General features: G+C 46.1%; 2 protein-coding genes and 1 pseudogene across 2 annotated transcripts; 2 read left to right on the top strand and 1 right to left on the bottom strand.

Moving 5' to 3' along the window:
• Positions 1-7214: 7214 nt before the first annotated feature.
• On the bottom strand, positions 7215-50727 carry LOC142590343 (cytochrome P450 3A5-like). Its single transcript, XM_075702399.1, has 15 exons — positions 50629-50727; positions 41682-41784; positions 41040-41136; positions 40250-40302; positions 40017-40113; positions 33425-33550; positions 24007-24244; positions 17790-17920; positions 15845-15929; positions 12460-12532; positions 11171-11279; positions 10437-10528; positions 10207-10347; positions 8750-8912; positions 7215-8074 (listed from the first exon to the last, which is right to left on the bottom strand). Exons 1-15 carry the CDS (start codon positions 50717-50719, stop codon positions 7997-7999), a joined length of 1677 nt encoding a protein of 558 aa, XP_075558514.1. The 5' UTR covers positions 50720-50727; the 3' UTR covers positions 7215-7996.
• LOC142590755 (uncharacterized) lies at positions 24865-26670 on the top strand. The gene has a single exon (XM_075703182.1). It carries the CDS (start codon positions 24865-24867, stop codon positions 26668-26670), a length of 1806 nt encoding a protein of 601 aa, XP_075559297.1.
• On the top strand, positions 27543-30387 carry LOC142590342 (uncharacterized; annotated as a pseudogene).
• Positions 50728-51337: the final 610 nt, after the last annotated feature.

Here is a 51337-nt window from a genome sequence, read left to right as displayed (position 1 = left end):
AACTTGATGTTAACGTCGATGGTGTTACTTTGACGTCGTTAGTTGAAGCTGGAGCCCAGGTATCCATAATGAGTACTAAGCTCCGCCGTCGACCGAAGAAGGTTCTCACACCTGCTACTACACGAGCCGTACGCGTCGCCGATGGCTGCACTGATGCTGTCACTAGTATGTTTACTGCCCCGATAAGTATCGCCGGCCGCCACGTTCCACTTCTGTTTACAGTGCTGACCACTTGCCCCACGACATTATCCTCGGACTAGGCTTTCTTACGGCGCATTCCGCATCGATCGACTGTTATGCCGGTACCCTTAGCCTCGAACTTCCTCTTCTCCCGCATGTCCTTGCCGAACTCCCGAACAACATTAGTATGACCGCCTTCGTCCACCTGGTGCCTAAAGCCTTGACTTTCGTCAATTTACGATCATCTTTTCCTGTACCCGTTGGGGATTACATTGTCACACCCGTTCCTGATGTGTTTCGATATGCAATATCCCTCGACCCTCGATGCTGTAACCATTGCCGATAACCGGATACGCCTTCCCGTCTTCAATCTTGGTCAGGTAGAGCAAGTTATGTCCTAATGCATATCGACTGCCACGCTATGTGCTATGGCAAATGACTACGTTACGACTTTTCAGTAGACATCCGCTCCGATTCTTCAGCAGGTCCGCAGGATGCGATTTGTGTTGACGTCCCATTTAGTCCTATGATTGCTGTGGACCTATTTCCTGAACAAGCAGCAGGTGTACGCCGCCTTTTCGAAGCTTTATCTTCAACCTCAAAGATAGATAATGGGGTCAGACTTCATTTATTAAGCGCGACGTAAATACTGGTGATGCTAGTCCCATTGATCGCCGGCCATATCGAGTTTCTGCATCAGAGCCTAAGGTTCAGGATGAAGTGCGCAACATGCTTGCCCATGGCATTGTTGAACCCTCGTCGAGCCCTTGGGCGTCGCACGTTGTGCTTGTTAAAAACAAAATGGCACTTGGCCTTTCTGCATAGATTATCGTCATATAAAGCCAATTACAAAAAGAACTTTTACTCCATGCCTCGCAATGGCGACGTGCTCGATTTTCTCCACTGTACCAACTAATTTTCATCAATAGACCTTTGGTCTGGCTACTGGCAGATTTCTGTGGATAAAAAGCACAAAAAAAAAAGACTGCGTTCTTCAATTTTCACGGTCTATGTCAATGTAAAGTTAGACCATTCGGTCTATGCAATTCCCCAGCAATGTTCGAGCACATGATGGACTCTGCTTCAAGAGTTCACAGGGCCAACGTGCCTTTGCCACCTGGATGAAGTTGTCGTATATGTTCCCCTACATTTGTGACACTGCTTGTACGCTTATCAGCTGTTCAAGTCTTCCACAAAGCTGGGCTCCAACTAAATTCATCGAAGTGTCACTTCGGCCGCCGGAAAATTGCAGTGCTTGGCCACCTCGTCGACGATTGCGCTATTCAACCATGCCCGGAGAAAATTCATGCTGTCACGTTTTTTCCCGTACATCAGTCTGTCAAACGCGTACGAAATTTTGTAGAATCATTATCCTACTTCGAACGGCTCATGCAAGGTTTCGCAGCAATTTCCCTACCACTTGACGAACTTACATATCAAGCGGGTACTTTCCAAAGCAGATGCAGAAATCTAAGGTAATAGTATTATATAAAAGCGGTTATAAAAATAGCATGTCAAGTTACCGACCGATTTCAATTTTGCCGCTTTTTTCGAAAGGTTTGGAGAAAATTATTGAAAAACGGTTAATGAAATTTTGCAATAAGTTTGAATTGTTATCAACAGCACAACATGGCTTTTTGCGAGGTATATCTACCGAATCAGCTTTATTGGTGCAAAAAGAAATTATTCTTAACGCTTTTGAAAATAAAGAATTGTGCATCGGCATCTTCATAGATTTCTCGAAGGCTTTCGATCACCTTAATTATAATAGCTTACTTAAAAAATTAGACCTTTATGGCATACGTGGCTCTCCACTTGAGCTATTGAAATCGTACCTACGCCATTGTGTACAATGCGGTAAAATAGGGCCACATATATCTCCATTTCAAGCTATTACTGCTGGTGTCCCACAGAGTAGTATTTAAGGACCTCGACTTTTCATTTTATATATGAATGACCTTGTTTTGACTGATAGCCAGCTGAAATTTGTAATTTATGCTGACGATGCAAGTTTATTTTTCACAATCACAAGCAGTTCCATACAATCTCTGGTTTCTGTTATTAGCAATGCTCTTGATAAACCTAAAGATTGGAGTGAAGCAACCTCGTTACTCATAAACGCAAAAAAAACTAAAGCGCTTCTATTCAGTACAAGACAGTTTCCCCCTCAATCCGATATACATATATACATAGGCAATTCACACGTACAGTTTGTAGATACTGTCAAGATTTTAGGAGTAATTTTTAACAATACCGTGAGCTGGGACACTAAGGTTCAGTTCATTCTGAGTAAACTGGCAAAGTGCACCGGAACTCTCGCAAAATGTCGGCATTTTCTGCCCGAACATATAAAATAAATTATTTACAATGCGCTTTTTGTATCCCACCTAAATTATTGCTTCTTGGATTGGGGTACTACCATTAAAACAAACATTAATCAAATATATATGCTTCAAAAGAAAGCTGTGCCCTACATTGCAAACGTAGACTACCTTGCTAGCACTTAGGAACGGTTTGCTCGTTACCAAATTTTGCCGATTAATACCGTGTACGAATATTACTTAGCATTAAAATATAAGCGATGTATTCAAAATAACCAGGTTAGTTTTCTTGAATTACCCTGCCTCAGACAAAATCTTTCAGAACACCCCTTTCGCAAGAAAGAAATTTGGCACATTCCCTTCTCCCGTACAATGTACGGGCAACAGATGCTCCGACACACCCTGCCCACTGTTTTGAATAAATTACTGTCAAGGAGTATAATTCCGGAAACATGTTCATTAGTTGACATGAGAAGTGCATTAGTTCACTAATATTTTCTTTTTGAAAGCCGTGTTTATGTATGTTTTTCTTACCTTGCTGCGATGATTTTCTGTGTTTCTTCTTATAGCTATTATACTGTGTTTTTTCTATTTTTATGCTTTGCTCACAAACTCATGTATATACGAGATGTTCTTGCTCTTGTTAAATAGCCAGAACAATAACATGTTATTTACACTTTGCGTTTTCGCTGTATGCCTTGTACAGGGGGGCTCGGGCGTCCCTCAAGTGATTGTGTTCACATTTTGCCCGGGCCTACCCACATCGTTAATTTTTGGTGATGTAAATAAACTCCACTTTGACTTTGACTCCTGAAGGAGGATATACCCTTTACGAGGGGTCCCGCTCATGCTGCCGTGCTTGCCCACTTCATCACCATTCTCACCTCGCCACCTATACTGGCCTACTATGACCCATCCTCTTCTACAGAGGTGCGTGCCAACGCTAGTGGTCACTGGATCAGAGTCGTCTTATCCCAAGGCCAACGAGGACAAGATCGTGTTGGATGGATGGATGTGATGAGCGTCCCCTTTGGAACGGGGCGGTGGGTTGCGCTACCAAGCTCTGGCTATTATACAGCCTAATGTCCTGCCTAGGTAAAAAAAGAAATAAAGAAACAAAACCAATATGAACTCCCAGAACCAAATTTTCTGACCACCTAATGCACTTATCGCTTACGCTAGCCGCCCTCTCACAGCAGCGGAACGCAACTATTCGGTTACAGAGCGCGAATGCCTTGCTCTCGTCTGGGCGGTTTCACAATTCCGCCCATATTTGTATGGCACGCACCTCTCGGTAATCAAGGACCATCACGCGCTCTCCTGGCTTTCGTGATTCAAGGATCCTACCGGTGGGCTTGGTCGCTGGGCTCTGCGGCTACAAAAATATTCCTATACAGTAGTGTGCAAGTCGGGCCGCCTGCATGAACACGTAGACTCTTTATTACGTTATCCAGTGGACGAACCACCCACCATTACTGACAACAATACCGACGCTTGAGTTTTATCCCTTTCTCAACTGCTGCATGTCGCTGACGAGCGACGCCGTGATGCCACTTTGCGCGCCGTCACTGATCGCTTGGAATCTTCGCCTTCCGATTGGTCCCTTCACTTGTTTGTCCTCTGGGATGGTGTACAATACCTCCACAACGTCCACCCCGATGATCCTACCATACTCCTCGTCATTCCTGAGCACCTCCGGTCAGCGGTTCTCCATGAACTTCACGACTTACCAACCGCCGGTCACCTCGGCGTCTCTTACATTTACGACTGGGCTCGACCACGCTTCTTTGGATCAGGACTTACCCGCTCCTTTTCGAAACGCGTTCCAGAGTGTGAGAAATGAAACGGCCAAAAAACACAATCGACGCTTCCTGCCGGGTGTCTTCAACCGCTCGATGTTCCGTCGGAGCCGTGCTTTCGCGTTGGCTTGGACTTACTTGGTTCTTTCCCTCTATCAACGTCTGGCAACAAGCGGGTCACTGTGGCGATATATTGCGCCACGCGCTACTCGATCACCAGAGCGCTTCCAACGAGCTGCACCACAGATGTCACCACTTTTCTTTTGCAGGACGTGATTTCGCAACGTGGAGCTCCATGCCAGCTGCTCACTGAGCGTGGGCGGCCATTCCATTCAAAATTCATCACAGATAACCTACAGTCCTGCTCAGCCTGACACAAGCAGACTACGTCTTACCATCCGCAAACAAATGGTGTCACGGAGCGTCTGAATTCAACTCTGACAAGTATGTCTGGTCCTACCATACTGATTGGGACCTTGCTCTGCCGTACGTCCCATTTGCATATATGTCTTCGCTCCACGACACTGCCGATTGTTTCCTGTTTTTTCTGTTGTTCGCCCGGGCACCAACATTGCCACTGGACACATTCCTTCTATCCGGCGCAGCAGAGACCAGCGAGTGTGCGCTTGATCCCACCACCAGGCCAGCGCGAGCACGCGATATTGCCCACGCTTGACTTCTGACCTTCTGAACACAGAGACCTGCACTTTTCGCCTCCACCTTTTGTACTGCTGTTGTCCCCGACCCGTCACGTTGGGCTGTCAGAAAAATGGCTGTGGCTTAGCTAAGGTTAAGCCCAGGATGCGAAGCATACTAGCCTTTATTTTAGTTGTTGAACCACTGTTTAGCCTGGTGAACTGCTGTTGCTTGGCTATATTTGGTTCGGCTAGACGAAGACACAACTCATGCGTTACTCTGCTTCGCCTTCAAGAGTGGAACGTGACAGCGTTCCCGTCGACCCGCCAAGGGGTGTAAGACAATGGGCTACGCCGCAGCGACTACGCACCCCGCATTGGACGCGGTGAGCGTCGAGCAACGCAGCGTTCGGCGCGGCAACGAAATGTGCGCCTGAGCAAGCGACGCACGCCTGAGCCTTAGAAACAGCTCGTTTCTAAGGCAACAGCGCATTCACTAGAGGCGCTTTTGTACCGCTTTGAAGCATCGTACTCGTGGCTCAGTGGTAGCGTCTCCGTCTCACACTCCGGAGACCCTGGTTCGATTCCCACCCAGCCCATCTTGCAAGAGTTGAGCGAAAGCCACCTAGAAACAAGCGCAGCTGCTACGGCGCGAGTTGGAGCCCCGTTTTTCCTCTGTCGTGACGTCACGGTGTCACGTGGTCAGCCTTGAAGGCGACGCCGCGAGCGACGGCGCGAGTTGGAGCCCCGTTTCTCCTTTGTCGTGACGTCACGGTGCCACGTGGTATGGCATGGGGTCAAAGGTCATTGAAGGCGACACCGCCGCGCCTGAAAAGCTGGGTTGAGCTCTAGTAATATGCTTCGCATAAAAACTCTGGTCTCGGTACACAGGCCCATGCGAATTCTGCGTGCTGTTACTCCAGTCACAGATGAAATCGAATCAGTCAGTGCCACTGACGTTGTGCATGTCACACGCCTCAAACCCTATTACTCTCTTCTCAAATTGATATTTAGACGCGTCGGGGCGGTGCTTCTGCCGCCGGAGATAATGCCACATGCATATTGCGTGTTTCTTTTGGACGATGCGAGCGGACATCCCGACGAATAAGACGAACTGCGCGTGAGTCTTGAGCTGTCGGCAGAACTGGCCAGCGGTGCAGTTTTTTGTAAATATACTTTGCAAATTGTCTTGAGTGTTGAATCCATCGTTCGCGTAACAATATGCCAATTAAAGGATTGCTTTATAAAACATAATGCGTTCTGTGCTTGGTTACGCGTGTGTTGTTTGTGACCCCCGAACAGTACGCGACAGAGCAACGCTTGAAAGGGTACAGAATTAAGCTATTAAATTTGTTTGTGGACGTTACTATAGAAACTTCAGTCCTACGCGCATCAGAGGATTATTGAACTGCGACATACTAGACTGTCGACGAATCAGGATTTGATTAAAGGTTTTTCACAATAACTCTCAAGAAAAAGTTGGTATTAAGAGGCATATTTACATAAAGGAACCTAGCTATTATTCCCATAGTGTAACTATCATACCCTTAGTGCAAACTATTGGAACTCGCATGCAGAAAAGAGCTTTCCCGCATGTCTTTCTTTTTCGAAAAAAAAAATGCGTGAATGTAATCGATGAGATAAGTTTCTGGCAATTACGTCGTCTAATGAAATCTTTTTTGCACCTGTCAAATAATTCTTTCTGAATTTCAGTCATTGAGTATTCGTGCTGCTCCATGTGATCCCTACAGCATTTATTAAGTTTATGTGATTTATACGTGGTTATGGCTGTTCGAATAGAGTAAGCTCTTGTTCAGTACTAATCCACATTTCGTTCTTATATTAGTGAGTTTATTGCACGTTTATTGCTCTATACTATTTTACTAAAGCACTTCAGTGTGCTAACCAGTTTTGACAGATTGTCAAGATGTTATTTGCTGCTGTTATATGTACATGATTTTTTTTATGCTTGTCGGTGCTTGCTACCACCCTGTATGCTTTGTAATATTTCTCCTCCCTCCGCCATTGTAACGCCATGAGGCGCTGTGGGTAAGATGTAAATAAATACATCAAGTTTATGAATTTGCGCTCGTTTTACAAATTTGCGAATGTTGTGCCAAGTTTTAGAACAAAGGAATTCCTCGCATGCACATGCCCTCAAGCTCTTCAAAGATAGCACGGCGCAAGATTGCAGCAAACGCGATGCAAGAAAGAAACTGTAATGTTGTCTGCGCCACCCTCTTGTGGACGCACCGGGCACCATATAGCAGAGGAGCATACTTCAAGCGAGTTTATTCAGAAAACGTCCTGAAGTAGGAGAAATTGGACGCATAAATGTCCCTAAAATGTCACTGGCATCTAAACACAATGTGTTGCTTGTCCGGCTTTGCTGCTCAAACTCTGCTGCTGCTTGTGTGCAGAGTTTGAAGCTAAATCATGGTTATTAAAGTGTGTATGCATCCCACAAAAGGCTTGTTCTCAGGGCGTACATTTAATTGCACACTAAAGGAAAACAGTAAGTCGAGCTAGATAGACGGATTAGTTGTTTTGATGTTCATCATGACTTACCATGTGTCAGTATACAACATAGTTGGGTAGAAAATTGTCGCCAAAGGCACCCCTTCTGCTTCTCAATTAGAACCGTTGAAGCCAAACGGTTCAGTTGACGCATATCCACGTGATCTCTTTCTCCGCTGTTCTCTGTGAATCAGCCAGCGCTGATGTCACATGAAAGGTATCATAGTCCGCCACAGGAGGTGTCACTCCGATTTTCCACTAGGTATTTTTCTTGCTGACAAAAGTGCTGTTCTCATTACGAAATACGAAATCCTCATCACAGAAGCCTAGTATTTCAATCTAGCTGAACTTAATATTTTTCTTTAGCAGTGCGCTTTTAAAAAATACCTGCTCGTCCTCCTTGCCCCTTTGATCGGTCATTCTTGTGTCTGAAAGATTTTACAAATTTTGACATTTACATGTTGGCAAATACGCCTATTTGTGTCCTCAACCAAATTTAAATGTCTTGTACATGTGGGTGCAGATTTTTGTTGACCCTATTTCATCAAAGTCGTTGAAAGACAATGTAGGGGCCGTCACCAGGCGATGAGACCATGGCATGATAGTCCATATTCATACGATCCTGAAGAAAAGAAAAAAAAAACGCTTGTGCAGGAAGAGCACACACAATGCAATCAACATACACACAGAATAAGAGCAGCTTTTACACATAGGCTTTATCTTTGAAACCGCGCGTAGTATAATACGCGTACGGTAACTCATGAAATAAAATTTCATACGCTAGAAACCCAGAAACCAATTTGCCAGCAAGAAGGCTACATTTTATTCTGTGAGCTAGTTGGCCTCTCTCTCAAGAAATAGTAGTGAGGGTGGGATGTAACCGTTACAACGGCAAATTCTCTTTTTATAGGCTCCTACTTGTATTGGGAGTGGTTAGCATAACGCTGCTCCACTATTACTACTACATTATATTTATTACCTCAACTTTTTTACTACACAGTCTTAGTTATGTATCTGTACATGTATGGCGAACCGAGCGAGATGTACATTGACCAGTCTTCCTATTTTGTATGGTTTAACGCACTGCTCTTATGCTTCCATTCAATTTTGCGCTTATATATATATATATATATATATATATATATATATATATATATATGTCTGGACGCCTTTGTTTATTTATCTGGCAACGCCTTCTAACGGAATCTAAAAAGCTTGTGGCAACCAAAAGCACTGCCGCGAATGGCCACATTGATAAGGAATGTGCTGTACGAGAAGAGGCACGAGGCACGCTCACCTTCTGAGACTCTCCCAGTGTCAGCTTGAATTTGTCGACCATTCTTGCACCCGTGTATATGATTTCCAGAAGCGCTAGACGCTTGCCAATGCAGTTCCGTGGGCCATCACCGAATGGCTGGTAAGCGATTGTGGGCCTTGCAGCAACGTTCTCCGGCAAAAACCTAAAACAGCAGCAGCAACAAAAACAAAAAAACACTACTGTGGCCTCACTTCAGAATGAGAAGCTGCTCTTACGTCACCAATGCTACCATCTTAAGTGCACGAGACCCAACTGCGTCCGTTTTCTTTTTTTGCCCGTTACCTCACGTTAAAGAAATGGAATTCACTGAAGCTCAATCACCGGCACCTACAGAAAATCGATCCATGTTTAAAATTGCAGCTCTTACCAGGACATACTCCAGGTTAAGTAACTTACTCGGTAAGCTGGGAATAGGTGCTGCTTTTACAAATCATTGATTTCACCGACATTAATTTCTAGCAGCAACAGCATACAGTGTCAAATGTAACATATGTGGCACAGAAGTAACTCCAAAGCGCCTGCTGTGTGCATGCCCATCACATGAAAATGACTGAAGAAACTAAATGACAGGCTCGTTATGAGAACGGAAGATTCTGGGACCGTGGCCTCGCCTGTAGGTTATGCGCACGGCCACGAAAACTGCTGCTGTGCCTTTTGAGGTTCACCATCTTATATTGTCTTATATGCTGCGAACTTTCTTCTCCCGTCCTTCTCATATTCCACTTCCATTTCTCTTTTCCCGGTGAAGGGTAGCAAAACGGGCTAAGGCACACTCGCGCCTCCCCCCTCTCGCTCTGTCAAACCTGCTGATTTAACAAGTTATTTAGTTGAAGTCAGAAGACAGGCTTTTTGAAGGAGTCTTTTTTTTTTCGAAACACTTTCGTATGTGCCCTTTTCAACATAGTCCCCAATGTACCTATACTGACGATGATCTTGTGTTTATACTGCGTTGTGAACAAGGAACCCCCCCCCCCCCATCCCCGTATAGGTTTTTAATTGTCAATAAACGTTCGGACTTCCTCAATTGCCAGAATCTTCTATGTGCTGTGTCTATTATATAAGTGGGTGAACAGAAATTTCACTTTCGTGCAAATACTTGTGCTGAATTAAGCCACCATGTGCGCTCGCAAGCGAAAATATCGAGAGAAATGGTGCCACGAATCTTTTTTCTTCGCATCCGGGTAGTGCTGGGTGAAGTCAACTAACACATTCTACGTGGGCGTGTTCAAGCAATACAATGTATTAACGCAATTCCACCGTGCCGAGCTGTGCTAGAAGCAATTTTAATTACTTTTTGATGCCGCAGTCCTCAAACACTTGCTCGCGAGAGTTAGATCATTCTTTAGTAGAGACCGCTTCCCTTGTAGTATTTATGGTTGAATGTTCGCATTTGAGTTTGTGTTTAGCAGCCCAAAACGCACACTTGAAGCGCTTACCTGTCGGGGTCAAACTTTTCTGGCTCCGGCCAGATGCGAGGGTCCATATGGATCTGAATAGTTGGCGATAAAATGCTTGTACCCGCCTTGTAGTTGGTGCCGTTATACTCAAAGTCATTTATTGCGCTTCGGGTTGTGAAACTGCAAGTTTAAGAGCAAGAGGCATATAAGTAGTGCAACTTTCGCGTGATTAAGTACGGCAGCAATGTTGAACTCGTTTGGAGACTTACGTTACGACGGGCGGGAACATACGAAGAGTCTCGTCCACAACTCTGGCCAAGTATTTTAATCCTTGCGTTATTGCCGTGTAATCCAGTACTCCCTGCGATGAGTTAACGAACCTGCGTTAACGAACCTCCCTGCGAACAGTTAAGGCAATAGCGTGACGTGGTATCTCCATTGCAACCTAATTTGCGACAAAATGCAGTCTAGTTCTCATTGTAGCGTCTAGCAGCTACCAATGGCTTAATTTGTATTCTATGGACTGCCCTTTTTCTATATTAAAAGGCCATCCGAACATATTGGCAGCCATGATAGTCGGTGTTCCTTGAACTTGTTCCATGTGGAAGAGAAAGCCAAGGCCCACGCAATGGCTTTTCATGAGACCCGGAGGTCTACGAAATCTTATTTCATGCTGACATTAACTCCTTGTCCGTGCAATCGCGTATTCCTACGTGAACTGCGCTTTCCTATCCCTTACCAGCTTAATGTGCAACATAGTTGGAAAGAAGATGAGACGAACAGTAGATTTAGTGTAAACTTTTCGAGGTTTGCCCACATAGCATGTTAACGGTGATAGAGCGAAGTAATTTACTACTGGAAACAATTGCCGGCTAGCATCCTTCTCGTGAGGAAATATCGTGGCGTTTTGTTTAGTTTTCAGATTGTGCTTTACATGTGACGACCCGCGTGCTCTGCACAAAGAATTTCTCACAATTGCCTCGAAAGAAGCAGATGTACTCACATAGCGTGCAATAACAGACTTCACTTCCTCGCGGACATTTTCCTGGATGTCCTGATGCTTGGCGAGAACATAGGCGAGGTAGCTTAGGCCTGTGGCTGTTGTCTCGAAGCTGAAATCAGCCGTGAAACGTAAGTTTGTGATGAGGTGTTTGACTCGTACTTTCTAGCAGGAGAGATGAGCGCAGCCATGGAAACAGCGTACATGAGAAAATATTTTGCAGCTAACAGGCTCGATGAAACGCATCGTGGCAACCGCTCCTGTGCAAATCATGTAATCACTAAATAATTCGTTAACGAGTGCCATCCAGGAGGTGCTGAAGCATGACTGGCACTCTGAAACCAATCCTCAGCGCCTCGTGTCCTCCGGCACTCGGCTGCTTATGTGATTTGGCAGAAATATTTCACGTGATCTTGTGCAAATGCGAAAAGCGGAAGCCGATAATCATAAGCGGGTGGAGTCGAGGCAGGAATGAATGTTTATGTTTGTCATTCTGTGAGCTTGCATTCATTAATTTTGAAAGCAGCAGTTTCATTTTGAAGTACGTTCGAAAGGATCTCATGCCGCGGAGCACTGTATAGGGTGCGTGGCCTTCATGTGTGACGATGATAAAGCTTTCACGAGAGAAGTGCAGGTATAACAGACGAATCGTCGCTGCAACGAAGAGCTAGAGCTCATGCGGAACCCCACATGATACCGTACTTCTCGATCATTGGGAGCTTCAAGAAACGAACAATCAAGTTTGTTTTCAGTGAGAATGCGAACAACATTCATGTGCAAGTATTTCTTTTCGGCTGAAACGTGCCTCTGGTGGAATTGAAGTTACGTAATTATGTGCTACATTATCTTCTAAATCAATCGAAATGTTGAACTGCCCCAGCCTTCTGTAAATTTCAATTTTTGGGGAGCATGGGCTTTTACAGTGCTAAAAATGTCATATCTGTTTCATTTTTACACTGTCCACGGAAAACATGACGACGTCTGGACACGTCTGTGCTGTAAAAAAGCCAAGTTGCAATGGAGAGCAATGATGTGGCGCACGCTTACTGCTCTACATGAAATTTCTGCTGCTACAGCGCCGGGGCCCACGTTGATAGATGTATGACACTCATACTGAGTTCCGTAGAATTTCGATATTCTAGTGGAAGCCAGTGTCCCGTTAAATTATTTGAACTTTTCTCACAAGGATGCCGAAATAAAAGGAAATTTACTGTGCCTTAGAGTTTTTTTTACCTCTTGTCTGCGAATAAACCTTGAAAGTGTTTTCTTTGTTAATTTGTTACCTTACTTACCCAGCGATGAAGAGAATGGTAGTATTGATGCCAACTTCTTCTGGACTCATTCTTTTGAAAAGCTTGGCGTCAGCTGCGTGGAAGAAATACATGTTGAATAATTATGTTTACAGAACAGTGCAATCTTCGAGGAGCAGCTGTGTGCTCAGCAGAAAATTTGTGATGAAACGTGCAATATGAAAAATAGACAATATGTTCCGGACTGATATTGTTTAGGAAGCATGTCAGAATTTTTTCTTAATGTAAAAGACTTGTTTTACACTGCGCTTGGGGCTGAATCATCAAGTCTCATATTTAATACCGAATTTACGCCTTGCGAGAGCAGTTAAACAGCGCTACGATTCAGAGTACTTCGCTTAGGCAATTTTTAGAAGTTAATTCCACGATAGGAATGTTCGCCATTTTGTAAGACTCGCAAAATCTGAAAACATAGAGTGTGAGATTTATCCTCGGGTTACGCACTTTTCTTGCTGTGACGGCACAGGTTTTGATATTTAGGCAATCCAACGTTTTTTGTTCGCATACCTGCTTCGGTAGTGTACGACGTGAGACCATAATAAAAAAAAAACTGAGAGACGCAATCGCGAGTAGAGGCACCGCTAACTGAATGCTGCAAACTGAACTGCATTCTACCCACTCGCTGGATCGAACTTGTTGGCAGTGACAGAATCAGAAGAAGAAGAAAAAATGGCTGTGGCTTAGCTAAGGTTAAGCCCAGGATGCGAAGCATACTAGCCTTTATTTTAGTTGTTGAACCACTGTTTAGCCTGGTGAACTGCTGTTGCTTGGCTATATTTGGTTCGGATAGACGAAGAAACAACTCATGCAGGCGAGCGCACGAGCTGAGACCCGGCTATGTAGCTACGCGGCCGCAAGCGAGCGCACGAGTTGAGCCTCCGCTTTTGCAGCTGTTATGACGTCATATGGTAGATACGCGGCCGCGCGCGGCGCAGCAAGGAAGAGCGTGGTTGTGCGGCTAGTATGCTTCGCATAAAAATCCCCGCAATTACGATACCCCGTAATGCGAAATTCGAGCGCAGCTCTGCGCGTGTTTTCATTTCGCGATATATTGGCTGGCGCGGACAATCTTGCTCGAGCGACACGTTGCAAACGGAGCCAGTGCGGCGCGACTGCCTCGCTAATCGGGAGATCGCGTGAAACAGTGCGTGGGTGACGCGTGGGCACGATTCACAGCAGCCGCCGCAGACAGACCTCCTCTCACGCAGCGCTGTGTTTGCATGTATGGTATCTCCGGACGCGCACGTCGCATATGCCATCCGTGAACAGACGACAGAGCTCATCTCTGACGCCATCTGGCAGCAGTCGTCGCAAGTCTTGGGCGGTGCTGCGCTTTTCTTCTCACGCTGTGCTCCGCGTTGGTTTACATCTTTCGCTTTGCTTATTCGCTCGGTTACGACGAGCAGTGCCGATGTTCGCCGCAGGAACAGGCGCCTAAGAACTGCTTTCTAAAAAGGCGAGTCAACCAAAGTCACCGTGAAAGAAGTCTAGGCGACGTATATTTATATGCATTGACTTGCAATGAAATTAGGATATTACCAGTGTGGCAAGTTGGGTCGGCTAGTCAAATTAAATTAAATTATGGGGTTTAACGTGCACCTATATATAAGTACACGGATGTTTTCGCATTTTGCCCCCATCGAAATGAAACCGCCGTAGCCGGGATCCGATCCCGCGTCCTCGCTCTTAGCAGCCGAAGGTCGGCTAGTACACACAAGAGAGAAGAAATAGCTCTTTTGAACTGGACAGAGGCAACGACTACTTACACGAGTGCTGACTAACAACCATACAAATTGATTATTTGGGCGCGTTGTCTATAGTCAATTTCCTTTCGCTTTATCCTCTGCTACTTTCAACACTAGTTAAGGACGGAGGATGTTTCAGGTCCGAAGTCGGCACCTCTCGATGACTCAAGTGCATGGTCGGAAGATCTGTTGTACGGTAAACAGACGCTATATTCAAACAAGTCGTTCCCTAGTTAGGGCATAGAGGGTTCGCTGACGCATGTGTCACCATGCCTGTGAATAGCGAATGCCGAAGAGCATTAAAGATGATGAAATGTGGCCTTATTGCGTAATAATAAGGCGAAAGCCTTAAGTGGCTCGTGGCAATGTCTCATACCCGAAAAAGGCACAGTGAGACAAAAAAGGAGCTGAGACAGAAAATATCGTCATCAGGAATAGCTCATATCCCCGTAAGCAAGCAAAGATACAATGGCTGAACATCAATGAAAAAAAAAAACGAGACAAAGCACGAAGAAAAGAAAGAACTAAAGAAGGAACGAAAAGAAACGAAAGAAAGAAAGAACGAACAAAATAACAAAGAAAGCAAGAAAGAACGAAAGAAAGAGAGAAAGAAGAACCTTTAGGTAGTAGGCGCTCGCATTTGTCGTTGAGGGGGTCGACCTACAGCGCCATACATTTACTTCAACCTACTGCTTGTTGTGTCTTGCTTGCAAGAAGTCTGACCCCACCGATCGTATAACTTAGTACATCATCACGTGTGCAGCAGGCTTTCGCCTTCGCGTGTTACAGGAGCGTAATATGCTGTCGAACGTTTTCAGAATTATTTGCAGTATTTTATTTGTTCCATTGTGGGGCCTTACACTTCTATCCGGTCCTTCTATTTCATTTACTCATGCCGAGATATTTCATTCGCTTTTTTGGGGTGCATGTAGGCTGACGCTGTCTTCTTTCGCGTCAAGATTGGTTGACACACATGTATTTGTTTTTGTTCTTTGACAAAGAGTCCAGGTAGGCTGATCCTGAAGATAGGGCAAGTCACGTTCAAATGTGGTTAGTTTTCGACTATACTGGTGCTAACTACGCCGGTATCTTTAATTTGACTTACATTGCAACGAATATTACCTTCTTATCTCGTTGGCACCTACATTTTGATAGCTTTTGTCACTCCCTATGACATTCCAAAGTTACGAAATTCTCCCTTTCGTTAAGGGATTACATATACACAGAAAGCAAGATCTCAGATACGCCAAACCTGCCTGAAGTCGGCAAAGAAGACCTCCTATACTAACAGTTTCTATACCCTTGCTTCTAAGAAAGTATTTGCTAAAAAATTCTTAAGTAGTCATTTATAATGATTGCGTCACTACACGTTCTGGTATACCTTGTAGCGTGTCTCAAGTCCCCGTTATGCTAAACATAGCCAGTTTATTTTCAGAGCGTGCAATAAAACGACAAAGCAGCGGTAGTCTCACTGAATAAATATTCTTAAGTGAAAAAAGACTGATCAACCACACTGTCAAGGTAGGTGAACGACGGGCTGAGGGGACGATGAAATATCAAATAGAAAATTATGTGCGATGTAAACGAAATTGCTACAGCAATATGGTAAATATGACACATACCATCAAGAAGTTGTGGTGCTTCCGGCAGCTCTCCTTCCTCACTCTCAACATCAAGCATCGTCTGCAGCATGTCCGGCTTCCTCGCCTAAAATCAGAGGTACAAATCATAGCGAGTCATGTCCTCTGTTAGGTTATCAAATTTTAACGGATACGACTCCACAACCATTCGAAAAAGAGTTCCAGCAATGGTAAGGTTGTGTTAAATTTTTCACAGTGCAAGGTGTTACGGGCTCATTGGAATAGCCGTTTCGGTTGGCGATGTTGTCCGCCACCGCCCTCGCCGGTCTCCGCCGCAGCTGTCGCCAGGAATGAGAAATAAAAAAAAAAACCAATTCCCGCCAGGATCAAACCCGGGCCTTCTGCGTGCGAGTCTGCAACTCCACTACTGCGTCGCGCCAGCGCTTCTTAGCTGCGGCAAAAGCATGCCATATACACGTGTCCTAGCGCGCGAGGAGTCACGTGATTTGAGATGCGCGGCGCGTAGCCTCCATGCGTGCCTACTTTGCATACTGCATGTTGTTGCACCAGGTGGCACTCCATGTAGCAGTTGCATAGTTAGCGGTACAAGGTAGATAGAGAAGTTTTAAAAAAGAAGAAGAACATTAAGGAGATGCATACAAAAGTGCTACAATGAGAAACACCTGTAGCATACCCGATTAAATAAAGCAGGCTAAGTTACTGTTTCTCCCCGGCTCGTTTGAAAGGGCATGTCAGTAATTCACTATCTTTACCAGAAGCAGCCCCGTATCGCGCCCATTGTCACGCGATGTGAGATGCACGCCACGTAGCGTCAATACGTGCAAGCTTTGCATTGCAGTTGCGTTGTATTTCACCAAACAACATGTAGCAGTTGCATCGTAGCGTGCCACATGTAAAGGGAATGTGACATATACGCCGCTTATTCTGGATCCCTGTGTTTGCTCTTCAGTGCCCGTCATGACGCCTCCTCGCAACTTACGAACTCCTGCTGAAGAAGCGAATCGTACACCTACGTGCGCGGCTGCAACTACGCAACGTCGGTGTCGGCAGACCTCTTTGCAGAGAGCAGCAGAGGCCGCAGCTCACCGTCTAGAAGGGGCGGACCGTTCAGTTCGATCTCGTGATAACGACGCAAGGAAACTTCGCCGCGAAGACCCTGTAGTGCGCGCTGCCGAAAATGGAGCTCCTATGGAGCCGCTCCTCTAGCTTACGCAGTGGCTTTGCTGTGTGTGCCGCGCCGGGCTGTGACTTTTTTTGATTTACTAATACAGCAACAAACGGCGCCCTAGAGACCGCCACACTTCCATTAGCCACGCCATGTTTGAGGGAGATCGGATAAATACATATTTATGTTTTGACCTGCATCAAGGCTGTCTAAGGCTACACGAAAAATAAATAAAACAAACACTGAAAGTCCCATGGCATACTGTCCGCGAAGTAGCATATTTCGCATAAACAAGTAAAACTCTGCATGTGTACACAGGAGTCGAAAAATGCTTCAGGCGGAATAGGAAAAATCAACATAAAATTTTGAGTGAGATGTGCGCGCTTCATGTTTTCCATGTCTAGTGGCTGAAAAGCTGCTTTGAAGTACAAGTCACCTTACTTTGAGAGCAAGGAGAGTCCGGGACAAGGAGTTCCTGAAAATGCTTATTGTCCTCTTTAAAATTCTCAACATTTAATTAATATACCATTCCCAGAGCTTTGAAGTAAGTTCGTGGAGTAATAGAGTAATTCATTCTTTTGTATATTGTGAGACTTCGCTTATAGTCTATAGAGGGGTCCGTAATCATATAAATAGAATTAAATGCATGATAAGCAGTCACCGGCACTCGATCCACCAATATTATGCCGACAACCTCGCCTGAATTTCTTGATGGACTTTTGCGATAATATCTTTAAATGAACAACACGATATTCGCTGGTTTATTTTCAGTTCAGCGCGTATGTACAATCATAAACTCACCTCGGGATTTTTCATGCGAAGCTGAATCACCTTTGATGTGTGTTTGTTGAATATGTCATACGTGAATGAGCCAATCTTTTCGTTCAGCCAAAGTATTGGCGCGATGTACTTAGACATCGTTGTTGTACTATCTAGAAAAGTGAAAGAGAAAAACTGTCATCCACCAGAATGTAGCGCGAAGATATATAAGAATCTCATGCAGGTTCCTCATAAAGAAAATTTCCCCGTAGAAGAAAAACTCGTTCTGATCGTAGTTCGAACCCGGGACGAACGCCTTTCCGGGCGGTAGCTTTGTAATCTGAGCTAATGAGGTGGCTTGAAACTTCCAAAGCAAGGCCCAATTAATAGACATTTCGAAGCGCATAAAATCTTCAAATAATCTTTTTTTTATTCATATACCCTAAGGGCCCATTCGGGCATTACATAGGGGGGGGGGGGGGGGAGCCAGTTACAATTAGAAACGTGTAGAAAAAGAACATTGGTAAGATACAGTGACAGTGACATAATTATATGCAGAAAGAATAACATACGCAAGTAGGCACTCAACACAGAAATGATCACACATTTAGGAAAACCTTCAACTTGTTAACAAAAACATCATGGTTAATGGCAGATACAATGTCCCTCGGTAGTCTATTCCAATGATATATTGCCAAAAGTAATGGTGAATGACGGTACAGATTAGTGCGAGCAAAAAGGGGTTGCACTTTAAATGGGTGATCAAAACGCTGAAAAATAGTATGAGCTGCATTGATGTAAGATTCGCGGAACGGGGATCTACTATGATAAAGCGCGTGAAAATGTGATAACAATGTTATTAGTCGGCGGTTTTGAAGAGAGGGCAATGAAAGTGATTCCTTGATGTCCATAACACTGTAGTTTCGCGATTATTTTTTTGTGATATATCTTGCTGCTTTATTTTGTAATGCTTCGAGTTGATCGATCAGATAGGTCTGATGCGGATTCCAAATAATGGATGCGTACTCTACCTTTGAACGAACAAGCGTAGTGTATGCCAATAACTTAGTAGCAGAGTTCGCCAAGTATAAGTTGCGTTTAATGAAGCCGAGTGTTTTGGATGCCTTACTGGTTATGGTATTAATGTGCTCGTTCCAAGATAAATCAGAGGATAAATGAACTCCGAGATATTTAAATGTGGATACTTTCTCAACAGGGATTCCCTGAATCGTGTAATAGCTTAATTCTGGATTATGTGTTCTCGTGAACGTCATGGCCTTAGTTTTAGAAACGTTAATTTCCATTTGCCACTGGCAACACCAAAATGCGAGTTTGTCGAGGTCTACCTGTAATGAGTTCTTGTCTTCCGCGTTACTCATTTGTCTGTAGATGATACAGTCGTCTGCGAATAACCTTATGGTAGAAGATAAAGTGTTTCCTATGTCGTTAATATAGATCAGAAATAATATTGGACCCAGGACCGAACCCTGCGGTACACCGGATTTTACATGCGAAAGTGAAGATGAGTACCCATTCACGTAGACTGATTGACTTCGGTTGGTTAAAAAATTAGCTATCCAATTTGTAATCCTACTGTTTATGTTAAGATTCGTTAGCTTCATTAATAAGCGGATGTGCGTAACTTTGTCAAATGCTTTTGCAAGATCAATAAATATAGCATCTATTTTTAGTCCACCATGAACGGCTTCGGGGAGGTCAGTAACCAATTCGAATAGTTGGATTTCACAGGAACGACCACGAAGGAAACCATGCTGATTGCTAACGAAGAAATTGTGATCTGATAGAAATTTCATGACATTGGATGATATGATGTGCTCTAGTAATTTACAACAGATGCTTGTTAATGATATGGGCCTTAAAAATGGGGATCACGCGGGCACACCTCCAGGCGTCAGGCACGCATCCTGTATTAACTGACTGTTGAAATATAGCAACCAAGATACGTGATATAGCTGGTTTTGTAAGTTTTAGCAATTTTGCGCAAATATCATCTGTTCCGGGTGCCGAATTGACTGGTAGACGATCTATAGCAGCTTCTACACCTTCGCGAGTGATTATGAGGCCATTCATTGAAGTATTTAAGCTGATAAAGTTCAGATCTGGTGGCACTGGTTCTTCCGATGTGAAAACCGAACAGAAAAAAGTGTTTAATTCTTCCGCAACATCGGACTGCAGAAGAGGCTCACCATCTTTCGTTATCGACACAAGGGAGGATGACGATGGTTTCGGATTTACTACTTCACAAAATTTTTTACAGTTGTTTTTTAACATTTGTGATAAGTCGTAGTTGTAAAATTTTTCCTTCGCTGCTTCAATTTCTGCTTTGCAATGTCTCGCCTGTTCGAGATAGCGTCCCCAGTCGTCGGAAGAGGTCGAAAGCTTTGCCCTTGAATACATTCTTTTCTTCTTATTATTGCACCGCTTGACATGTGTTGTAAACCACGTGTTTTTGTTTGAAGATTTGATAGTAATTCTTGGAATATATCTTTCCTTCAATTCAGTGAGCGTCCTTTGAAAGATCTGCCAATTTTCGTTTGTATCACGCTCGGAAAAGGTCCATAAAAACTGCGTAGAAATTGTTAGTAGGTCGTTATTTAGTCCGCGTACACCCCCTCTGTTGTAATCGTATATGGTTTTCTTTGCATTACGAGGTTTTTCATATTTTATGGTGTACTCGCAGTGGATAACATTGTGGTCACTCATGCAGTCAAGGACGCGTACATACATACTTTGTATATCTGTAGTCAGTACAAGATCTAGAACTGAATCACCACGTGTGGGACATGATACCATTTGGCTCAAATTAAACAAAGAAAGAACATCAAGAAACTGCCTACATTCATGCCTTCTTGCGCCCTCGACAGGTTTGCATGTCGGCCAGTCAATTCCGGGATAGTTAAAGTCACCTGCAAGTATTATTTCCGATGACGGATAGTTGCTTTGAATAATGCTTAAAGAGTCATGAAAGCATTCAACAAAGTCAGCTGAAGAACTGGGTGGCCGATAGCAAACCCCGATAACGCAAGTTACAGACGGCGATAAACGGAGTGCGATCCACAATATTTCCAGGACGAAAAAAGTGTCGACAAGATGCGCACTGAACTTCTTATTTACAGCAATTATGACGCCACCGCCTCGAGATGTGCTTCTGTCTTTTCTAAACAAGGAAAAACTATTCGAAAGCAATAGTTCGCTGTCAGCTACATCAGAGCAAAGCCAAGTTTCGGTACCAAGGACTATGTCCGCGGAACAGCATTCAATAAAGGCTTGCAGATGATCTTGTTTGTTTAACAGGCTTCGGAAATTTGATACTATGATTGACAAGGTGTTATTCGGATGGGTTCTTTCAGGTTCATTCGTTTGTTCTACGTTTCTGGTGGTCTGGGAGAACTACCACCTTATCGGTCGAGGAATCAAACGTATAGTGCTTATTGGCAAGAATTAGTTTATCAAAAACTAGCTTGAAATTTTCGTTGACTTGGCGGTTAGTCCGAGCAAAATCGCGGAGTTTATTTCTGATCTGCCGCAAGCGCGGTGAAAAGTCTTCTTCTACCCATACTCGAGCAGATGCAACGTCTTTAAGCTTGAATGCATTCCTTAGGATATTGTTTTTATCCTTAAAGTTCAAAAACTTAACTATTATGGGGCGATTATATCCCGGCTTTTCCTGTCCCAGTCTGTGAGCCCTTTCAATACCACTAGGCTGAATGTCGAATGTATTCGTTATAAACTCTGTAATTAATTTTTCCGTGTCATTCCACTTCTCAGTTCTTTCCTCGGGAATGCCCTTGAATATAAGGTTGTTCCGCCGCATTCGGTTGTTCAGATCATCCACGGCAAGATTGGCTTGTTCAGTTTGTTTAAGTTCAATGGTTCGAACCTGATCACGAGTTTCCTGCACAAGCATCCCCACTGTGGATACATCTTTGTGAACGCTGTCAACTGTTTCTAGGCGCTGTTCAATTTGTGACAACCGTCTTTTGACATCTGTAATATTCGACTGGATGTCCTTGAGTTTGACGAACATGTCTTTCTGAGATTTTTCATTAGCCGCAGAAAGTTCTTTGAGAAAATTCATAATTTGATCTACCTTGTCAGGACCTGGGTTTGTTTCGACGTCCCCTGCACAGATGATCAGGTGCGTGACACAGAACAAAACTACGAACAATTGTGCCCCAGCCTTCGATGTCCGACACACCGATGCTGGCCGTAGCCACACGGGTGAGCACGATTTAGTGACTCTACTAAGCGCGACGAAACAGCCGATCCTGGCGCGGTAGGTACATAGATCAATGCCCATCTCTGTTCAAAAAAATTTTACACAACTTCAATTGGGGTTTGCAGCCAAATAGGGATCACGAAATGCGCCAAAGCGCCGCAGACTCACCTACAACGAGCGAAAGCAACAGTTTTAGCGCTGTGAAACTGGCTGCAAATCCCGTTTGACGTTTGTCGCTAAGGCTTCTTATACTTGGCTTGAGGGCGCTGCGGTGCGTGCCGGTATCACCTGCGCGGGATTGCACGACGATGGCTCCCACGACGCAAGGTGATATGATTCCAGGACACGAGGCAGCAGCTTTTGTGCTCGATGGGTGGCAGTCGGCCGGTGCTCGCGCAATCAGCCGATTGTAGCAGCGACTGACGGGCATGTAACTTTGAGTTCCTAAGGAACACCGCGAATAATTTAAGAAGAAATCGACTGCTTATATAGCCCGAAATAATTTAGAAAATTAGTGCGGTGCCGTAAACGAGCCACTAACGTTTATCTTGATGTTTCAGGAAACTGTTATTCTGAAGAAGTTTACATATTTCAATTCTTGTGGAGAAATTCATGAGTTTTTAAGTTTTGTTGTAAGTGCTAACACGAATTACCGCGTGAATTCATAACCGTAGGAATCCAGAAGGCAAGTTTGAATGGAAAACCCGAATTGTGGGTTATACAGGGTGCCAATGCATTTCGTCGGACACTGAAAAAAAGTTCGTTCACACACACACACACACACACACACACACACACACACACACACACACACACACACACACACACACACACACACACACACACACACACACACACACACACACACACACACACACACACACACACACACACACACACACACACACACGCACGCACACACACACGCGCGCACACACACACACACACACACACACACACACACACACACACACACACACACACACACACACACACACACACACACACACGCACACACACACGCACGCACGCACACACACACACACACACACACACACACGCATACACGCAGGCTACCATGGGATATCAAGTCCAGCAGCTTTGATGCCTTCAGGTAGCGGGCTAAGTTTTACTGACTAGTTGCCTCTTCCAAATCAATGGACCACGTGAAACCTGCGGCACGAAGGGTGTTTTACATCTGCTGCCAGGGCCTTGGCCAGGGCTTAAAAAGTGGATGAATAGATGGCGCCCCCATAGCTCAGTTGGTAAGCGTGCTTACATACATTTGCAGCAGGATGTAAAATCGGGCGAGTTAGTGTAGCTTCACATCTGTAAGAGCGTCACTTTAGTTTATAGTCAGCGCCGTGGGGTGTCCCCTTCTTTTTACTCTGTCAGTGTCCAGTCGCGCTGTAGGAACCATGTAACATGTACATGCCTATGCATGCCTCACATTCGTTCTAGCTAAATTTGTCGAGGGCCCAATAGCGCGCACGTTTTTACGTCATTGTCATTACTACATGCCTGTTTTTTCATAGCTATTTCTAAGCTATTTCATATCACTGTAGAACGAAGCTCTTTGCTAGCAATCTCTAATTACCCTCTCTTAGATGCCACCTGGTTTCAGTCTATTCCTGCGAACGTTCCCATTTTATCACACCACTGGGTTCAATGCCGTAGTCGACCAAATTTTCCTTACCTTGGCATCCATTTTATCACTTCAATAAAACGTCAACTCTGAGCATCACACAGCCGACCTAACCCCACTGCATGTTATAATGAACTGGAATATCATCAACATCAGCGTTGAACCTATAGTCTATATTGTCGTCTTCCGGCCTGTCACACTACACGTAGCTTTTACAGTGCCTCGCTCGCTGCACACTTCGGCGTTTATTCTCCGGTTTCTATCTCAATCTCCAAATCCTATCGGTACGTTTAAGTGTGTCTGTGTGCTTTATTTCGTAGTTGCAAGTGAATCCATAGGCTGCGTTAGGGTAAGGCAAAATATACTATACTCACGGGCAAGCATGTGCACAGGTCCTGTCATGACGCCGGGCAACACGCTCTGCGCTGTCTTCAGGAACGGATGCGTAAGCTCGCGCTGGAAAGTGCAGTCGAAGCCGAATGCAGCCCGACCCACGTAGTCCATGGTCAGGCCTTGGAAGAGACGCAGCATCGGGTACTCTTTGCCATCGTCCGCCTTCTCACCCAGTATTTGGATGAATATGTCAGCCACTTGAGACATGTACGGAACCATCTGCATCGAATTCGAAGGTAGGGCAGCGTAATCAGTTGCTTTTCCTATCACACGTCACCTGCGGACTTTAGAACACAGCTTGAAGTCGGCAAATGCGCCTATATTCCTCAAGACATCGAGTATTTAAACTTACTTTTTGAAGGAAAAAATACAGAGGCGTGTAGAATCATATGTGCGTTTGCTGCTGTTTCAAAAGAATCGTGACTGGCGTTCTAGCAAAATTAAGTATAAGATCGTTCGCTGGTATGGAAAAGACGTCAGTCACTTTTGATGAAGTATCAATGCCGAACAATTTATTAGCACTTCCAAGGCGCCGAGGAGAAAGAAGAAGACGACTGCGGAAGAGCCGGGCTTCTCATCGGCTCCTGCTATTATGCCAATTAACGCAGTGTTAATTTGCACTTACCGCGATAGGATTGGTATCAAAGTGTGCGCGAAGGTGCGGGGCATCCACCAGTACCAGTTTTGACCAAGCGGTACGTGATTCTCTCGATTTACGAGGACTTTTTCTGTTGCGGTGCGGACTTTTCGCTAAGCCTAACGTAGGTCTCCCACGAGTACGGCCACCGGTGGCGACGGGCCCGGCCGCTAGGCCTAACCCGGCGACGAGTACGACCAAGATGGCGTGCGAAATGGAAGTGGCCACGTCAATGGGAGACAACATGGCGTCAGCACCGAGCATCGGCAGTCTCGGCGGGCGCACGTGCATTGAAGTTCACGGAGAGGACATTACACCGGAAGAAACCGAAGGCTGGTCGGCCTCCGGCAAGCGCATCAAGCAGATCGTGGCCGGCAAGGAAAACGGTGAGTCCGCCGCCCTTACTCACCAGTCTAGACCCAAGACTAGGGCCAGCTTTGCTAAGAGAGTTGCAGCCTCGGTAACGAAAGCGGCGAGGATGCCGACAGACATGCCGAAAGAAGACACCAAGATAGTCATGAGGCCACGTGGAGGTCTCAACGTAGCGAGAACTGAGGTTTCAATAAGTCTATCGGCAGTCATGACGGCGGCTCGAGTAACGAAGGAAGAAGGCAAAGCAGACACCATCTGCACGAACGCGCAGCAAAACATCATCGTAGTCAGCAGCCCGGACGAGAGGCGTGCCACGCTATACTCTCAGGTCAAAGCCCTTAACATAGGAGCCAGGACATACAAAGTCAGCGCTTACCGAACGGCGCCGGACGGCACGGTCAAGGGAGTCATCCGAGGCATAGCCGTAGACGACTCCCCGGAGGCGATAGCCGAAAACACCATGAACCCGTGCAACCCCCTAGCGGTGGAGGCGCACAGAATCGGCAATACAACCACGGTGATAGTACTCTTCGCAGGACAGAAAGTACCGAACTACGTCAAGTATGGCTCGATATTAGTCAGGTGCGGGCTTTACCGCAAGCACTTTGACGTGTGCAGGCAATGCGGCAAGGTCGGCCATAGAAGAGACGTATGCCCGAATCCCAACACCAGAGTGTGCTTCGGCTGCGGAATCGTGAACCCCAGCGAGGATCACAAACACGAATGCAAGCCCAAGTGCAAGCTCTGCGGGGGACAGCATCCAACGGGCGAGAGGGAATGCAAAAACAAATACAAGATGTCGTACGTGGTCAAAAAGCGGCAATGGGAACGCAAGATGAAAGCCATGCAGCAACAACCGGATCCGGAAAGCTTTCCGCCGCTGCGAGCGCCGTCTGCCGAGAGACTCCGCGGGGAATCGAGGCAGCGCGACAGCAGCCGCAAGAGGGACAACAGCAAGGGAGGCAGGAGCGCCAGCCGCCACAGACCGTCGCAGTCGAGGGAGAGAGTCGCCTGGGCCGACGCATTCAAGGCAAACATAGCAGATAAGAGACAACCACCAGCGCAAAACGCCGCGAAGAAGATCCAAGAAGAGAACGGGGTGGTAAAAGCCCTGAGAGACGAGAACGAGATGCTAAAGCGGACAATCGCCGAACAGGACGCAACCATCAAGGAAATCAACGAGAAGCTAACGACATTAATTGGGTTGCAGCAACAGCAGCAGCTGCTGCCGATGCCCGCACAAGAGAGGAAACAAGAAGAGATAACCGAGGACGAACCAGAGGTCGAGGTGGACCCGAGAGCCACCAAAGAGGCGGGACCGGCTCCCAAGAGGAGAGCCATAGAGGGCGCCAAGGAACGAAAGATAATGGAGAGAATCGAAAAACAGGACGACAGACTCGACCGTCTTGAGGCGACCAGCAAGGTAACCAACGAACGCCTCACTACGCTCGCGCAAACAGTTCAGCAGATGACAACGAACATACAGAGCACGATCCAGAACATGATGGCGCAGATGCAAGCACAGCTGCAGACGCAGATACAGGCACAAATACAAGGCATGGAAGCACAGATCATCGCCAAACTGCAGCAATCATGGACGGGACAGCAAGTACAGCAGCATCCACAGCACCAGTGAGAGACCTCTTGGTCTGGCACTGGAACTGCAACGGCTTTACCGGCAAGAGAGCGGTGCTGCAGCAACACTTGCAGCAACTAACGAGGAAACCAGACGTCATAATGATTCAAGAAACACACAGCGAAGAGACGCCGAGATTACCTGGCTACCGGTCGCACGACAGCCCGCCGAGCAAAAGGGACACGTCCAAGGGCAAGGGCAGAGGGGTCTGCACCTTCGTTAGTAAAGGGATCACCTTCATGGAACACGAAATGATCGGCAAAAGCGCCATCGAACACTGCACGGTGGAAGTCATCACGGGCAAGAGGAGGAAGGAGAGCACTTTCCTGGTGAACGTCTACAGCAATCCGTCCCACGGACAACAGAAATTCAAGGCACTCTTCCACAAAGCGAGTTCAGTCGCGGGGAGCAATACGCTCGTAGTGTGCGGAGACTTTAACGCTCCGAGCCAAGACTGGGGCTACCACAGAACGACGGTCAAGGGGAGAGAGCTCATGCAAGACGCCACTGACGTGGGACTGAACCTAATCACGGATCCGGCCTTTCCCACCAGGATCGGCACATCGGTTACGAGAGACACCACTCCGGACCTTACCTTCGTCAAAACCGACGGAGGATCGAGAGAAGCAAAATGGAGAAACATGGGCCAAGAGCTGGGCAGTGATCGCTACATCGTGGAGGTCGTCGTACCGCTCGAACGCCAAGGCAACAGCGGCATAAGGAAGCATCGCATTACGGACTGGGACGCCTTTCGAAAGGCGCTACCCGCGGTGCAACTGGACATTACGGACATCGAGCAATGGGCGGGCAACGTCGTTGAGACGATGGAAGGAGCCACCAAAGAGCTGGAGACGGACGAACGGATAGACAAGATGGACAGTCGGCTGGCCCACCTGATAGAAGCCAATCAGTCCATAAAGGCGAGGTGGCAGAAGCGACGAACCAACCGAAGTGTAAGGAAGAAGATCGCCGAGCTCAACAGGCAGATCGAGGTCCGCTGCAGGGTGCTATGCACCCAACAGTGGAACGAGGCCTGCAACGAAGCCGACGGACAGATGCACAAGGGCAAGACGTGGAACATGCTGCGGCACCTCCTCGACGAAACCAAGACCAAGGGCCACCAACACAACAACCTGGCCAGAATCTTACACAAGGCAATCTGTGAACACGGGGAGGACGAGGTCAAGGGGCGCTTGGACGCCAAGTACCTACCGACCACCCCCACGGAAAGACACCCGGATTACCAAGGCAACGAGAACGAGACGCTAGATCGAGACATCCAGACATGGGAAGTCAGAGTTGCCCTGCAGGATCTCAGTGGCAGGTCCGCCGCGGGTCCCGATCGAGTGACCAACAGAGCGCTCAAGAACCTCAACGAAGCGGCCATCGAAACGCTCACGAACTTCTACAACAAGTGCTGGCAAGAAGGAAGGCTGCCCAAGCAATGGAAAGCAGCCAAGACGATCCTCATACCCAAGCCTGGCAAGCCGCCCAACATAGAGAACCTCAGGCCGATCTCGCTCACTTCGTGCGTGGGAAAGGTCCTCGAGCACGTTCTCATGAACAGGTGGCAGCGTTACCTGGAAGAATCGGAGCTTTACCCACATTCCATCATTGGGTTTCGGAAGAAGCTCGGTACGCAAGACGCCATGATCTTACTGAAGAACGAGATCATCGACAATACGACGGGCACCAAGGACAACAGAGCCATACTCGGGCTGGACTTGCAGAGCGCCTTCGATAAAGTGAGGCACTCGGCTATCCTGGCCCAAGTATCCAGACTAAACATGGGCAGAAGGACATACCAGTACATCAAAGCCTTCCTGACGGAACGGACCACCGAAATCTGCGCGGGAGACCTGCAGCTCGAAGAGAAGAAGCTGGGCAGCGTCGGAACTCCGCAGGGCTCGGTGATCTCCCCGCTTCTCTTCAACCTCGTGATGATCGGGGTGGCGAACCGGCTAGAAAGAGTAGCGGGAGTCCGGCACACCATCTACGCCGACGACGTTACGCTATGGGTACCGGGAGGAAGCGATGGACGCATCGAGACAACGCTGCAAGAAGCGGTCAACGCCATCGAGGAGCAGCTGGGCGGGTCTGGACTCGTTTGCTCTCCGGCCAAGTCAGAACTGCTGGTGATTCCACCGACAGGAGCGGGCAGGAAAAGAAAGAACATGGAAGTAAAGTACGAGCGGCCTAAGATCACGGTCAAGACAGCGGGAGGACAAGCAATACCGGAGGTCGAGAAGATTCGAGTGCTCGGGCTGCTCATCCAGCGAAATCGAGTCAACGGTGAAACGGTCAACAAGCTCGCGTGCACAGCGGCCGCGGCACTGAGACTCATCAAGAGGGTGTCCAACAGAAGAGCGGGGATGAAGGAGGAGAGCCTGACTAGGCTCGTTCAATCCTTCGCAGTTAGCCACATAACGTACGTGGCCGCCTTCCACAACTGGAGGCCGAGCGAACGTAACAAGATAGACGCCACCATACGCAAGGCGTATAAGGCGGCACTCGGCCTCCTCAGGAGCACGAGCGCCGAAAAATTCATGGCGCTGGGAGTCCACAACACGCTGGACGAAATAGCCGAAGCACAGAGAACGGCGCAACTCGAGCGTCTCTCTGAAACAAGAACCGGAAGAAAGATACTGCGGGACCTTGGCCTCGAGCCGAGGGAAGGCGAGCAGCAGAAAGACGTACTTATACCGGATAGCATCAACTGAAAGCTCAGGGTCTGCCCGATCCCGAGGAACGTGAACCCCGAGCACAACAAGGAGCGGAGGTTGGCGAGGGCCAGGGCTCTTGTGGACCTCCACGCCAAAGAAGAAGGCGCCATCTACGTGGACGCGGCGGAGTATCGAGGGAGCAGCGACGCATACGCGGTGGTGGCTGTCGGGGCATCGACGGGTGCAACGAAGACCGCGGCGAGCGTCCGGACTCGAGAGGCACACCGGGCGGAGGAGGTGGCCATCGCCTTGGCCGTCTCCGACCCCGGATGCACTACAGTGTTGTGTGATTCTAGAACGGCAGTGAAGAACTACGCCAAGGGTAGGGCATGTAGTGAGGCTGCAAGCATACTGCGCAAGGCTGAAGACATCGGACGCAAAAGCGCTGTGGTGATCAAGTGGTTTCCGGCCCACATGGGCAGTGACGTGTCGGAACGCGGGAACGTGAACCACAACGAGACGGCCAACTCGGCCGCGCGAGGACTAACCAACCGCGCAGCTGCAAGCACGGCCGACTCGGAGTGTTGGTCGCGGTGCAGTGCCAAGGCCAAGATGACCACCTTCAACGAAATAATGAAGTGGTACAGACTTAACAGACAGACTATGCCGCCACCTCACCCGGGGCTTACCCGGGAGGAGGCAGTGTTATACAGGCAATTACAGACGGGGTTACAGCTAGCTCACCCCGGTGCTAGCTAAGCACGTGTGTCGGCGCGTGTACGCGAGTGACGTGTGTAGACTGTGCGCTAAGGAGAGAGCCACCGCGGCTTACATCCTTTGGGACTGTAGTATAAATCCACGAGAAGCCAGTGCGAAGACGACGATCCCGCCGCAGCTAGAGGCTGCAACGAGGACCTATGACCAAGATACACAAGTAAAGGCCGTCCAGCAGGTCTCGGCAGCTCTAGAGAGGCAGCGACCTCGCGAAACCGAGGAGAAGGGGGGCAGCACCCCCAGGAAGGGGGTGGCGGCCCTCTCGGATCCGCGGAAGTAGCGAGGAACCCAGACCTCGAGGAGCACAATGCACGAGACTGACGTAGTGGCCGCGTCGCGGTAAAAGCTTGTCCTCCCTGCGTGGAGGCAGCCTAACCGACTCTGCAGGCATATTTACTAAAGTTGTTCTCTCTCTCTCTCTCTCTCTCTGCAAGGCGCCTGCGGTGTTACTGCTATTTTCGGAAATGAATGGGTTCTATTCATCCCGCCACCTAAGCAGTATCAAGATAAGGCGAAATTATGAGTCCAATAGCACATCCAATCATGAATTAGAATTTGCTTTGGCTGTCGCTTATTGTATATGGCATGGTAATTCGACGGGGATTATCAATGCTACTGAATCTCGCACAAGGAGCGCTAACTAGAGAAGATAAATGTTAACGATTGAGGGAAATTTTCTTAATATATGTCATCAGCTGTGCGTTTTCTGAAGAGCAGATTCAGGAATGAACTTATTTACATGATTTACGGATTTAGTTGATAATTAAAGTAAGACTGTCTTGCAGTCTACTGTGGTAAGCTACGTAAAAGTCGTAGCGTACAAGGTATGTAAAGCCATAAAAGAGAAATGATAGAAGATGAATTACCAAAATTCTATTGGTTTTCTTAAAATCACAATTGTTGCTTTGTAACAGCTGTAAAAAAAAAAAAACTTGCAGGCACTTATTCATTAATTACTACTACGTTGCAGCCTTGTCTTCGCCATACCTCTTGATTTTAAATGTTCCAGACAAATGGAGGAATGCTAATTTCTTTTGCCCCAATAAGAGATCGATAAAGCGCTGAATAATTGTAGGCTTCTTGGCGCCGTTTCGTATTGTACAAACAATTATTTACATAAGTTCTAATACAATGCAGTCAGCGCTCGACTTCAATCCTATGAGGGTACAAGATACCTTGAGGGAGGCATATTCAGCAATGAATTACATTCGGTATCCTCAACCAAGGGAATTAGAAATATGTCGATCACAAACAACTCCTCTTTGTGGCCGTGATATTGGTTATAAAAACGCCGTTCTATGCAAAAGAGAAACCAGTAGTCATGGAGGGACTGCGTGGTGAAGAGGTACGGGAGAGAGAGAGGGAGAAAGCTCTTTATTGAAAATGCAGAATCGTTGCGGGGTGCCAATGTCCAGCGTGTTTGGCCAGCGTATTTTCGCCGGCATGCTACTCTGAAGGGAATAGGACGAAGAGAAAGAAAGGCCATAGAAGAAGGTGGGCAGAATAAAAGGAGAAAATAAAATTTAAAAATGCAGGTCGTGTTATATTATCAATAGTAGGGCAAGTGTCCAATGTGACGCATGTAGACGCTAAATGCGAAATAAAATAAAATCGCTGTCTTCATGAGACGACGTAAATGTACGGAAGCGTACGTGGATATCCCACATGAACATTCGTAAAGATTTCGCAGTGACCTGAATTCTTCACTTGAAAAGCGGAAAATCATAGAAAAAATTAGGTCATGCAAGAAGACACACTCTCCACAGGGTTATCCAATGCATGCTTAGAATAAGTATTAAAATAGTTATTCTTGAATGCATAACGGGAGACACCTGAGAAAGCTGCTGTTTGTAGATGACAATGTCCTGTTCAGAACTTATAGATATGACTTGTAACAAATTATCGAAGATCTTAGCCACCAAAGTAAAACAGTTTGTTTGATACTGACATGTGCACTTGTTTATCTTTCTCGGGTGACCGCTTTTCACCGGCTAACAAGAGTTGAAAGTTATCTCTAGGCGCGGGGGGCGCTTGCATGTATCGGAAGTTTCTCGAATGTTATCGATGATTCTATCCATTGTCTGTTGTGACCAAACCCTGCATAATCTGATAGTGTGTAAGACGCGAATTGTGTAGTACTTTTAGGAAGACGCGCGGGCACCAGCGATTACTCTGGAACCTTTGACGAGTCGTGTATAAAAGCCCACGCGCTTGACCTGCGCATCAGATTTTCCGCGATTGTAGGCTGTGCTCGCCGCTATTGTTGTGTTTGTCAGTTACTTGTTTTTTCGAACACAAGTTATCCTAATAAAAAGTTAGTTCTATGATTCAGATTCTTGCTGCTGTGTTCTGCATCGTCACTACAAAGCGACCATATGCAAGAGATCAGTAATTTTAAACAGTGTGACAGGAGAGAGATAATTCTTGGTTGGAGTGAGCCCATAGAATCTATGCCAGAGCACGCTCATCCTGGCCAATTACGCACAGAGAAACAACGTCATGAAAAGAAAGCATACAGAAGAATAACAATGAATTGCAGCGCATCGGCAGGCATTAATTACCGAGTCATGAACAGTATCTTATCTCTACCTTTGAAACAAAAGTTAGTAAAGATTGAATTCTTCTGACACTAACATATGAGTTAGAAACTTGGCGGGCAACAAAGAAACCAGAAGAATTAAGGACCACGCAAAGGGCGATGGAACAAAAACTGATGGTCGCAACCTCAGGAGGCAATAAAAAAGAGGGTGTTGATTAGAGAGCGTACGTGGATCGCCGATCTTCCAGTTAACTTTAAGAAAACATAGAGTTGGAGAAGCCATGGGATAGGTAGGAAAGATAAGCCTGTCGGAGCTACTGACTGGGTACCAAGAGTAGGGAAGCGCAACCGAGGATGGCAGAGAATGAGGTGTTGCGATGAAATGAAATTCAACGGCATGAGATGGGATCAGCTGGCACAAGACGGGGGTAATTCTAGTTTGCTGGGAGGGGCCTTCGTCCTTTAGTTGACATAAAATAGGGTGTTGATGATGGCTAACTCTATCTAGCTTCTCTTGAATGCATAAATGTATATCGGTGTTCGCTATTTACTTCTTTGTGTTCCTTTACTCCTGTCGAAGGAGTTACTCACAGAAGTCACTCGCAGAAGATGTACATAAATAGGCATTGCTGCGAACATGTTCGTATTCCTTGCGGGAAGGAAATGGGGGCATCACTTCTTGTATTTATATTTCTCTTTCACTTGGGAAAATGAGTGAGAACATTAATTTTGGGGATGAGGAGGAGGAGGGCGACCAATATGCGGCTGTTTTGTTCACCTGTTTGAACTTATTGGCGGTGAATGCATAGGAAACACAGCTGCGAGTCCTCTTCCACTGAAGCCCCCGGGCATGGAGGAGACTTTGTCCCAGGAAGCTGTGCTCTTCGTCCGTCCTCATGGTTACCTGTTCAGAAAATTGAAGAATGATAATTCTTTAACAATAATATCAGAGCGACGACACTTTTACCGATATTACAAGATTTTTAAAACACCGCTTGGCTCCTAAGATTGGTGCGTTGCCGAAAGTGAAACGACATCTTCCCAAGGAAATTCATCGGCCGGTATATCATTGAGATAGAGAAGCTAAAGAACAAGCAAACCGAACACTCCAGCGACCTAATCAATGAATTTATCTTCGTCAAATAGTTCTTGTGAAAGAAGCTAATATTTCAAGTTCCTTTTCGCCTCTGGCATATGTTTCATACACGACCATTGCACCAATTAACGCAAAACAAGTTTTGCGTATGCCGTTCAGCGACGAGCCATGAAAGTTGATTGCGTTACTCGATGAAAAATCCACTAAAGCATGGTAACGAAAAACGTTATTTGGTGTAAGTGCAAGGGAAAGTAGCATGTAAAACATACTCCGTAAGCTTGAGTAATCACTTGTAGAAGTGCTTGTAAATATTTACGTCTGCAAGTATTAGGAACAACCATTCTTACTAACTGCACAGCCCTACGATACAAACTACCTTCATACATAATGAAGTACATTATTACTGTGTGTCGATTGCTGAAGAATCAAGTTTACTACTTTCAGACCACTCGCTCTTCTATTGCGTTACCAAGTATACGGATTCCCTAGGCGAATATTGCAGAGTAAGCTGTCATGGGCTCAATCCAACAGACGTTTCGCATGACGATGTTGTCCGCCGCCTCTGGTATCCGTCGCAGCTATCGCCAGGAATGACAAAAAATACCCAGTCCCCGCCGGGATCAAACCGAGGCTCTCTGCATGGGAATCAACTCTGCTAACGCACCACCCCAACACTTTCTAGCTGCCCTTCAAATATGCCCTATGCAGGCATCCAAGCGCGCGAGAAGTCACGCGATGTGAGATGCGCGCCGCGTAACGTCGATACGTGCACACTTTGCGGTTGCGTTGTATTCCACCAAGTGTGACGACATGTAGCAGTTGCATCCTATCGTGAGCCGTGTCAAGGGCTGTGACATGCGCGCCGCCCAGTCTCGATAGCTATGTTAACTCCGGTACACGCTATGGAACCTCCTCGCAAGGTACGAAGCGCTGCTTGAGAATCGAATTGTAGGGCTGCGCGTGCGACCTCAAGCAGACAGCTTCAGGTTCAGCAGACCGCTGCGCAGAAGGCAGCACAAGCCGCACAACGTGGTCCAGGCCGGATGGACAGTCAAGTACGTCCTCGTGATTACGACGCGAATCAACTTCGCCTCTACGACCCTGCATTGCGTGCTGCCGAAAATGGCGGTCCTATCATAGCCGCTCCTCCAGCTTGCGTAGTGAGTGCGTGTACCCCGCAAGCCTGTGTCTTTCGTTGTCATGTTTGCCCTCGGCGTAATCGTGACGTTTCGCATAAAGTCCAAGTACGCTAAGATTCTATTGCGTCCTCCAAACTGTGTGCTGTTGGTGCGATGGGAAGCGCGTGAGAGTGAGCCGAGAAGGCGGCTTGATGCCCGCCCAATGTTGGAGGTCACCTGATAAAGAGAGTGGTAACGAGGGAGAAGTGATCGTGCGCCTCCTGTTTTTGCCCTGTCGTTAGCTGCCAGTGCGCTATCTCTAAGCAAACGTCTGGCGGGGTCAAAGATTTGGCGAGCCGAGATGGCCGGTGGCTGGATGTGCGCTGCCGTCGCGCGCGTGCGAAGGTCGCGTAATCTCACGTTTAGGAGGCGCAACTATGCGAGAGGCAGCATACCCGTTCGCTCCCCTGTGTTTGAGCTATCATCACGCCAGCGTTGTGATAGCGTGTGTTCGCGGTCGTCGAGCGAGAGCGGTTCATGTGTGCTTGTGCGCGTAACGCCAAGCTTGCTAATTTATTGACTAAGCGAATGTTTGCTGTAATTGATACTATGAATGTTGGAACTTTACTCCGCGTAATAGTGGAAAACTTTGCTGTCGAATCAATGCTCCGCTTTTCCTGCGAAACTGCTACATTTCTTAGCCGTTTAATGTTCCTGATACATTATAGATTAAAAATAAAAGTTGTCAAGTAACCACAGGAAGTACGCCTTCGTTTTGGTTCATTCAAGCAATAGAGGATCCTGAAGTTCCGCACATGCGTGGTCTACGACATGCATTTTTTTACTACAAATAAATAAAGATTACAAGAATGCGACCAAATTTAATTAATGGCAACACAGTTATCCGCTCATGATTTGTAGGAACAAGTCGCCATTACGATGTCATACAAAGGACTTTCTTTTAACATGATCTTGGATTGTAGCACGAAGTGACACGGACACAGACTAGAAGCAGACAGGACGAGCACTCGTCCTGTCTGTTTCCAGTATGTGTCCGTGTCACTACGCGCTGCAATCCAAGGTCATGTTACCGTACGAACTCACCCAACTTTCTATCCTTTTGCATTACTTTCTTTTAAGGCTCAATCACACCGGCGACTTGAGGAGGTCGCGCGACCTTTTGCGACTGGTGACAAAAAAACAACTGATTGCGACAGATGATCAAACCGGCAAGCCCGGGTGAGCGCGACCTGCAAGTGGCAATCCCGGATATTATCGTTCTCAGCGAGAACATTAGGGACCTACGCAGTCCACGCGCACTTCGCTGGCTTCGCGTTCGGGAAACAGCCATGGATTTTGATTCGAGCGAAATGGAAGACGTTGTCACTGTGCTGATGTGCTCTGCCGTGCATGGTGTCAGCTGTGGCAACGCGGTAGCCACCAAATAAAAGGCGACGCTAGTTCATGCGCCCATGCCGTCGTTCGCGATAAGTGGCCGGCCCAGCAAGCCGCCTCCAGCCCGACGTCCGCGCGCATGACCAGGAGTAATATAGACCGTAAGTTGTAATGTCTAGTTCGCGTCGCGTGGGGAATCGGTGCATAATTATTGTGCTTTATTTTGCTGCTGTTTAGCTTCCTGCGAATGCTACAGCGTGCATACTTTCGACACGTTGCCGGAACTGCTGCGCCGCAGCATCATGAGGCAAGACACCAATTACATTCCTGTTGTCTGCCACGGTGGCGTGGACTTTGTATTTGGTGCGACGCAGAAGGGCGCCAGATGAAAACACACGCTAACATAACTTTCGGCGCGCCGCTAAATGGTTTAGCAGTTTTGCGACCGCACTCGCGCGACTGAACAATCGAGCAGCGAGCGACTGGCCCCGAATAGTCGCCTTTCGAGAAAAGGGGCTATTTGCGACCAACTTGGTGGCGCGACCTCTGTCAGTCGTCGGTGTGAATGAGCCTTTACAGAAATACTACTGCAGCGGCGGCTAAATACTCGGAAACGATATATGCGCATTACATTTTATACAACGGGAACTTGATCATTCACAGAGTTTAGGTCTAGTAGAGCATATGCGGGAATGTTAAGGGTAATGTGCACGTAAATTATCAAATGTGCCGGTTAACTAGTGAGCTCAACGAAGCATTTATTGCGCAGCTCTTAGTAGCCCGTTCCTGCGGTGAGCGTCGGCGACGTCGGCGACGTCGGCGTAAACGAACGAACGAGCGCCGCGAAGAATAAAAGTGAACGCGGAGGGCAGCGGGAGATGAAAGAAAGCCGACAGCGAAGAGGGGACGAGGAAAGTGCAGGAGGAGGGTGCAGCCGAACCATGGGGCGGAAAGCGGAGGGCTAGCGGAGGGGAGACGGGCTGTGCATGCGCCGATTCATCGGCGACCAAGGCATCCGCAGCCGCGTGGGCGGCCCCATCTGTGCTTTCGATGGGGGGGGGGAGGGAATAGAGGGGCAGGCTGCCGTTAGGTGGGGAGGGCTACGCTCGCCCGCGGCGTCAGCTGCTGAGGTCAGTCCGTGGTTTCAGCGTGCATGACGCGGATCACGGATCCTGGAAGGGGACATTGCGCGCGGCTACAAGGGAGGCTCGATGTTGCACCCCCTTGGGTGTTATCGCCGACACTCGTGGCACAACTTCCCCATGACGAGGGTCCGCCCTCTTCATTGGTGGAAAGTAAGCGCGAGAAGAAAAGCGTACTGACGCGCAAGACGGGCTGTGCGGTGACGATGGCTACGATGGCTACGATGTGGCGCCAGAGTCGCGCGTGTCGTCTGTATGGAAACAAAGCGCTGCATGAGCGGAGTTCTGTCTGCGGAGACTGCTGTGAATTACGCACACGCGTCACCCACGAGATGCCTCTAGCGATCTCCCGATTAGTGAGGCAGACGCGCCGTGCCAGACAATATATCCCGAAATGAAAACACGTATGCGACTGCGCTCAAATTTCGCATTAGGGAGTATCGTAATGGTTGGTGAACTTTCTTAAACCCTCGTTCTTTGGCCTGTAGACAGGTGGTATATGAAACGCTTACAAAGTTTTCCCGCTGCACTGGGGAAACCTAAAATGGCAGGCATTCTGTATTTCCAGAAAATTATTGCTATGTTACAGGTGATGTGTAATGAGATTCCTATGTCTGTGTAATAATTTTGTGCCTCGAAATTATTTATAGAATAGTCGTTTACTCTCTATTTTTATGCGTTATACGGTGCGCATGGTGCGTTTCCCTGATGTCCTGAGTGAATTAAAGAAGGCACAATCGTTTATACTTGGTTAAAATAAATGCCTTGTTGTGTGTGATGTAGGATAAAGGTTTGATTTATCTAGGTGATATGGGTTTTCTAGAAAATTACTCATAAACGTTTGGGGCTACAGCATGCGAAGTCTATATTACGAATCACGAAGGCACAATGAACAATGATCTCAATGAACTCAATGTGCCACAATGCTCACATTCCAAAAGTATGAAATCTTATGGCTGTTGTACGAGCGAAGTTTCCAGAGCGTCAGTCCATCAGATGTTTTTCCGAAGAAAATATAAAGTGCTCGGAAGCTTATACCGCCATTATTTGCAATGATTTTCACTGGCGTAAGAGACCCGTACGGGACAACGAGTTCTCATTCAGCGAAAGGGATTAAGGAGGGGGGAGGGGGGAAATATAAGGGCTGATGTGTGGAGCAACTTTAACCTTTCTGTTCTAATAATGGGGTTTGTACACAATAATTGAATTCCTGTTTTCTCCTTGTCTTTGTGCAAAATAGGAGGCAGGTGGTGGGTTTCCCCGGTGTTCCCAGTGAACAAAATGAGGCACCGTGTTTATCTTTTATTAAACTAAGGACCATGCTATCAGTGATGTGTAGGCAAAGTTCAAAGAGTGCGAATTAATTGCGGTTTCTGTATTAAGTTAGTCGTTGAAGCGCTCCAGAGAGTTATACAGGGTGTCCCAACTATCATGCACCGAGATTTATAAATATGCAAATGTCAATTAGCTGGTCAGAACAAATTTAATGTTTTTTGCTATCGCTTGGAGATAAAGTATTTATATCGTTACGCCTAATTACTTACTCAGTCGTAATTAATTGATTTATCAACTATTATAGTTAAATAAAAAGTGTGAACGTGAAAATTGCAGAGTAACTTCAAAAAATCCCGATACAGCTTTCTGTTGCTCAATACGTGCTCTATGGAAGTGTTTTTCCGAGCGTGACAGAATCCCGCGAACACACGCAAGATTGCCGCCCAACTGGCCGCTGGAAGCACTTTGCGTGTTTGCGATAGATTCTTTCACACTCGGAAAACACTTTTATGTAGCACGTATTGAGGGCCAGAAAGCTCTATCGGGACTTTTTCATGTTGCTGTACAATTTTTTCCTTGAGACTTTTCACCTGAATAATATTTCAGAAGTTGATCAATTAATAAAGTCTAATTATGTAATTGGGCGGAATGCAAGAAAACAAAAAAATCTGAGTACCTCCAAGCGACGGCAAACAACATTACCTCGGTTCTGTTCATCAACGTGGTTTTGTCATACTTCTAAATCTTGGTGTAGGACGGCTGAGACATCTTGTATACGTGCGTTACGGACGGCCCAGAATTGCGCGCGCTCTGTTCGAGGAACTATAACAGCCGTAGAAATCGAATTCGGTTAAAATTGGGGGAAACGAAATGGCTGACTTACAGTCACGTTGAATATGAGCTGCAACACGGTGTCCTAGGGTCGAAGGCATTCAAAGACTGCACGGTCGCGTCGACATACAAAAAAAAAATGCTTTGGTAAATATCAGTCTTTGGAACTTCTGTTTAGTTCTGAATTTTTACGCGTGTCGGCACAGCCGTGTAGTCTTGGAGGCCTTTTGACCATGGCCGTCGTGTTGCAGCTCATATTGAACGCTACTGTACATGAGGAGGCAAATGTGTGTGGGTGACGTAAGGCTCCTGCCATAAGGAATTCTTAATCGACTGATCTAAAGCGTCACAGCGGGCAACTTTTGAAAGTCAGTGATTTAAAAGAAAACGTGCAGCGGAAATTACTAATACGATTGCTCGTCAGAAACAGTGTCGCTGGAAATTGGATTGCGATTCGGCAATGTTACACAAGTTGACTGCCTTTTTTTTTCACAGACTCTCGGTGGAGCTTACCCCTCGGCTCGTGAAGTCTTGGAAGTTTTTCACAAAAATATGGGTGAGGAAGTCGATGTCCTTGATCACCAGCGTTGGCACGTCGCCGTTGTAGAAACTGAAACAAAAAGACGTAAGCAAGCACGATGTTACCATGCAGTACATCTGCGTTGTTTGTGACTTCTTACAGCATGCGCCAGTCGGCAATGAAACGTCATTTGAGAGAACGAATGCCACAAGGAATCTCTACATACCCGAACACGTCTCCATACTTGTCGCACCATTCGGTCAGGGCTTTCACGAGACCCTGTGACCAAAAAACGCGGTCAAGAAAGTAAACAACGACCGCATAGAGACGTCAGTACCGAAATCATTTGGGACGGCAAGTCCCTTGCATAACGTATTTTTTTTCCAACAGCATATGAATAACTTATGAAAGGTAATAGTTGTTTAATACCGAAGCTGCTACATTAAATGACTTCACAAGTGAGACTTTCTGCAATAGGATAAGGTGATCGATTGTATATCGGGTGGGTTTATTCAACCCGATTCAACAAAGCCATTCCTGTTAAAGTTAGCTTAGGCAAGCGAAAATTAGTCCTTGTGGTTGTATTCCTTAGCGCGTAAAGCTATCTTTTCTTATTTGGGGAGTCAAAAGTGTATCAATGGTTCTTGAAGAGTTATTCCAAAAGCTTATTACGCACGTCCGTCAAAAGTTACGTCACAGGAAAATTGAAAACAGCAGCAGGGGTCGAATTCACAATTTTTTTTTCGTAAGTGCTCTTTGCCATTGACCAGCCGTTTCTTTAGTAGTCAGTCCACCAACAGCGTTGGTCAGCATTGGCTCTTACGAGCAATTCTAGCTTAGGCACTTTTCGTGAGTGCGATCCAAGATTGTTAAGAATTCGAAAAACGCTGTACCATTGTGGGTACCAAAAAGATTCTATACCAAAGAAAATAAACGCGTGATGACCACCGCAAACAGGAATCATTCACGTAGCCTACTGCTCGACAACAACGCATCGTGGCCATGGAGGGCGTTACCTTTCCGTGGTATTCAGCTAAGTTTCCCCAGAGCAAGTTGGGCTTCGGGCCGTGTATTCCGATTTCTTTGAAGTAAGAGAACGTCTTCTGGCGCCACCTGCATCAGGCAGGTCGTAAGAAACATGAGCTCTTGCATATTGTCGTCCGGAAATCAACCAAAACAGGCGGGTAGTTCACTCAAAGACATTACGTTGTCATCATACCACTCCCCTTTCCATGTGAGGTGAAATTGACACAGCATCCCTTTGAATTTCTCATTACTGTTAGCGAAAAGATGCCTTATTGAGTTTGAAAAAAACTTTTCGCTAGAGTTTGTAATAATTTGACTTCGTGGCACTAACACACGTAAGAGATTGCACAGCGTCCGATAGAGGAGACAAGAACGGAATAGTCTAATTCCCATCTCTAAAAACTGTTGTTTTTAAGGGCTAATTCGCCAGCTTTCTGCACTTGAACAAAGCGGAATATATTTTTAAGATATTGTCAAGAAAACAACGTAATAATAAATTCCAGTTTTCAGTATAAGAATAAAAACTGAAACAATTACTTTTCGAATTTTAACGAAAACGTCACGCATTGCAGTGAAATTTTGTTGAGTGGTGTTCGGACACACACAAAAAAAAGAGAAATGTAATTCCTTACCTGAACAGTCTGAGAAAGCCGTAGACTAGAACCGCTACGAGCGTCGTCCAAACCGAGATTTTTATGCAGAACCACATTGGTGCCCAATTCATGGCGGTCGGCTCTGCAGAGAGAGTGTCTTCGTCAACGCTAACGCCCAAGAGGCAATTGTGGAGCCGGTACTATTTGAAGGCCCATTTCTTATCACACCTCTTTCAGCCATAGCTCTATATTGGCCGCGTCAAAGGAGTTTTGTGAAAGCGCACATTCCAGACAAAATATTGTTTATCTCCTCGTTTCATGCCGGAGTGTTCAACAAACGAGCTTCGTCATATCATCGCGCACATATGGAGGCGCCTGCGTGAAAGATAAGAAATAAGCCTGAAATAACCGCCCTTTCAAGCATGTGTCACGTGTAGCTCTACAATTGCTTATTTTTGTGGTGCCTTACAACTATTTGTTGATAACGAGGCCAGCGACCTATCGCCAACACCTGTGTCGGCGGAAAGAAACAAAGGAAATCAGTGTTCAGTAAGAGTTTTTCTATTGCTTATGTGCCACTGTGCTTCAGTCATCATCATCATCATCATCATCAGCCTAGTTACGCCCACTGCAGGGCAAAGGCCTCTCCCATACTTCTCCAACTACCCCGGTCATGTACTAATGTGGCCATGTTGTCCCTGCAAACGTCTTAATTTCATCCGCCCACCTAACTTTCTGCCGCCCCCTGCTACGCTTCCCTTCCCTTGGAATCCAGTCCGTAACCATTAATGACCATCGGTTATCTTCCCTCCTCATTACATGTCCTGCCCATGCCCATTTCTTTTTCTTGATTTCAACTAAGATGTCGTTTACCCGCGTTTGTTGCCTCACCCAATCTGCTCTTTTCTTATCCCTTAACGTTACACCCATCATTCTTCTTTCCATAGCTCGTTGCGTCGTCCTCAATTTCAGCAGAACCCTTTTCGTAAGCCTCCAGGTTTCTGCCCCATATGTGAGTACTGGTAACACACAGCTGTTATACACTTTCCTTTTGAGGGATAGTGGCAACCTGCTGTTCATGATTTGAGAATGCCTGCCAAACGCACCCCAGCCCATTCTTATTCTTCTGGTTATTTCAGTCTCATGATCCGGATCCGTGGTCACTACCTGCCCTAAGTAGATGTATTCCCTTACCACTTCCAGTGCTTCGTTACCTATCGTAAACTGCTGTTCTCTTCCGAGACTGTTAAACAATACTTTAGTTTTCTGCAGATTAATTTTCAGACCCACCCTTCTGCTTTGCCTCTCCAGATCAGTGAGCATGCATTGCAATTGGTCTCCTGAGTTACTAAGCAAGGCAATATCATCAGCGAATCGCAAGTTGCTAAGGTATTCTCCATCAACTTTTATCCCCAATTCTTCCCACTCCAGGCCTCTGAATACCTCCTGTAAACATGCTGTGAATAGCATTGGAGATATCGTATCTCCCTGTCTGACGCCTTTCTTTATAGGGATTTTGTTGCTTTCTTTGTGGAGGACTACGGTGGCTGTGGAGCCGCTATAGATATCTTCCAGTATTTTTAAATATGGCTCATCTACACCCTGATTCCGTTATGCCTCCATGACTGCTGAGGTTTCGACTGAATCAAACGCTTTCTCGTAATCAATGAAAGCTATATATAAGGGTTGGTTATATTCTGCACATTTCTCTATCACTTGATTGACAGTGTGAATATGGTCTATTGTTGAGTAGCCTTTACGGAATCCTGCCTGGTCCTTTGGTTGACAGAAGTCTAAGGTGTTCCTGATTCTATTTGCGATTACCTTAGTAAATACTTTGTAGGCAACGGACAGTAAGCTGATCGGTCTATAATTTTTCAAGTCTTTGGCGTCCCCTTTCTTATGGATTAGGATTATGTTAGCGTTCTTCCAAGATTCCGGTACGCTTGAGGTCATGAGGCATTGCGTATACAGGGTGGCCAGTTTCTCTACAACAATCTGACCACCATCCTTCAACAAATCTGCTGTTACCTGATCCTCCCCAGCTGCCTTCCCCCTTTGCATAGCTCCTAAGGCTTTCTTTACTTCATCTGGCGTTACCTGTGGGATTTCGAATTCCTCTAGGCTATTCTCTCTTCCACTATCGTCGTGGGTGCCACTGGTACTGTATAAATCTCTATATAACTCCTCATCCACTTGAACTATCTCATCCATATTAGTAACGATATTGCCGGCTTTGTCTCTTAACGCACACATCTGATTCTTGCCTATTCCTAGTTTCTTCTTCACTGTTTTTAGGCTTCCTCCGTTCCTGAGAGCCTGTTCAATTCTATCCATATTATAGTTTCTGATGTCCGCTGTCTTACGCTTGTTGATTAACTTAGAAGGTTCAGCCAGTTCTATTCTAGCTGTAGGGTTAGAGGCTTTCATACATTGGCGTTTCTTGATCAGATCTTTCGTCTCCTGCGATAGCTTACTGGTTTCCTGTATAACGGCGTTACCACCGACTTCTATTGCGCACTCCTTAATGATGCCCATGAGATTGTCGTTCATTGCTGCAACACTAAGGTCCTCTTCCTGAGTTAAAGCCGAGTACCTGTTCTGTAGCTTTATCCGGAATTCCTCTAGTTTACCTCTTACCGCTAACTCATTAATTGGCTTCTTGTGTACCAGTTTCTTCCGTTCCCTCCTCAAGTCTAGGCTAATTCGAGTTCTTACCATCCTATGGTCACTGCAGCGTACCTTGCCGAGCACGTCTACATCTTGTATGATGCCAGGGTTCGCGCAGAGTATGAAGTCGATTTCATTTCTAGTCTCACCATTCGGGCTCCTCCACGTCCACTTTCGAAAAACCCGCTTGCGGAAAAAGGTGTTCATTATCCGCATATTATTCTGTTCTGCAAACTCTATTAATAATTCTCCTCTGCTATTCCTAGAGCCTATGCCATATTCCCCCACTGACTTGTCTCCAGCCTGCTTCTTGCCTACCCTGGCATTGAAGTCGCCCATCAGTATAGTGTATTTTGTTTTGACTTTACCCATCGCCGATTCCACGTCTTCATAAAAGCTTTCGACTTCCTGGTCATCATGACTGCATGTAGGGGCATAGACTTGTACCACCTTCAATTTGTACCTCTTATTAAGTTTCACAACAAGACCTGCCACCCTCTCGTTAATGCTATAGAATTCCTGTATGTTACCAGCTATTTCCTTATTAATCAGGAATCCGACTCCTAGTTCTCGTCTCTCTGCTAAGCCCCGGTAACACAGTACATGCCCGCTTTTTAGCACTGTATATGCTTCTTTTGTCCTCCTAACCTCACTGAGCCCTATTATATCCCATTTACTACCCTCTAATTCCTCCAATAACACTGCTAGACTCGCCTCACTAGATAGCGTTCTAACGTTAAACGTTGCCAGGTTCAGATTCCAATGGCGGCCTGTCCGGAGCCAGGTATTCTTAGCACCCTCTGCAGCGTCACAGATCCGACCGCCGCCGTGGTCAGTTGCTTCGCGGCTGCTGGGGACTGAGGGCCGGGGTTTGATTGTTGTATTCACATAGGAGGTTGTGGCCAAGTACTGCACCAGGGTGGCCAATCCTGCTCTGGTGAGAGAGTGCGTTACCGGTTCTGGTCACCGGGATCAGGCCGCACTCCAGGCCTGTTTGTGCAATTTTCTCAACACACGTTTTTTTTGTATTTTCCGGTGGAGAATTGCGCGGCACCGGGATTTGAATCACGGTCCTCTTGCACTGGAGACGGATACTCTACCGTCCCCGCAGGAGTTAAATTAAAAATTGGAACATGGGGTTCTGCGTGACAAAACCACTTTCTGATTATGCACGCCGTAGTGGAGGACTCCGAAAATTTCGACCACCTGGGGTTCTTTAGCGTGCACCAAATTCTAAGTACACGGGTGTTTTCGCATTTCGCCCCCATCGAAATGCGGCCGCCGTCGCCGGGGTCCGATCCCGCAACCTCGTGCTCAGCAGTCTAACACCATAACCACTGAGCAACCACGGCGGGTCCCGCAGGAGTTGTACGCCTCATTTAACCTACAGTGGTGCCCTATTTGATCAGTCAAGGTGGGCCAATCTGAGCTCGGTTATACCGCATGGATGGCACTCGGCTAGAGAACCTGGTATTTATGACCTGCACATGTGTGGCCACACATAATTGAGGATATATAATTTTTTTTCTTTAGGAGGGTTTCCGTACAGTGATAAAATGAAGGAAAAGACATTAAAAAGAAAGAAAAAGAAAGGGAAAAAAAAGGAACATAACTTGTGATTTGAACTCATGATCCTTCAGTGTTGCCCGGAAAGGTAGCTCAGTCGGTTGGTTCGTCAAGCCAGCGGTTACTTTCAAGCGCCATAGCTCCTGCTCCGAGCCTCATACTTATGTGGAAAGGGACTGATGATGTCCGCGACAGTCGATTGGAAGGCATAATTTCTTGGAAAAATGGCCGCCAGAGGAGCAGCGTGAACTCGAGCGGCTTTATAGACTAGGAAAACTGCCTTAAAATATTTAGACTTGAGGGGAAGCTTCGTTAACAAACTATAACACGGCAATCAGCACTCGAATACGACGAGAGAAATTATTGAGACGTGGAAAATTCCCTTGAAATAAATCTGGTTTGCGAGACAAATGCTTGTATGTATTGAATCTCTTAAAAGATGAGGGGGGAAATATGCGCTCACCGAGAGGGCATCGTCAGCACGAGACCACCACCAGGCACCTTACTGAGATGTGGAGAGCTTCGCGGCCGGAACGAAGCCTCCCCTCTCCGCCGGCCAAGCGTGGAAAACGCGCTTCAGTACTTCAAGATTAATGACAGCCACGGCGCAAAATGTACTTCTACTTCAGTTATGGTTTAAGAAACCTCTAGCGCAGAAGGCTTTAGCGCTAAGCCAACGTTGTCAAAGCGGATATCATGCCTCTCTCCCAACTCGAGAGCTCGTAAATGTTGACAATGTTGCGCACGACAACATTCATCTAAGAAAAATAGGAGGAGTAAGGGGGAGGAAAGTCGCTGAGGACCCGTATTTGTGGATGAATAAGCCGCTGAGGACAAAAACTAGGAGATAAAACAAAAACGGATTGTAGCTCCTAAGGGAGGCTATAATACCAAGTCATAGGGAAAGCTTACCAATATTGTAAAAAGGTCTGTACTCATTATGTCCTAGCAGCGCTAATTTATCCGGCTAAAGCTGGTATGGTACAGGGATAGCGGATCGGGCGAATTGGAAATTAACCGTGATAGCAGCGCACAGAGAACGACGACACGTCGTGAGAAAGATGGGACAAGCACTTGCGCTGTCTTTGTCTTTGCATGTGATCGCTTCTCCTGCTCTGCTGTCCTATATATAAGATAGGGGGTATCTAAAACGTGGTGGCTATGACGTGTTTTCGGCCATTGAGTCACTTCCTGCGCACGCATACCGCAAAAGCATAGCCTTGTAGATCGGTTTCAGTTGCTTGGATGGAGTGGTTGCTGGGGCGCGTATTCAGACTCCACCTATTGGAAAGTTGACAGAGGAACTTGTCATGAAGCTTAGAACCGTGGAGCGAGCGATGGAAGAAAGAAAAATAACAGGCGTAATGTTAAGATCTTGTTAAACAAATGTTGAAGTGCACCGACACACAGACTATAGCTTCTTTCGATGTACCGGTGTGCTTCGCCCTACTTTCAACATGAACTTTAGCCAACTAGCCCGGCTAGCCATCCTGTTCTAACGTTAAGATAAAGGAAAGACGGCGGTACGTATTACGGACTAAACAATTGTAGCTGATATCCTAGTTGACATTAAGAAGGAGCGCAACAGGTGAGCAGACAGCCGGTGCTGTAATATAGTTACAGTATAGGAGGCGAGAGAAAGGAAGCGCTGTCGAGGACGGCAGAAGATTGGATGGTTGGTCAGATTGTGCATTTCGCAGGCGTGGGACAGGGACAGCTGACGCAAGACAAGGTTAATTCGACATGTATGACCGAGACGTTCTTTTTTTTTTTCATTATGGGGTTTTACGTGCCAAAACCACTTTCTGATTACTAGGCACGCCGCAGTGGAGGACTCTGGAAATTTCGACCACCTGGGGTTCTTTAACGTGCACCTAAATGTAAGTACACGGGTGTTTTCGCATTTCGCCCCCATTGAAATGCGGCCGCCGAGGCCGGGATTCGATCCCGCGACCTCGTGCTCCAGCCTAACGAGACGTTCTTCCGCCATTGCACATAAAAACATATTATTATGATGAAATGGGGTAGACAATATAAATATACGAAATAGGCCAAACATTGCGAGCTATGGAAGTGATTACAGAACGAGGCGGCCGCTTTTTGTTAACGGAGACAACCAAGTTTAGCTCTAGGACACAGGCTAAGAATAGTGACATTCATTTTCTAACCAAAAGCGACATTAAAGTCGCGTGCAATTTTGTGCAGTGCACTTCGAGGAAACTGCTAACCCAGAGAGACGGACTGATGACAGATCTATCAAAATATTTTATACAAGCGGATGGTAAGCCACATACCACGGACTGGTGAGGCTTCATGTTTTACTCACTGAATCAGGCACCGATTTACGTAATTACGTTGTCGTTGCTGCAGAGTGTTGCAGTACAAACCAACTAGTAGTTTAGGCGTATTCACTACTCGCTTCATAAAACGCAAGGCTAAAATAAAATAACGTACAGTTATTTGTTGGCAAGTCGACATTACAACTTTATCGCTGCTTTTAAGACGTTGTACCACTAAGAATGCGTACAGAAGAATATATAAAAAAATTAATTATGAGGCATTACGCGCCAAAACCATTTTATTATTTTGAGGCGAGCCGTGGTGGGGGAGTCAGCAAATTTAGATCACCTGAGGCTCTTTAACGTGCACCTAAATCTAAGCACACGGGTGTTTTCGCATTTCGCCCCCATCGAGATGCGGCCGCCGTGGCCGGGATACAGCAATATCTATGTTTACTGTATGACTATATATAAGCAAAGGCTGATCGACCTAATCCTCAATATAAATGCAAACATGTTTAGGAATCCTATGAACACATATCAGCGCGCATGTGAGTTATAAGATGCGAAATTACACCATTATACCGGGTGTTGTTTCAAATAAAAAAAAAGAATTGCTTGTAGCACAAAGCAAAATTCTACTTCTTGGGTTGGCCTGCTCGAAGAAGTGGACTTTAGTTGCACAAAACAATTGAAGTGTATATTCGACTAATTAACAAAAAATTCACTAATTAAATGACTCACTAATTATCTTATGGCACATATTGCACTTTACAAATTCAAGCCGGTTAGTTCATCTGGCAGATCCACTTGGAACGAATTCTGAGGAAGACACCAGTTTCGAGATAATAATTACCGAACTTTGCAGAGAGGTGCATTAGAGTTCCAGTTACTTTTGTGCTTCAATGCATAAAACAACGTTTTGGCAAGAAATTAAGTGGAACGACAGTGCCTATTTACTGCAAGTTTTGACGTAGCATATCTCATAAATGGTGTCATTTCACACAATTCTTTACAAGTGGATGTGCCTTACAGGCTCCCCGGCTTGAATTTGTGGATTGAAATATGTGCATAAGGTAATTAGTCTTAACCTAATTAGTCTACTTATGTTAACTAGTCGGTTATGCATTTCAATTTTTCTGCAAGCGCAGGCGCTAGATGCTGAGCGAACGTACGAGACAGGCAACTTCTGATCATTCATTTTCAGTGATTCGATGAGAATGTCTAGCTTTAGGCAGCCTACAAACTCGTTTTCTTGGTTTAGGCTTAGCAATTTATCATTTCTCTAGTCTCAAAATGTTGCACCCGCTTTTAACAATGAACAGGCGTTTTAGTATTACAATTATTTCCTTTAGTAAACTCAACATTATACGTGCATCTGGTAACATGCACATGATGCACGTTTCCTTGTTTTGTTGCGCTTGCATAGGCATTGTAATGGCGTGTTAGATAACCGAAAGGTTCGTTTTCTAGTTTCGAAGCTACTCAGTTGAATAGACGCCCAAATGTGATTGATATTGCATGTACTTATGAAATGATGTACATTAGTTTTCTTTTAATCAAACGGACTTCAGACAGCCACTATGTTTACTTCAGTTAGAAATTAGAAAATATTCGGTTCTGTATTTCATATCTGAAAGCAGCTTATTGCAAATATTATTTTTGAATTAGACCGGAAAATTTCTCTATACGAACAGCCCTACAGGAAACCCCCGACAATGATTTCTGTCAGTATTTGTGGTTTGATAGCCGACATTATTCTTAAAGAATGAGGCATGATTGCAGCAGTCATGCGGTAGATTACACTATATTTAGGCTGTTACAAAGTGAACTTATCGTTTTGACATCGGTATTAAAATTTTAGAAAATTGTGCGTATTGCAGGATAGACTTTGCCAAGCTTTCTTTCTTTATAGGGGCAGACAATCTGTTCGCTCTCAGTCTTCCCATCGTCCCGTCATCTTGGCTCATTCAATATGGGCTGCAGGTTTCGCAAGTCGAAGTGTCCAAAATAAAAGTATTTTATTGTACCTGGATAAAGTAAAACGTTTTTCATGTACTCGTATACGTTCGTATTAGGAAGCCAGTAACGTAACAGAGACTACATTAAACTATGAAATCTAGCTGCGAAAGGTTAGCATGCATTGTACCAGTACTTCGCGAAAAAAAAAAACACGAACGCTATAAATTTCTGGGAACTACCGGCAATTGGAGAAAGAACAGCTAAATTTATAAAAATGCCATGAGAAAGCAAAATACTACAACAAAAAACAATCGTAGACTGAATACCATTCTCACGGCAAAACAAAAATTTATTCCGGGTGTCCTACTGTGGAGGCTAGAAAACTACTTGACAAAATTAGGAAGCATGTACTGCACAACGTTCTCAAGACAAAAATAATTTTTCGTTTTCTTTTTTTTTTTGCGCAATCGAGAAAGTAACATTCGCAACTGTATACAACTTGAACTTACTTGAACAGGAAAACGTCAGAGAGTGTGGCTCCTCTGTACTCGTGCTTAATATAAGTCTTTGCGCTGCCAGCTTATCTGCGCGCCAAAACATATTTGTCATGTTCTATCTCGGCGAGTGAACTCAAAAGTGATTACCACGCAGCACGTTTTGCCATTACGAGTGTCACCCCATTGTTTGTTATCACGGTGTCGATATATTTTCTTTGGTCGTCTGTCACCCATAGCGCTGTGAGGAGAGTTCAGCAGATATGGACGAGCAAATGGATAAACAGAGGTTATTTGTGCTTCTATGGAAAAGAATTGCTTCCTTGAAGTACGCACGTAGTTGCAGTAGTCTCATGTGCTCCGCAAAGATCAACAATCAGTGCCCCGCGTCACAGCCACATTGATTGCACCGCAGGTGATGACACATATTGTTCAGAATGATTGAAGCACGCATAAACGGGCGTTCGCTTACAAAATCAGTTATTTTCTTTTGAAAAATTTGGATAATGGGATAATGTGCGTGTTAACCATGAAGACGTGGTGCTGCCCAAAAGCTCCCACTCGTAAAACTTTGATATGGGGTGGATCGAGCAGGCGCATGAAACACACCGGCGGAACACTGTTCGCCCGCTAGAGTTGCCCAAAATTACGCAACGGGAAAAGGAGCCCTCTCTGCCGCTTGCCAATGTTCGAGATAATTTGGCGCGCTTCATATTCCCTTTCA

The sequence above is a fragment of the Dermacentor variabilis genome, chromosome 8 (genome assembly GCF_050947875.1).
Source record: "Dermacentor variabilis isolate Ectoservices chromosome 8, ASM5094787v1, whole genome shotgun sequence".
Classification (NCBI taxonomy): domain Eukaryota; kingdom Metazoa; phylum Arthropoda; class Arachnida; order Ixodida; family Ixodidae; genus Dermacentor; species Dermacentor variabilis.
Note: the sequence above shows the minus strand (reverse complement) of the source record. Positions and strands in the feature narration are given on the sequence as shown.

Coding starts and splice junctions, on each gene's coding strand:
- LOC142590755 (XM_075703182.1), top strand. CDS start 24,865: ATGGCGTGCGAAATGGAAGTGGCCACGTCAATGGGAGACAACATGGCG.
- LOC142590343 (XM_075702399.1), bottom strand. CDS start 50,719: ATGTTTTGGCGCGCAGATAAGCTGGCAGCGCAAAGACTTATATTAAGC. Junction 40,303..41,039: donor TAGCTGAATACCACGGAAAG/GTAACGCCCTCC, acceptor TTTTGGTCACAG/GGTCTCGTGAAAGCCCTGAC. Junction 11,280..12,459: donor ACCATTCTCTTCATCGCTGG/GTAAGTAAGGTA, acceptor GGCTGATTTCAG/CTTCGAGACAACAGCCACAG.